At 39.3% G+C, this 72,089-nt stretch overlaps 1 protein-coding gene and 3 long non-coding RNA genes across 10 annotated transcripts; 3 read left to right on the forward strand and 1 right to left on the reverse strand.

Moving 5' to 3' along the window:
* Positions 1 to 678: 678 nt before the first annotated feature.
* rap1gds1 (RAP1, GTP-GDP dissociation stimulator 1) lies at positions 679 to 57,853 on the reverse strand. 6 transcript variants are annotated; one of them, XR_004341874.1, is made up of 17 exons: positions 57,513 to 57,851; positions 54,948 to 55,055; positions 50,911 to 51,033; positions 45,868 to 45,993; positions 32,780 to 32,926; positions 24,123 to 24,251; positions 17,104 to 17,229; positions 14,801 to 14,944; positions 14,305 to 14,436; positions 12,452 to 12,586; positions 11,523 to 11,648; positions 7,473 to 7,612; positions 6,731 to 6,857; positions 6,115 to 6,243; positions 4,943 to 5,182; positions 4,695 to 4,776; positions 3,432 to 4,586 (listed from the first exon to the last, which is right to left on the reverse strand). XR_004341874.1 is itself a non-coding variant. In XM_032583230.1 (15 exons), exons 1-15 carry the CDS (start codon positions 57,514 to 57,516, stop codon positions 5,055 to 5,057), a joined length of 1,824 nt encoding a protein of 607 aa, XP_032439121.1. In that variant the 5' UTR covers positions 57,517 to 57,851; the 3' UTR covers positions 3,432 to 5,054. The 6 variants fall into 6 exon arrangements, 3 of the variants coding, with proteins under 3 accessions (XP_032439123.1, XP_032439121.1, XP_032439122.1); XR_004341873.1 differs by having other exon boundaries at positions 3,432 to 4,776; XR_004341872.1 differs by having other exon boundaries at positions 4,695 to 5,182.
* On the forward strand, positions 10,092 to 28,481 carry LOC116732792 (uncharacterized). Of its 2 annotated transcripts, none has more exons than XR_004341879.1 (3): positions 10,092 to 10,755; positions 10,821 to 10,963; positions 28,471 to 28,481. It is a non-coding gene; the product is annotated as an uncharacterized LOC116732792 (long non-coding RNA). The 2 variants fall into 2 exon arrangements; XR_004341878.1 differs by lacking the exon at positions 28,471 to 28,481 and having other exon boundaries at positions 10,092 to 10,453; positions 10,552 to 10,755; positions 10,821 to 10,914.
* On the forward strand, positions 20,855 to 24,050 carry LOC116732801 (uncharacterized). Its single transcript, XR_004341889.1, has 2 exons — positions 20,855 to 20,902; positions 23,673 to 24,050. It is a non-coding gene; the product is annotated as an uncharacterized LOC116732801 (long non-coding RNA).
* LOC116732800 (uncharacterized) lies at positions 29,909 to 34,902 on the forward strand. Its single transcript, XR_004341888.1, has 3 exons — positions 29,909 to 29,918; positions 29,981 to 29,986; positions 33,213 to 34,902. It is a non-coding gene; the product is annotated as an uncharacterized LOC116732800 (long non-coding RNA).
* Positions 57,854 to 72,089: the final 14,236 nt, after the last annotated feature.

Below are 72,089 nucleotides of genomic sequence, written 5' to 3' on the forward strand. Positions count from 1 at the left end.
ATCAAAAAATAAAATTAAAATGAACAATTATTTGCACTTTTGTTTAATCCAAATTAAGTCAGGGTCTCCATAGTGCCCCCAGGGGCTCCTTAAATGCTAATATTTTAATACAGACCACAGATACATACAACATTTGTTTATTGAGATTACCAATGCTGCTAAATTTTATTTGATGGTTTCAGCATACATAAAAGATATTAAATTGTTTAACATTTGATTGTAAGGTTTTAAGGAGCTGGTAAGTTTATTTTGTAAAATCAAAGTACAATATTGATAGTTTGTTTTGTTACCATAGCTATAATTTGATGCTCTGATGTTTGAGTTTGAGCTCTGTTTTTTCACAAATACAAATTTTTAAAAAACTGTAATTATAACTTATTGCTTGTTAGGTTGGCTAATTAAACTATTCCAACTCCCCTAGATTTCACTAAATCTAACACAGAAGCCGTTAGAGATGCTGACGTTTTTAGCAGCAAGAGGGGCCCCTAAGACAAATTCTGCTCAAGGCCTCATTCAACCTTGGACCGGCCCTGCATGAAGAGTGAAATCTGCGCCCGTTGCGCCACAAACAGGAGATTTAATTTAATGCTGCAAATGTGGCTTTAGTAGCTCTCATATTTTGTGTCTGTTGAGTTTTTAATTAGCATTTGAACCCTCGCTATGTCGCGGTTCACCTTTCACGGTTTCGCTGCTTCACGGATTTGCATTGTGTTCTGCATTCTGATTGGCTAAACAGTCTCTCCGCTTCTTCTCTACCTGTGTCAATAACGTTGCGGTTTAATATGTACACGTACGTAAAACAGCTTGCCAATTTCAAGAATCTTTTTGCCCAGAAGAAAAAAGAGCGACAACAACTACTGATAACTATGTTCTTCTCTCGAAAAAACACACCTGCACCGCGGGCTTTAGAAGAAAGAAAAAAACGCTACAGAGCGGAGTCAGGATGCAGCGGCTCAGTCAGAAGAGCAGTGAAATACACGCGAGTCACTATTTGTCCTACTGTACTTTGTTTTGTTTTTCATAATCATTTTTATTTTCTCCCGTTCTAATCCAATGACTCGGGTCGCGGTAGGGCGGTGCTGATCTCCGTAATTTGAAGCCTTCAGTTCTATTGATTAAAATTATTTTACAGTACAGTAGTTATTTGTAAAAAAAACAAAACAAAAAAAACGTTTATACAGTACTTTTATTTGTTAAACAAATGCTTGGGCCTTTAAAAAGGTTTTGTTCTTTGTTTTCAATGTATTATGGAGTATTTCATTGTATAATTGTAAAAAAAAAAAAAAAAAAGGTTACTACTTCGCGGATTTCGCCTATCGCGGGTTCTTCTTTGGAACGTAACCCCCGCGAAAAACGAGGGTTCACTGTATATATTATATATACAAACTCACAAAAATCAGCCACTGTCCACCATGATATAGACAGTCCCGCCAACCAGGTGCAAGTTTTACAACAGTCACTCCATGGTTGCCAACTTGGTGACTTTTTGCCATATTTTACGCACACACAAAAAATTTCAGCAAGTCAGGTTTTTTTAAAGATTGGTGATCAGCCAGATTACCTTCTGCTGGTAGCTTGGTTTGCATCTTTTTTGATCCTCCTGGAGCTGATCATTGTCTGAGCCTTTGCCATTTTGGTTATTCTGCGACCCATTCGAATAGTTATTTTTCTTTTTCTTCCTCAACTTTCTGGTTTTGGCTGCCATTTTAAAGCATTTGATACCATTTTAGCTGAACAGCCTTTCTGCACTTCTTTATGGGTTTTTCAATCTTTTATAAATTTTTTGATCAAAGAACGCTCTTCTTCTGAACAGTGTCTTGAACGACCCATGCTACTGTTTTTCAAGAACAAATGCACATCCAGCATATGCAGCGTCAGTTACCTTGATCCGTAAATAAAGGTCACCTGTTTAACACCGGTTTGTTTTTGTTTTTTTCCACATACACACACATACACTAATTGAACTCAGCACTGCTATTTTTTGAACACGCCCCTTTCAGTAAATTACTGTTTCACAGAATCAGCAGAATGCATATCATGCCAGTTGGGTCTGTTGGTTTTCTATACCTTTACCAAGGGCGTAAATCCCATCTCATTACTGGGTGCGGGGAGGGGGAGGGTTCACATAGACATTTTTGGTCCTGCAGACCAAAAATGACTAGTATCAAACATGTTTTTCTCAGTAAGCAAACAATTGAGAAATAAAACTAAAATTCAAATGTTGCTTCTATATGAGTTTTGTTCAGTCTCACTGATCTAATTTCTGCTACAGCTTTACAAAAATTTAAAGTTCTAAATAGAAAGGGTTTAATGAGTAACTGCTCTTAAATAAACAATAATTTATTACATTACAATAAACATTCATTTATTGAAATGGCTCCCAATACAAGTTATAGGCTATTTAAATTATAACTTAAGTTGCTTTATTTTTAAGCCTGTTTTAGTTTTGCCATCACTTCCGTCACCAATCTACCTGTTGGTGACGGAGAACCAACAGGTAGATAGAAATTAATATCTAGTGGGTATTGTAACTTAAACGTAACATTTAAAGCACCAGGGTTTATATAGAAAAATATTCATATTTTATTTTGTGGTTTTAAAGGCTCTACATTTTTTTTCCAAGATTGGACCCCCCCTGAAACTCTCAGGATTTACACCTATGACCTTTACTAAACCTTCTAGAAACTTTCTTGGAGTGTAGAAGTTGAAATTCAAACAGAAAAAAGTGATTTATCTTGCTCGGGATGTGGGACTGCTATTATTTTGAACACTACAGTATATAGTTATATTGCAACTTGAATGGCTTTTAAAAAACTGTTTTTTTATTTTTACATACTTTTTCCCTGCTCTGCCTGTTCCCAGCAAACCCTTCCCTGTAAACCCATGGAAGGATGATCTAATATCAGTTCACAGTTGATTCAGATAACAGATCAAGCTGAAAGTACAGATCATATGCTAACTTCAACAGTGGGCACTCTATGCAGCTGTTTCTTGTGGCCCTGTCTGTATCCACATAATTTTTTAAAAACTGCTCTGGAAGTTTGAAAGTTCTGGTGAAGGACCAAATAGGTTTCAATAAAATAACCCGTAAGTTCTAGAAAACTGCCCTGTAAATTTTAATAATGTGCCCTGAAAGTATTAGAAAGATGCCTAGTAGTAGGCTCCAGGAAGGTAACCTATAAATGTTGGGAAAATAACCTGCAGATATTGAGAAGGAAAAATGCCCAGAAAATAACCTGTAAGCTCAATGAGGTGGGTTCTGGAAACATAAGGACAACACAATGTGTTTCTTCCCTGCAAACATCAGAGATGGAGGATCACAGCTTTTTTTAACCAGTCTGAGAAATGTTGAACAATGAAGAAATGACCCAAATGCTGATTTCTCTAGGAAGACTGAAAATAAATTCAATGACACAAAGAAAAATAAAGACTTCAAACATCACCAGCCATTATCCTTTAATTGTCTGTTGAATTCTTCAAATGTACAACTCATAACATTTACAACACACACTTAAGTTGACAAGATTTTTATGCAGTTACAATGGATACATCTTCACCAGCATGTGTCCTAATCACAAATCTGATAAATAACCATTCACATCTTTAAAAACAAGACGTAGCATGGGTCCAGACTGAGGAACACACCAGGTGACACAGCACAGTGTCGCACATGCTCAGATGGGCATGTTAGCAGGAACCCCCCTCAGACATGAACAACCAATCGGCTTTGGGGAAGGGAACTGCTCTTCCTAGCATCTATTATCTACAAAATATCAAAAAATGAGCTTCATCCACAGGGTAATAAATAGTCGCTTTACACAGATTTCACTATGCGTTGACAAATTTGGATTTGCAACTATAAGCTTTAATAAAACTTTATGTAAACATAATTTTAAATTGGTGGAAGGGATTGGCTGATATTTGCTGAGCGCATACTTTCGATATTCTAACAGTAAAATTTGTTGAGAAACTACGAGGAGACGTTGAAGACAGAGCATAATATGAAGTCTGAAGCTGTTGGATCAAAGCAAAGAGTTCCAGCTAAGACTTGTGCATCTCTGCTGATGGTTCAACAACATGATGCTTCAGTTGGGAAAAGCACACTCACAACATTCCTAAACTGCATTTACTCCAAATCTTCATCTTCATCAGGAACAGGTTGGACACAGTCTGGGGCTCAACTTTCACTATCCAGCCATTGGATTAGTGGGATATTGGGACAGAAGTGGAACTGAAACACTAAAATCTCTACTTCCAAGGCTTAGAATAAAAAGTTTAGGGCCCAAGGTGTCAGGAGAGAATGAAGCAGGCAGCAGAAGAGGTCAAAATGAAAATGGTCACACCTTGAACAGGACAAAAACATGCACATGTTCTACTCAGATTAAACTCCAGCTATATGAGACATGACTGAGACATCATGGTAGGCTGCTTCAATCAAATAAACCATAACAAGGAGATTTTCTTTTTTTCCTTTTGAAAATTCTTTGTACCTGGTTTGGTGGGTTACTGGTGTCACAGCTGTGGTCTTAAAGAGCATTGTCTCTTCTTCTGTTGCGTCAGGCTTGAGGCAGAACATACATGCACACCTGGGGGCAATCTTAGTTTAGACTGATATATCACCTCAGGTCAAATACCAGTTCATCACTGGTGGGAAGTCTGTCCACATAAGGATATGGGTGTGGAAGGAGACCTACCTCAGCATTCCAACTGAATCATTTTTATGGCTTTCAAACAGAAACAACTTGAATCCTCTGAAGTCTTGGAAGATTTCTTGACCTAAATATAACACATCTGGGTAAAATCTGTTCGTTTCTACATCAGTTACAAATGACAGTAGCTCTTGAATATAAAATGTTTTACTGTTTGTTTCTAAGACTGAGGCTGAGGGGACAAAGGACAGAGAGGGGCAGATGTCTGGCTGGCAGTTAACGCGATGCGGTACCTTGGCACATGACGATGGGGCACAATGGGGGAGCAGTCACGAGGTGTTGGGTGGTCAGGCAGGCATTCAGGAGTGTTGGGGTGTTGGAGGGGTTGGGAGTGGACACAGTCATTTAGCTCTGTGCAGTTAGCCGTTGCTCTGTGAGCGAGGCCTGGTGTGACACAGTCTTGTTTTCATGAGATCTCAGTTTGGACACCACGTCAATAAACGCCAGGCTCTGTACCTCCTTGTGAAGAGGCTCTGAAAACAGAAGATGTTCAGAAAATAAGTCCAGTTTACAGACAAACTTACCCAGCACCATAGACAGTGGTGGGCCACTAATGCGTTAATGGCGGAGATCATTTTTCATTTAGAACTTTTGCTAACTTTGAAAACATTTAGGACACTCAAAATAATTTTTGGGGGAATTCTAAAGCTCTAAGTTACTTGGCTGTTTTGTAAGCTTTCAGTTAAATAAAGTTTGTCGTCTGTGTTGAAGTTTTGGTTCTTGACTGTTAAAAATTCTTCAAAGAGTTAGATGTTATTATCCATGGGGTGATTTTGAAGTAGGTGAAGACGTTATGTTATGTTGCAAAATGTTGGTTGAATTAACACTTAATTATTAGTTTCCACTAAATGCCATTTTAGTATGGCGCTTTAGCGTTAGCTTCCATTAAATCAGAATCAGAATTCCTTTTAATGTCACTGTGCACGAATAAACCACAACAAAATTTTAGAAAATAGCAACTCTTGAAGAAACAGAACTGGGATGTTAAGAACAAATAAATATAGATCAGTTTTGTAGAGGCTGTGCTCAGGGCAACAACAGTTCTTGAGAAGAAACTGTTAGTCTGTTCTTGACTTTATTGCCCAGAGGTCAAGAGTTTGAGGATGTGGTGCCCAGGGTCTGAGGGGTCCTTGGTGATGCTGCAGGCTCTCCGGAGCCACCACTAAATACAGTATTGATGTAGAGCTTTAGAGTTAGCTTCTGCTAAATACCGTACTGGAATAGAGATTTAGAATTAACTTCAGCTAAATACTGTATTGGTGTAGCATCTTAGTGTTACCAAAACTAATGCTTATCATGAGTGCTTTAGGGTTGGCGCAAATAACTTTTTAGTTAGCAGAGCATACCACTGACCAAAGGGAAGAGTACATTTTAGCTGGTGATATTCTTCAGATGTGGCTCTCACCTGAGCCCATGACTGCACAGATGAGGATCATGGAGTTATATTTTATCTCCGGTGCGCTCCTTTCATCAGACAGCAGCTTGTGAAGCACCGACACAAGGTTGGCTCCAACAAAGTCCTTCTCAGCTGCAACTGAAAACCCAAACTGTTCCGTTATCACATTAATATCCAAACTTCTATCACAAGGGTATTCTTTGTTTTCCCATCTGGCAGAAAAGCTCAGAGGAACACAGTTATGGATGTTCTGAAGCCATGTGTGGTGTAACACTGTATAGATTGCTGCACATTATTAGAAAACATCATCTTTACCCACCAATGTCAGATATTCAGAGCTGGGTAATTATTTGATTTCCAAGATAATTGTTTGGATTGTATATAGGGAAGTCAGAGTAAAGGGGACCAAATACAAAAGAACCAGTTTTAGATTTCTATTCATAAAATAATTTAAAACCATTTTCTTTTCACTTCCTAATATTCCTAGCATTATTTCGTGCAGCTCTGAAATTTGTGGTTAAGAAGTTACAAAAGTGGAAACATTTAAGAATTATCATTATTACAACCTGAGAAGAATCAGATTTTTTATTTACACAGTATATCTGCATTAAACAAAAGGTCTTACCCAAATCCAGCGCCGCTATGAGCCCCAGAGCCACCAGTGCTTCGTTCTGCATAATCATATGTTCACTGGTTGCCATAGTTACTAAATGCTTGACTCCTCCTTTCTGGATCACAGTTCTGACAACTTCCTACAACCCAAAAACAGAGGTAAGAAGCATTGCAGTGAAATATCCCAGGCCTATATCATCTGTATTCCTAGCATGAGTCTAATAATCCAGATCAACAGGATTAAACGCATGCTGCAAGGCGCAAGGCAGGGAAGCAAGAAAGTCCTCGGATCAAATCTCATCAAGTGCCTTTCTATCAGTTTGGTCATTGACATCTTGAAGCTAAAGATTAGGGTGATGGCAAAGAGGCATTCCAACCTCAAAAGCTTGGAGCCTGTCACTAAAAAAAAATATAAAAATCTAAATACCAGGGCAAACATTTAGAAAGCTGCAGATATCCCATCACAAATAAAAGTTTTGTTGAATGAAATCTGACCAGAGTGGTCCATGGGTTAGGGTTAGGTAAAACAGCTGAAACACTGACTTCTTTTAAATCTCAACTGAAAACCCACCTGTTTAGAATTGTATTTGAAATGTAATCAATTACAAATTTATTGATGGAACTTGACTTAATGATTGATTCTATGTTGCATTGTGTTGCTGTGTTTGTAATGATGTAAAGCACTTTGAAATGCCTTGCTGCTGAAATGTGCTATACAAATAAAATTTGATTGATTGATTTGATTGATGGGTTACCTTAGACTTGCTGTGTCGGATCAGAGCCGACAGCAGGCGGTTGGACTCGCCCATCACCCCCGCGTGATCTTTGGCTTCACACCACTCCACTAGCCTTTCAACCAGCTTTCCATTGGTTCCCAGCTGTTCCGCGGCTTCAGCTGAACCAAGGCACACAGTGGAAAAGCAACATTAGCAACAAGTATGGAGGAGTTCTCTTTGTAGTTGTGTGTATATGTAGGTAGAACTCTAAATTTGGGCTCGAGCAGAATACCAAGAAACTCTATTGGTCATCAAAACAACATGAAGAAGATTTGAGAGGCAACTTTACTACACAATGTGGACCACAATCATTGGACCTTTCAATTCTTCACCACAAACTTCAGTGTTTTATTGATTTTATGCGACAGAACAAAAAGTACAATGAAGTGGAATGAAAATAAAACATGGTTTTCAACCTTCTTTACAACAGAAATACTGAAAAGTGTGGTGTGAATTTGTATTCAGTCTCCAAAAGACACCTAATTAGTGAACAGGGTTGACCTATGTGTCAGCCTGCTGCAAACCTACCAAGGCAACGGCCTGCCTCCTAGACAGGCTTACGCACAAATCTGAGGCTGCTGGAAGAGTGAAATGAGTCTCAAAGATTCTTGTGCACTCGTAACCGGATCTGTGCGTAAACAGTTTTGTCTGTATGTATCAGGCGACTCATGCGTACTTATTTAACGTTTGTAGGCGTAGGAGAAGATTTGAATTCAGAATTATCAGATTTGTGAGGTTGAAGTTAAAAATGTGTGTAGAAATTTAACGTTTGTAGAAACTGTAATTGTTTCTACAAACGTGTGTACTTTTATTTTGTATTAGTAATTTCTTCATATTTGTGTATGCATTTGACCACATATTTACAAGTACCCAGAGTTACGCATAAATTTTCTTTTTACGGTTTACAAATCATGTTTCACAGATACAAATATCCAAAGTTACACACATAGATGCTTTCACGGATTACAAATCCAGTATTACACGCACACTGGTATTTTGAGACTATTTTCATACCATAGGAAATGATTCTCAAAAATCCTCCTGCACTCGTAACCGGATTTGCGCATAAATACAGTTTTGTCTGTGTGTATCAAGCGACTCGTGTTACTTATTTAACATTTGTAGGCGTAGGAGAAAATTTTAATTCATAATTATCAGATTTGAGAAGTTGCAGTTAAAAAAATGTGTGTGTACAAATTTAACTTTTGTAGAAATTGTAATTGTGTGTGTGTTCTTTTATTTTGTATTTGTAATTTCTTCATATTTGTGTATGCATTTGACCACATATTTACAAAGATGCTTACACGGATTACAAATCCAGTATTACACACGCACAAGTATTTTGAGACTATTTTTACTCAGTAATGGTCACTCATAGAACATTGGCTCAGGTGCAAGGTGCTGATCTGTTGACAGGACATCTTTAAGTCACAATGAGATTACAATGTTAGAAGACAGCAAACAAGTGGGAAAAGGTTCTCTACTCTAACCAAAGATACACTTTCTGGCTCCAAATTATTCACACCACTGGGTATGAATTAAGGTTTCAATTTAAATGATTTTTTAAAAACTTTTATCACCATGTTTTTTTCACCATGTTTGAAGTGGCCCAGCCAGAGTTGAAATCAATAGATAATCTATGGAAGGAGCTAAATATTAGGAGGAAGGCAAGAAAGACTTCCAACTGACTATTAGTAGGACAAAAAAGACTTCGACTGCTACAAAGCCATAAAAGGATGTTTCCATTGATTATTTAGAAAGGTAAAAATAATTTCAACCTTCTGTTTTCTAAATCTGTAAACAAAAATAAATATCGATTTTTAATCAAATACCACTCCACAACCTTCTGGATTGAATGGAAATAAAATTAAATCTTAATTTTAGGCTTAAATACAAAACACCTTGTGTTGGAAAACTAACACCACACATCAACGTGAACATACAACTCCTAGGGTGGAACATGGTGGTGGCAGTATGATGCCATGGGACATCAAGGACATGGAAAATGCACAAAACTAAACCCTGGAAAGTCCAGGAAGAAAACCTGCTGGAGGCTGGGTGGAGGTTCAACAACCACCCTGAACATTCAGCCAAAGATACACAGCATTGGACTAGTCAAATTCCAGACCTACAGTATGTCTAATTAGCATAGATGCCCATTGTAAGACTTGCAGCTGTAATTATAATGAAAGGTTCAACAGAGCACACCACACATTTAAGATTTTATTTTTCTTGATGTTTGAAAAGTGGAGAAGTTCAAGACGTAGAATACATTTGTTATATATTCTGTTCTTGAATAATGAAGGGAGCTGGGTTAAATAGTGAAGCATTGGGTCAAAAGGAATAAATGTCATGTTTTCATATTTTATGTCCAAGGGGTGTGCCGATCGATCGGCCACCCATCATAATTAGCCAATTTCAATGAAAAAGTGTATGATGGGTGATCACTGATCACAATCTTTTGTTGCCGATCACCAAAATCGATCACATTTATCTCACTTCGCAGCCTGCGTGTGCAGCTTATCTCCTCTTTCCTTCACACTGCGCAAGCGCCTGGCAACAAATCCTGTCGTCCTATGACGCTCTGAGAGTGAATGGGGACGTTTGCGTGTTGCGGCAAAAAATTACTTCGGGGGTGAAGCACTCAAAATGAATCAATACAACGAATCTAATATAGCATTTAAAAAACAAGCACTTGCCGAGTTTGGCTACATCGAGGCTCAATGCAGGAAAAAAAGGACATTCAGAGAGGCCAGATAGCAGGAAAAGTAGAGCACAACTACCAAATGTCAGGAACCTGTGTGCATGTGTGTGTGTGTGTGAGTAACACATCTTCTCTAGCGAGGATCTTGGTGAGGAGCCAGGGCAGTCAACACAGGTGGAGATCATCAGCCTCATCAGGGGTTGGGAATAAAGGAGCTGCAGATTCTTCAATCAGTGCTGGAGGATTAACGCTACCGGTAGTCTCTCTGGCTCTCGCTGTCTGCTAGTTTTAGCTTATGTTTAGTCTCTCGAGCTTTGCTATCTGAGTTTCATATCCTTGTGCTGCTGTCTTCAGGTTTCATCAAGGAGATTACCAAGGAGTTGTCCATCTGTTTTCACCTTCCAAGTCTCTCACCTGCGAAGAATCTGCCTGCCTGCTCTGTCCATTCCCAGCCATCATTTAACGCCTTCTGGACCTTTGGCTCACATTACCCTCACCAAACTCCACACGGGTTTCAGGACAACCTTCCCCCCACAGTTCACCAGAACTGTCATACGAGTAAGAAGTCCTATTGCATCTAGATCAACTCACCTCTGACCACCAATAACATAGCTCTGTTCCAGGTGCCGCCGTTTGTGGATCACTTCCATTATCCAGAGACGCTACGTGGACCTGTCATTGTGTTTGATCTTTTGTTAATAAATCCCTTTTCCTAGACTTGGACTTGTTGAGTCTGCATGTGGGTCAAAAGATTAGAGTCGATCATGTCACCAAAACTCACAAGGATTAGCATCACGGTGAGAAAGCTAAATAAATAACCTGAAAAATAAGTTTTCGAGCTGGTGGTGCAAGACGCTGGTTCTGCTCTGGCTCTTGGACCACTGCCACCTGCTACTGGTAGTAATATTTCACAGATGTAACACCCCTCAGCCTCCACCAGACAGTGAACTCTCACACCGAATGTCTGCTTAAAGCTGCAGCTTGTAACTTAAAAAAAAAAAAAGATTTTAGATAAGTATTAAAATATGTCTATTATGTCTAAATTAGGTGAATTTATAATTCATATAAAATGAAGTAATTTTTCCACTTTGCCAGATCATATAGCAGCATTTATACCTAAAGCGAAAAATTAACAGCCATTCCAGGCGATCAGCAGAGATCGGCCTCATGGATGATCGGTATCGGAATCGGCAGCAAAAAACCTGATCAGAGCATACCTATTATGTCCTGATTCACAAAATCTTCAATCTACATTATTTCATTTCTTTCACCACTCAAGAGTGCTGGCTGGGAGCTGAGCTGAAAGGAGTGACAAACTACTCTACCTTGAGTATCGATGAGCATTCGTAACGTTCCCAGTAGTTTGAACTGGACCGGAGGCATCTCTGACTGCAGGAACTTCAGCACCACGTCTGCCACGCCAGCACACAGCATTTTGGATTTGTTCACCACTACAGAGATAGAGAAACGCAGATGTTTCACACCACTCCAAAGGTTCAGCACTTTCTCCTCATGCTTTAACACATCAGACATTCGTTGCTTTCGTAGAAAATACAGTTGAAACCAGGAATTTACATACACTGAATAAAAATACACATCTACCTTTTCATCTCACTGTCTGAGGTTAAATCACACCAAAGGTCTGTTGTTCTATGTCAAATAGAATTACTAAAATTATTTCTATTTGCTAAATGCCAGAAACATAGCAGAGAATGTGCCAGAGATTTATATATGAATGTCTTTAAAATCAGAAGTTTGATCTGTTTGATTTAAGTTTGGTCAATGAAAAAAAAAATCTATCAAATTTTATTTTTATAGCACTTTACAACAGTGAGTACTGCACCAAAATACTTCCCATTAGTACAGGAATAAAAATTAAGAAACTAATACAAAATTAAATAAATTGAGTATAAACATAAAAATGACAAAATACTACAATGTACTAAAAGCAGTTCTAAATAAATATGTCTTTATCTTGGCTTTGAACAGAGAAATTGTATACTTCTTGTTTCTACTGTAAGTTCAAAATGGAGACTTAGCATTGTGATAGAATGTCACTACAAGTGGGAAAAGGTTCTCTACTCTAACCAAAGATCAGTCTGAAAATGCCAGAAGGATTGACCTTAAAGAGAGTAGGAGTCTAACTGCTACAGAGAATAAGGATGAAACTTTCAGTGTGAAAACAGTCAAAACCGGTTCATCTGAGGTCAACCATCCTGTGAAAGTGAAACTTGGGAGAAATGCAGCATCTCACCAGGTATGGCCAGGTTCCGCAAGGCGCTGAGTGCTGCGTGCTGCACCGTCACATTGCCTTCTTCAACATGGCGTTCCAACAGCTCCAGAAGTTTCTGAACAATCCCAGTGTCCACCATGTGGATGCAGTTCCCGTCTACTCACAGTGCAATGCAAACAGGTCAAACAACAAGACATGAGGTTATCAGGAGACACTCAATGTTATTACAATGAAGTAATAATAATAATACTTGCTGCTACTGCAATAAAGTTCAAGAGAAAAGAAAAAAAAGTCCTATACACACACAAATATACATACAGTATATACTGTACATACAGTATATATACAGTACAGACCAAAAGTTTGGACACACCTTCTCATTGAATTCAATGAGAAGGTGTGTCCAAACTTTTGGTCTGTACTGTATATATATATATACTGCATATATATATATATATATACACTGCCTGGCCAAAAAAAAAGTCGCCACCAAAAAATGGTCACACTCTCTAATATTTTGTTGGACCACCTTTAGCTTTGATTACAGCCCGCATTCGCTGTGGCATTGTTTCAATAAGCTTCTGCAGTGTCACAAGATTTATTTCCATCCAGTGTTGCATTAATCTTTCACCAAGATCTTGTATTGATGATGGGAGAGTCTGACCACTGCGCAAAGCCTTCTCCAGCACATCCCAAAGATTCTCAATGGGGTTAAGGTCTAGACTCTGTGGTGGCCAATCCATGTGTGAAAAAGATGTCTCATGCTCCCTGAACCACTCTTTCACAATGTGAGCCCGATGAATCCTGGCATTGTCATCTTGGAATATGCCCGTTCCATTTGGGAAGGCAAAATCCATTGATGGAATAACCTGGTCATTCAGTATATTCAGGTAGTCAGCTGACCTCATTCTTTGGGCACACAATGTTGCTGAACCTAGACCTGACCAACTGCAGCAACCCCAGATCATAGCACTGCCCCCACAGGCTTGTACTGTAGGCACTAGGCATGATGGGTGCATCACTTCACCTGCCTCTCTTCTTACCCTGATGCGCCCATCACTCTGGAACAGGGTAAATCTGGACTCATCAGACCACATGACCCTCTTCCATTCCCCCAGAGTCCAATCTTTATGCTCCCTAGCAAACTGAAGCCTTTTTTTCTGGTTAGCCTTACTGATTAGAGGTTTTCTTACGGCTACACAGCTGTTCAATCCCAACCCCTTGAGTTCCCTTCGCATTGTGCGTGTGGAAATGCTTTTGCGTTCACAATTAAACATACTCCTGAGTTCTGCTGTTGTTTTTCTTCGATTTGATTTGACCAAACGTTTAAGTAATCGCCGATCACGATCATTCAGGAATTTTTTCCGACCACATTTCTTCCTGGAAGACGATGGTTCCCCACCATCCTTCCAGTTTTTAATGATGCGTTGGACAGTTCTTAACCCAATTCTAGTAGTTTCTGCAATCTCCTTAGATGTTTTCTCTGCTTGATGCATGCCAATGATTTGACCCTTCTTAAACAGACTAACGTCTTTTCCACGACCACAGGATGTGTCTTTTGCCATGGTTGTTTAAGAAATGAGGAGTTACTCATTGCATCAGCTGGGGTTAAATAACTTGTTGCCAGCTGAAAGGTAATCGCTTATGCAGTACTTATCCAATAGGAGGCTTGTACCTATTTGCTTAGTTAAATCCAGGTGGCGACTTTTTTTTTGGCCAGGCAGTGTATATATGTGTGTGTGTGTATATACACGCACTGCTCATCTTTTGCCCGTTCACTCCTACACCCCTCCTTTGCATGAATTCAGTTCGTCACTTGTTGTCTAATTCTGCCAACATTTGTCTGTTTCACTTGGCGCAGTGTCAGAGCTGACCGTTGCGGGCGAAGTTTGCGATGGCCAAAGCCCCGGCAAGCTGCAGCTGGTGGTTGTGGGATGGGATCCAGGACAGGACCCTCTGGAAGACGCTGCCTTTTCCTCCCTCAAACAGCTTCTGCATGGACTCATCTGCACAGAGACGGAGGACAGCTTATAGCTGCTGCCTGCTTGCTGAGTCACTGCAGGGTTGCTAACAAGACGGGTACAGCTCAGCTTTAGCAGAAATTAATGAAGTGTCTAAAGCTAAAGAAAAGTGCAGAGGGAGCAGAAAGAGGATACAGAATGTATATTTACATCTCACTGTGCATGGGTCTGTTGTACAGTTATGACACATTTATATAAAAGGATATGAATTATATAGAAGTGCTGGACAGTCATCCCAGCATGATTCTGATGAACATGGACTTTATCATGTTCATCCCCATCCATACATACAAAATGAGACAGAGTTCCAAGGCACTGTACGTATTGATGTACCCTGAGCAGAGCTTACCCCCGAGTAGCAGAAGGACCATGAGGTCTGAGGCGGTCTTGAGCTGGGCGATGTCTTCCTCCCGCTCACCGTCTACAGTCTGAGCCACCACCTCCAGTAGACACTCCACTAGGCCTGCCTCCACCAGCTGCAGCTTTATAACATCTAGGCAGAGGAGGAGGACAACGAAATAGAACAACTGCACCAGAGAGCACATAATAACTGCATCAATGCAGATTTTTAAACAATACAAATAATACAAGTCTACAATCCCCAGATTAAAAATAAATCATAAACCTTTTTAATAGGCCAATTCTATTTAAAGCTCAAAATATTTTACAATAATCATAATTTTATTTTTACTACAGGAAAAACTCAATAAAAACATTTAGAGCATCAATAAAATACAGCAGTATCAGATCAGAGACCACTCTGGGGGTTATACTAATTACACTGTTTAATATGGTGGTCATGGTAACTAATCCCTGGATGCCCCTACAGTTTACATAAGAACACCACACAGATAATGAGGTAAACAGACACGTGGAATTTTTTTTACCCCTGTAACAATAATAGAAAAGCAATCATGAATAAATCTGCATTTCTTGGTTAAGGTTAGTAACTAAAGGAACTGATCAACCCTGAAACAGAAGCTAATTCATGCTATCTTAAGGTGGTGATAATGCTGAAGAAAGGTACTGATAGGTGATTGTATTTCAAATTGGACGGACTAAAAACAATCTTTTTGCCAATCATCGTACCTCCCCATAGATAAATGCCAACCGCTTACTGATTGAGTTCAGAAATGTGGTGCATCAGTGAGATGGTTAAAAATGAATGTAGAGGGAGCAGAAATGGTGAAGTTTCTGGAGAAGAAGCTGAGGCGTGTCAGCTGATGACTGCAGCAGCCACATCAGGGAGTTAGATTTCAGCAGATAACAGGAAGCTCTGGGTTGTTTTACTATCAGAAAAACATTTATTTTATTTTACAATTAACTTATTTGTCAAGCCTGGGGAATTTACCCAGATAGTAGAAAAACACTGTTATCAGTGGTGGGACCTAAAAAGTTAGTTGCGCTAACCCTAAAGCACTAATTATAAACATTAGTAACACTGAATTACTACACCAACATTATATTTATCAGATGCTCATGCTAAATTGATAAACCAACACACTATTTAGCAGAAGCTAATGCTAAACGCAAACTCCAATTCAAATCCTATCTAGTAGGAATGCGCGATATATACGGTGTAGGGTAGAAAAGACAGAAATTTGGCCTACGATAGAGATCTGTAGTCTACCAGCTAACCGCAGTAATGTTTGTTGCTGACGTAACCGGTTGGCATCAAAACAGAGAAAGTGGGAAGCAGCGTGGCTAAGGTCGCAAAGAACGAGCTCGTTAAAAAGGCAGGTTCAAAACCCTTGTGGGGGTGTGCAACGGTTCTAACAACGGTTAGAAATTATACTAAATAAACGTCTTCTGTTAATATTCAGTGGTGGATTCACAATTTTACTTCAACACTGAATTAAAAATTACAGTGCTGCACTTTTAGCTGTTGTATCGAGATAGAATCACACTTTTTCACATCCATTTGCTAGATCAGGGATCTGCAACCTCTATTTCTGGAGACACAAGTGGCTCTTTGGCTCACTTAAACAAATGAAAAACTATTGCTGTTTTTGTTTAATTCTGTTTTAAGTGTCCCGCTGAAAAAAAACACAGACTACTCTGGCCCCGTGGTAAATTTGGCTTGGTACCAGCCTACAAACCTAACTCCTTATTTGTATAAGTAAATAAAGTAACTCATCTCTACAAACAATTTTTCTATGGATCACTTAAAAAAAAACAAAAAAAAAAAACAGGGCCATAAAACAAAGTTTATCACTGCAGCGGCCCATAGGACAACATGGGCTGTGGTGGGCGTCCATTATTTTAATGTATGGAAATCCACCCGCCCACCACTTGTTTGCTCCTGCAGAAACTTAAGGAACAGCACACAGTGTGACAAACAGAAGGAGGGGCAGACAAGTGCCTCTTAAGTACAGATAGGTAGAACGTTGTCGTGGAGATGGTCGGCGTGGGAACACTTGCTAAGATGCACTCTCTGCTGTTCAAACACGCTCTCAGACACGTTGGGAAAAGAGCAGCTGAGCAAAAGCAGGAGGTGTCTGTGAGCTGTACAGAGTCTGGGAAGCCTGACTCACGCTGAGATGTGATTACTAGCTGTGCCGTAAGTGGTTCCTTTCTAAGACCAGGACAACACACTCTGGTTTTTATATTAGAATGTGATTTTTTAGGATTTTCAACACTCTGGAACTTTACCATTTTCAGCGAGCGGAGCCAGAACTTCAAAGACCATCTCCTTCTTCTCGTGCTCTGTCTGTTTCTGGAAAAGATGCACTAGCTCATCAGCAATGTTGGTGGAAGCAAACTGCTCTTTGCTGGACTCTGAAAGTAGAAGAAGTGACAAGCAGCATCAGAAATGATGCTCCTCTCTGATCTGAACTCCTCTAACTAATGCTTTATACATATACAGAAAAAACTAAAATGATCTGTCCAGGTGACAACATTCTGACATAATTCATCCAGAAATTCCTAGTCTAGATGTGCTAATGAAATCAGAGTTTTACTAGGTCTTAAACTGGAATTTAAACTGCCAGTCATCTGTCAAGTTGAATATCAGTGCTTTTCCACATTAACATGCTATTACATTCATAAAAATGAAACAAACTTCAACACAGCCACTCCAATGCCATTCTCATTGCTTTCACGCCGTTCCTGCAACTGTCCACTAGGCAGTTCATTTGTCAAATCTTCCAAATAGCTTCCAGTCCAGTTCAAGGTGAGTCCAGCAGCATATCTTAAAATTTTGGCCAAAATCTTACCTCTCAGAAAGGAGTTATTGTCACTTCCTGTTTTGTGGCATGATTGTTGAGGACTTCTTGTAGGGTTTGATAGATGTCATATGTGGTTATCAACAGCTAGTGGATAGTTTCAATCTTATGTCACAGACAGGGTGAAGCAGGGAGTGACCCAAGAATCTTCAGTGTTTTCTCTGAGTGGGTGGGGCTTTAGTGATGTCATTAACATACTCCAACAATGTTTGAAGGTGTGCTCCATGATGATGCACAAAGAATTTGGAGCAGATCAGGTATTGTATCAGGGAAATATAACTGCTGGAATAATCTAAGGGGCACTCTGGAATCAAATTTCAATATAATATTATTGGTCTCTTTAGAGGCTAACAAAGGTCATACATATACAGTTTGGTGCAGATCGGTGATTTAGAGCACTGCAAACAGTGAGGGATTGAAATTTGCCATTCACCTACACTCACATTGTTCAGTTATCAACCAGTGTTGAGATAATTCATCATCAAGTTATTCTATATTACTTGACAAAGGTTTAAACCTATATGAATCAGAGTAAAAGTAAGACATCCAGGAGAAAACCCCCCCCCAAAAAACAGGTGACTTCCTGTTCAAATCGGGAGGGGCTAAAGTGATGTCACCACTTGACCATGTGAATGTGACAAGGGCTGGTCTGTAATGAGAAATAGAAAGTCTGATGCAGGTGTGACCTTGTATCAATCAATCAATCAAATTTTATTTGTATAGCACATTTCAGCAGCAAGGCATTTCAAAGTGCTTTACATCATATCAAACACAGAAACACAATGCAACATAGAATCAACAATCAAAACACGACATTAAGTAAAGTTCCATCAATAAATTTGTAATTGATTACGTTTCAAATACAATCCTAAACAGGTGGGGTTTTAGTGGAGATTTAAAGGAAGTCAGTGTTTCAGCTGTTTTACAGTTTTCTGGAAGTTTGTTCCAAATTTGTGGTACATAGATGCTGAAAGCTGCTTCACCTCGTTTGGTTCTGGTTCTGGGGATGCAGAGCAGACCAGAACCGGAAGACCTGAGAGGTCTGGAAGGTTGATACAACAACAGCAGATCTTTAATGTATTGTGGTGCTAAGCCGTTCAGTGATTTGTAAACTAACAACAGTATTTTAAAGTCTATTCTTTGAGCTACAGGGAGCCAGTGTAGGGACTTTAAAACTGGTGTTATGTGCTCTATCTTCCTGGTTTTAGTGAGAACACGAGCAGCAGCGTTCTGGATCAGCTGCAGCTGTTTAATTGATTTGTTGGACAGACCTGTGAAGGCGCTGTTGCAGTAATCAATGCGACTGAAGATAAACGCATGGATGAGTTTCTCTAGATCTGGCTGAGACATTAGTCCTTTAATCCTGGAAATGTTCTTCAGGTGATAGAAGGCCGACTTTGTAACTGTCTTTATGTGGCTCTGGAGGTTCAGGTCAGAGTCCATCACTACTCCCAGGTTTCGGGCCTGATCTCTGGTTTTTAGTTGTAATAACTGAAGCTGTGCATTGACTCTAGATCGTTCCTTTTTAAGTCCAAAAATAATAACTTCAGTTTTGTTTCTGTTCAGCTGGAGAAAGTTTTGGCACATCCACACATTTATCTGTTCTAAGCATCTGTTCAGTGATTGGATGGGCTCTGAGTCACCTGGTGACATCGTAATGTAGAGCTGTGCGTCATCTGCATAGTTATGGTAGCTAATATTATTTCCTGTTATAACCTGAGCTAGTGGGAGCATATAAATATTGAATAAGAGGGGTCCTAAGATTGAACCTTGGGGTACCCCAAATGTGACCTTTGACCTCTTTGATGAGAAGTTTCCAATTGAAACAAAGAAATCCCTGTTTTTTATGTAGGATTCAAACCAGTTAAGCACTGGACCGGAGAGTTCGACCCAACTCTCCAGTCGATTCAGTAATATGTCATGGTCAACAGTGTCAAAAGCTGCACTGAGGTCCAACAGAACCAGAACTGTGGTTCTCCCACAGTCCGTATTTATATGGATGTCACTGAACACTTTTACGAGGGCGGTCTCTGTGCTGTGGTGAGCACGAAAACCAGACTGGAAGGAGTCAAAGCGGTTGGTTATTGTTATAATTAAGTAGTTGAAATTGGGTCATTTTCCCTGTATTTGTTTTGTTTGGGCACAGCATTGGTACTGGCTTCATAGTGGATGTGCAGATTAATCCTGTGATTTTTTAAATTTTCTCTGAAAAGAAGCTGGAAAAGTGGTTGCAGGCAGCAATACATTGGAATTCAGGCGGTAACGTCATAGGAGGGTTTGTGAGCCTGTCAACTGTTGCAAATAAAGCTCGAGCATTGTTAATGCGTTTGTTTATGACATCTGCAAAAAAAGCCTCTCTTGCATGTTTTAGTGTTAAATGATAGTTATGTAGTCTTTCTTTATAGATGTCATAATGAACGTGAAGTTGAGATTTACGCCATTTTCGTTCTGCCCTGCGGCAGAGTTGTCTTGCAGATCTAACTGCTTGTGCATTTCTCCATGGAGATTTCTTCCTACCAGACACAACCTTCATTTTAATTGGGGCAACGGAATCAATGATATCTGAAACTTTAGACTGAAAATTATTTACCAACTTATCTACGTCATTACAGCTTAAGGATGAGGAAGAAGAGTAGATTTGATTAAATGTTTCTCCTGTGTTTTCTGTGAGAACATTTTGTGATGGTTGCTGTTTGTCCAAGTGGGTTAAAAGATAAAGAACTTTCAAAGATAACAGCGAAGTGATCCGACAGGGGGACATCAGTTACAGAGACATTGGAAATATTCACACCCTTACTGATAACCAGGTCCAGTGTGTGTCCTTGAATGTGTGTTGCTTGTTTGACATGTTGTGTTAGACCAAAATTCTCTAAAATATTAGAGAGCTTTTTTGCCCCTCTGTCTTGGGGGTTGACAATATGAAATGTTGAAATCACCGACAATTATTAAACAATCATAATCAATACATATGAGAGATAGAAGCTCATTCAAGTCAGTAAAGAAATTTTCCACATATGTTGGAATTTTGTATAAAGTTAGTGTCAAAGTTCGTTTGTGGCCTTTAACCTCAATTCCAAGATACTCAAAAGAGGTGAAGTGACCCAAGGAAATTTTACTACTATTTATGGTATTCTTAAATATTGAAGCCACGCCTCCTCCTTTTTTGTGTTTTCTATTCTCACTTAAGAAATTGTAGTTAGGAGGCGCTGATTCAATTAGTACGACTGGTTCATTATTGTCATTCAACCATGTTTCTGTCAGAAACATAACATCGATATTATGCTCAGTGATAAAATCATTAATTAATAGAGCTTTAGCACAGAGAGATCTGGTATTTAAAAGAGCTAGTGTAAGTGACTTGGAGGCCAAAAGTTCTTCAGTCTGAGGTTCCTTTAGGCAGGGAAACAGTCTGAGGTTTGATCCGCTGTATTTTATGTTTCTGTTTTTTGTAAATTTTCTTGTAGTTATCCGGACAGGTAATGTCCTGTTTTGCAGTGCCGGGGGGCCAGACACATTCTGGAGTAAGACGGGTGTAAAGATAAAATCTGGACCCCGGCCTCAGACCTCAGAAACGCAGAGTGATGGATCCTCTGGGAAGTTAGAGTCAGGTGGCTTAAGTGAAGTGAGGTCTGCTATGTGAGCACTAAGGAGAGACGTGCCGAAGCGAACCTGTTGATTCATTCCATCTGTAAATTTAAGAAACTCCGGTCCAGAAGACATTTTGTCATAACTATTTTGTGAATCCTGTGAATGAGTGGGTGAGCAGAGAGGGAGGGGGAAGGAGAAAGGGAACCGGTCGCTCTGTCAGCAGTCGACGTATCAGCTTGTTTTGGAACGTTTGCTCCTGATATGCAGAGGGTTCCATCCTAGTCAGACATCCTTGAGCCTGTTCCTCTGAAGCGATGATCACGTTGCTGTCCTTGTTGATAAAATGAAAAAGGTTTGCAGTGAGTAGCTTTGTCCCATGTTTATTAAGATTGCGTCCGCCTCTTCCAAAAAGGTGAAAACGCTGCCAATAGATCCAGAGGTTGCCGATGAATGTCACTGAGCTGGCAGAGCAGGTTTTAATCAGCCATTTGTTTATCATGTCCAGCCTGGAGTGTTTTTCGTCTCCCCATTGAGGTGATGGAGTTGGACCACTGAGAAATAACTTCATTTTTAATTTTCCCATAGTGTTAAGAATATTAATGTCCTTTTCCAGAATCTCAGATTTCTGCTTTGCCAGATCGTTGGCTCCAACATGCACAACTAAAGAAAAGAAATCACTCTCGTTTTCTTGGGATTGCAAACGTGACTGAGTCCATTTACTGCCTCATCTCCAACAATAAGCACTTTTGGGATACCTTTCGTTTTCCTGGTAGCCGCTTTGTCCTTTGGAGCTTTGGGGGGTGGATGTGTTGGTCTTGCTTCATTGTTGATGTTTGAAGGCGAGGTTTCACTCAGAGGCTCAGGCTGGAGTACAGAAAATCTGTTTTTCAGTGGGATTCCCACAGAGTCAGAATGTTTTGAGGCCCGGGCTGGTCGCTTTGTCCTTGGGAGCAGGGTTGGGTGGAACCATTTTGGTTGCAGCTGCTTGTTTATTTTTTCTTTGGTGGAGCAGGTGTTGAAGTTGAAGGTGGGTTTCGGCTCAGAGCCGGCCACGCTGATTCGTCCAGGTGAGGGGTTTGCCCTGTCAGTCGCTTCATCGGATCTGCGGTGTGAGACTTTTGCTTCGGCTTGGCATCCAGAGCGTTCCAGGGTGGGCTGCTTGATGCGGGGCGTACGACCTCTCCGTTGAATTGAGGAAGAGTTGTCTCATTTCCACAGGTAGCGTTGATCTCAAAGTTCACCTCCAGCAGTTTAATCTTCATTTCTATAGACTGAAGTAGTTGTATAATACTGCTAATGTTCCTGGGGTGGGCCGGAGCCATTTTGCTCTGGTTCAACTTGGAGATGAAGAAAAGTAAGGTAAAAATAAAAGTAAGAAAATCCCCCAGTCCTTAGGTTTGAAGTAATCCAGTTATGATGTCGATAATATAAAATCGACATCATAACTGTATGTGGAAGTTATTGCACCTTGATGTTCATGGCGAATGGTAAGATTTTGAGGGTTGGCCACACCCACATGTTTTGATGTACAAAAAAGATTTTGATAACTTTTGATCTTCAATGCCTTGACATTGTGCTTAGTGATTCTGAAGTCTGTATGTCAAAAGCTATAGGAGGAGTTTGCTCAGATACAATATGTATTTAAAAAGATACAATGGCAGCTTTGATGCAGAATGGTTGAATTCCTGTTAGGTTTGGACCATGGCGCCAAGAGACCTTTTCGTAGGTTCTGATAAGATGCAGTTAGTTTCTTTCTCAGTTGGGGATGATATTTTAAATACTTTTGTGGGCGCTGTAGAGGAATTAGACCGCACCCACCATTGAGTGTCGTGGACTGCTGTTGGGGGACAGATAACAATAGAAGCCAAAATGGGGTCAAAATTGGAACTTCAATCCAAGATGGCCAACTTCCTGTTTGGTATAGACCGTAGGACCAATAGAAATTTATGTACAACTTGCAGAGTTGTAAATGTGTGCCAAGTTTCATGATTCTACACTAAAGTAAGGTCAATGGGAGGGAGGGTATTTTGAAAGCTACCAAAGAGCACTGTTGAACTGTTTGTTGTAATTTTAGTGACTCCCTTAAAATACGCAATTTTCATGCAGGTGTGATATGTCTGCCAAATTTGGTAAGTTCTCACACATACTTCTAAAAGCTAATTCATTTTACAGAAGCAAATGAATTGGCTTTTTGCTGCTTGAACGTTTCGCCACTCAGACCAAATAATAGTAAAAATTTATTTTATTTATAATGCTCTTTATATCACATTGCGATATCAAAGGCCACATTCATCCACTGATGATGGCAAGCGGATTGTAGCCACAGCTGCCCTGGGACAAGCTGTCAGAGCAAGGCTGCCATTTTGCTCCATCAACCCTTCTGATTAAAACCAGCAGGCTCACCAACAGAGTGTAAGAGAGGGCTGATTGGCAGATCCGACTTTGTCACTATACTTAGCGACTATATGGTGAAATACAAGATTTTGCAGATACATTCCAATTTTGTAAGGTATCTGCCAAAATCGGAATGGGCAGGTCAGGCTTTTTAAAGATTGGTGATCTGCCATGAATCGGTGCACTAGTAACTGTTACAGCAGAATCATCAGCTGGGTTTTTTTTTTTTTTTTTTTCTGGAAACCCCAGTTTTATTCTGCAATGGGAGCATGTTTCTCCCATTTTCATCTCTTCTCCAGAGCAAATGCCTTTTCAGCCTCAGCACACGTCACCACCAACAGCAGTTTGTTGTGTACCCCACATTATACTGCATTAAAAGTGCTGAGAAAACAATCCTCCCTTGTGTTTCTGTTTAACACGTTTGACATGGAATATTTCGAGCCTGGACTAATGTAGCATACTTACCCAGCTCTGCCAAGTTCCCAAAAGCAATCAGACACATTTCTGTCAGGGCGGTGTTGTGGGAATGGATGCCCAGCAGCTTCACCAGGGTTGGAATAACACCCAGGTTAATCAGCTGGGCTTGTAAGGTGTCTGCAAAAAAACAGATATGAAAAATGCAGCTAAGTGATGTTTCTTAATATATAAAAGGTGTGTAGAAAATGACATAAAAACCTATGTTGTCATGTCGTCTGAGAAGAAACATTATGAATTATATTGAGATGAAACATTATGAATTATATTGAAGTGGCATGTCCGGCTCCCGTGGAGAAATTTGCTGACCACATGGCAGAAAACATTCAATAACAGGATTTTAGATTAGATTTCTTCTATCAATATCAGGATACAAACACTTAATGGCTGAAGACAAAAACATGGATAATAGGACATAAGAGGTTGATCCTCTAAGGTGTTTAAAATGTGGTTGATAATTTAAATGCTGAGAGGGAAAATGAGGTAAAACAACTTCAGTACTGAAAACCAAGAATTATGAGGATAAGTCAGCAGAATAGAAGACATACAGAGGAGAGAGAACAAAGCCATGATCACCTCACATACTTTCAGAAAGACTATTAGCAACTGGACATAAATATTTATGTTTTTATGAGTTCTTATAGGTACCTTCCTTAAAATATATTCTGCTAATTTTGGGGAACGATTCTATAATTTGACACAATCAATGAAAAAAACTAAATAAAAATCAAATACAACTCATTTGAAAGATTTGTTTGCTTCCACAATAAGACCCATAGAATACATAAAATAGTTTTTCAGCAGTAGCAGCTGAGAAGTTTTTTACTGCAGACAATAAGGAATAATCTTTACAGATCTGCTTACTTTCTTGGCTCATAACAATTTTATAAGTTGTGTAGCTAAGAAGCTGAGACACCAATAACAAAAAGTAACAGTAATACTTTTAACTCTAAAATCTACATGGGGTGTTACATTGAAAGCTGCAGAAAGTCGTAACCTTTCAAAACCTCCCATTCCCCAGTCAAGTAGATCACCCAGCATAACACTCTGCCAACACACACACAGTCATGCCTTACTATACTTGTGTGAACTCACATCGACTTCTATTAATTTCTGTAGCCTAACCCTGATATTTTCCCTAAGCCTAGTCAAGTCTAAGAATTTAGCCTAACCCTAATCCATAAATAGTGTTTACCGTTGTGTAAATCAGCAAAATGTCGACACAATCCTAGTTTCAGGTCAACTTTAGTCCTTACCATTACCTATAGACATGCATATATGCAATGTTGTACTTTTATCCAAATGAGAGCTTTGTATTAGTTATTACATTTATGCCTAACCTGGACATTTTCCGGACCCTAACCAGAAATAGTATATTCCCAACGTCAACCAAAACTTAATTCACACCTTATCGCTAAACCGAACTACTAGAGCTTAGTACAACTGAAAAAAATGAGGATCAGGACAATGTACTCACTTTCCACATATAACCTCCCTTCGTTAGTGAAAATGGTGAAAGTAGTCCTCTATGAGTACTATGAGTACTCTATGCGTACAGAATAAACTAAACGAACTGAAATGCGATTTCTGCCTGTAGCAGTAACATTTGGAGTTTATTGTAATCCATAGGGGAGCCCAGAGTACATGTACTCTATGTACTTAGAGTACATAGTACTCACAAACACACCATCCAGTCCATGACATGGAACCATAGATAAATCCTTTCAAAAGTATCCCTCCTCCTTCTCCAACGTTTTCCCATTTTGTCTCATTAAAACCTCAAATGTCTGTCAATTTTAAGTAATCAACACAAAGTAGAGTGGAATTGTACGTGGCAGAAAAAAACATGCACTGAACTACTGAATCAGAATCACAAACACATGAAGTCTCATTCTTAAATCACAGGGTTTGATGTGAGGTTAGCGCATCCTTTGCTGCTAAAACTACTGCAATTCTTAATTTTCACAAGGCTCAAAAGCGTTGATGGGAAATTTTGACCATCCTTCTGAAAGCAAATTTGTGTGGTCAAACACTGAACTCTTTGCAGGCCGGTCAAGTTTTCCCACACAAAACTACTGTAGATCATCCATATGTTTATGGGCTTTGCTAAGTGGACTGGTGCTCAGCCACACTGGGACATGAGGAAACTGTCTCCAAACTATTCACTCAAAGTTCTTCAAATGTCTTGGTATGCTGAAGCATTAAGAGTTCTATCACTGCAACTGAAGGAACAAATCTAACTGCTAAAACAGCCCAACACCACATTCCTGGTCCCTCTCTCCACCAAACTTTACACCTGACAATGGAGTCAAGCAAGTACTATTCTTTCAAACCCTCGGCAGTATGATTCATCACTCCGAAGAACATGTCCGCTGCTATATAGTCCAGGGAAACATGCTCTACACCTCCCCATCCAGGCTTCACATTGCCCCTGGTGATGCAAGACTGAGGTGCAGCTGCTTGAACATAAAACCTCATTCATTCAGTTCTCTATGCAGTTCTTGAGCTAATCTGAAAACCACATAAATTTGGAGGTCTGTGTAACCCAGGGTAAAAACTGCCCTTAATCCCGCCTTTGCTGCTCTATTGGTTAGAGCAGTGGTTCCCAAAGTGTGGGGCGTGCCCCCTAGGGGGGGCGCAGTGCCATTGCAGGGGGGGCACGGGAAGCAGCATGGATGAATGAAAAAAAAAAAAAACAGTCAAGTGTTTCACTGTAAAGATGGTTTGTAGTGTGTTTTGTTGCAACCTGAAGTGTGAAATAAACTTCAGTGGAGTTTGAAAACAAAATATGTGTATAGGTTTATGTCTGGTTGAACGATGTGTGTGCCCAGTTGATTTTTTTTTTTTTTTTTTGGGAGGGGGGGGGGGTTGTAATCCATAGGGGAGCGACCCAGAAGAAAATCTTTGGGAACTACTGGGTTAGAATGACAGTTACATAGTTACATAGTCACATGGTGCATTCAGCGAATCACTGCATCTGAAGTGGTTATTCAGGCGTGCTCCGGCTTTCCCAGTCAGGTGTGAGGGGGAGAGCTGGAGACAAAGGAGCTACAGATCAGAATACCCAGTGAGCGTGGAGCCATGAAGTTATCTTGCACTGAACTGTATATGGAATTGGCCAGGTGACCCTTTTTAGGATTAAAGGATGGCGAGCTTCTGACAACTGGCTGGGGCCAGGAAAACCTGAAATTCACTCCATACTGGTCTGGTAGGAGGCTAATGGTCTGTAGTATTTCCCCCTCCATCTCACCATACAGAAATACAATCCATTATTAATCTCTTCTCCATTGGAAACAAATTGCGCTTGGACATTTTGACCTCAAAAACCATGGACTTTTCAAATGTGTGTCAGTCATTCACTGTGCTGACCGGTGGAGAAATTTAGGACTTTTGTGCACATTTATATGGAAAATTTACTGAAGTACTGTGTATATATATTTTGTATTTATTTTTTGGGTTCTATGTATGTTTTGTGTCTTGTGGTATTAACTTTAATTTTCCCTTCTTTAAAATACCTGGTATTGACAGCAGTTATTCTTTTGTATTGTTTTTATTGATTACTGACAACAGCTCCAGTAGATGAATTTCTTCTGCTATCATATGCCATCTAGTCCCTTAGTACATTAAGTAGTGCTACATCTGCAGCTGTTGACTTTGCAGAAAGTTGATGACTTCTACACAACACACTCCTCAACATCTGCTGGCCTTGCTGTAATTTTGAGTGGCCTCCCATTTCATTGCTGAATCCTGTTGTTCCCACTTAACTAATTGTAAAATATTTAGTAGTAAGGAAATTTCATCAACTTGGTGCCACACTGGAGTTGGATGGAAGTGATTGGAACAGCTCTGCTTCAATTCTAGAAAATTCTGAAGGAGAATCTCCAGCCATCAGATTATAACCATAAGTTCCAGGGCAATTTAAGTTATGCAGCAGGACAATGATCCAAGGTATACCAGTAATTCCTCTTTCGAACAGTAAAAAATAAACAAAAAGGGATTTGAGAGGAGCCTAGTCAAAGTCTGGTCTAGTTAAAGCCATCAAAGAACCTATTGCATAGACTAGTTTAAATGTTATATTCATTCTGAAAAGCTCTCCAATATGCCTGAATTAAAACAAAATAGAGTGGGCCAGGATTCCTCTACAGCCATGTTTCAGACTTTACAAACACTTAAGGACATTTGTTGAAGACATGACCAGTTCAGGGGGCAATTACTTTTAACATAAAGCCAGGTTCAACTGGATGGCTTCTGTATTTATTCAGGCTAATTTTCTTTGATGTTACACTTTGCTTGAAGAACTGAAACATGCAAATGTCACAGAAGAAATCTGTTTGAATAGGTAAAAAAGTGCCTTCAGGTCAGGGGATGCACAGACTTACAGTGCAGCCAGGGCTGAGCTGAAGAAGGGAATCAAGAAGGCCAAACTACAAAAGGAAGGTGGAGGATCATTTTTCTAACCCCAACCCCCGACGTATGTGGCAAGGCCTTCAGATTCTCACAGACTACAAGAACCCCAATACCACCCCTGCTTCTACTGATGTCTCCTTCCTCAACGAACTTAACTTCTATGCTCGTTTTGAGAGAGGGAATACCACAACTGCAACCGAAGCAGCTACCTCCCCAGGCCAACAGCCACTGACTTTCCTCCCCACTGACGTAGGAGCGGCTCTGAGCAGGATTAAATCCCACAAGGCTGCAGGTCCTGATGGCATACCTGGACGTGTCTTCAGAACGTGCTCTGGGGAGCTGGCAGGAGTGCTGACGGACATCTTCAACCTGTCCCTGGCCCGCGCTGTGGTACCGACCTGCTTCAAGTCTACCTCCATCGTCCCAATCCCCAAGAATCCCAACCCAACCAGACTCAATGACTACCGCCCGGTAGCCCTTACCCCCATCATTACCAAGTGCTTGGGGCGGCTGGTCCTAGCACACCTCAGATCCTGTCTCCCCCCCACACTAGACCCCCACCAATTTGCATGCAGGCAGAACAGGAGCACAGAGGATGCAGTCTCTATAGCGCTGCACTCTGTCCTTTCTCACCTGGACAGTAAGAACACTTACGCCAGACTGCTGCTCTTAGATTTTAGTTCAGCATTCAACACTGTCATCCCATCACAACTCATCACCAAACTCACAGACCTCGGCATCAGTCCACTCATGTGTAACTGGTTGCTCGACTTCCTGACCAGTCGACCTCAACATGTCCGGCTGGACAACCACTTCTCATCCACCATCATCATAAACACCGGAGTGCCACAAGGCTGTGTGATGAGTCCCTTCCTCTACTCCCTCTTCACCTACGACTGCAGACCTGTCCATGGCTCTAACGCCATCATCAAGTTCGCAGACGACACCACGGTGATCGGCCTCATCAGAGATAATGACGAGGCCGCTTACAGGGAGGAGGTAGACCGTCTGGCTGAGTGGTACGACAAAAACGACCTGCAGCTGAACACCGAGAAGACCAAGGAGCTTATCGTGGACTTCAGGAGGAACGCTGACCCACATCCACCCATCCACATTAAGGGGACAGTGGTGGAGCGTGTGGACACCTTTAAGTTCCTGGGAGTCCACATCTCCGAGGACCTGACTTGGACGACCAGCTGCTCCAAACTCATTAAGAAGGCGCATCAGCACCTCTTCTTCATGAGGACCCTGAGGAAGAACCACCTGTCCTCAGAGATCCTCACGAACTTCTACCGCTGCACCATTGAGAGCATCCTCACCAACTGTATTACAGCTTGGTACGGGAACTGCTCTGTCTCCGACCGGCAGGCGCTGCAGAGGGTGGTGAAAACTGCCCAGTATATCGCCGGGGCACCGCTCCCTGCCATCAAGGACATCTACAGGAAGCGGTGTTTGAAAAGGGCCGGGAAAATCACAAAGGACTCCACTCACCCAGCACACACACTCTTTTCCCTCCTGCCCTCTGGGAGGCGTTACAGAAGCCTACGGACCAGAACCACCAGGCACCGGAACAGCTTCTTCCCCACAGCTGTCACGCTTTTGAACGCCTCCTGACATAAAACATAAACTATAAGGACTGTACTCCCCTATCCTCTCATACAACAATAACACATGGACTATCCTCACACACACACACACATCACGGACTGTTTTCTTCACACACACATACAACCTGTAAATTTTATCTGCCATTATTTATCTATAATCCATTCCCTAACATTCTTGTATATTCTGTGCATATAGCTCCCATATTTATATTTATGCACAATATCTATATCTCTTGCTATAACCCCTTATAGTCCATACATACATAGTCTTGTACATCTGTAAATAAATATTTATATCTCGTAGAGCACTTCTGGATAGATGCAAACTACATCTCGTTGCTTGTACTTGTGACAGTGCAATGACAATAAAGTTGAATTCTATTCTATTCTATTATAAAAACTTTTCCCAGCACCGTAAGGAATATCCTTTGGACCCAGTAAGGTTCATTTTGTTTTGATAACACATGTTACCACTTCTATTCTATATATTGTTTCTGTCCAATTGAACCCTATGACTTACATCATCTTTATTGGAGGCCAGGTAGGAAAACCTGGTGCTTACCTGTCTCTGATTGGAGTTTTCCTTAAATTAATACATAGGTTAGTTTGGAAGTCAAGTGCCGCATTGATGGAGGAAAACACTTATGAGGAAACTTATGAGGCAAACCTGTTACCTTTGCACTTAAAGGTAACAGGTTAAGGTTTATCTGGTTGCCATGACTTTACCAGTCCTAGATTTCACTTTATGGTGTTACAAAGCTGGGAGTAAGTTTTGGAAGTTAGCTCACATTTTGCAAGCCAAAAGATCCTGTGCTGCCTAAAGTTGGAAAACCAGCATGCTTTATTTGTTTAGTTATTTTTACATTTACATCTGACAAAAATAGATCAGTTAGAAACCATAACAGAGAAATGTGGAATGAACTACTCAAGATAAATTACAAATGACTTTAAACCATATTGTGTGTAAACTAAAACCAATTCAAGTACTTTGGGGCCAGTTTTAATCCCAGAGGTAAAAGACTAAAATAGGTGGTGAAACATCATTATTTTTGAATGCTAATCTGCTGGTTATGTAAAAACCACAGTGATTAATGAGTAGGACACAATGTAAAACTCCATTTATTTCTTAAACTTTTGATTCTGATATTTTTCCGTAATGGAATATGCAATAAAGTAAGGGAACTTATTTCCCACTTACAATATCCAGAGTTGGAAAATGATCTAATGAAATTCCACAATTTTCGAGACTGCTTAGGATGATAAAGGATTTAGGAAGTATGAAAGAGCTGGCAGACTATAAGGAAGCAGCAGCGGATGCTTTTCAGAAGTTCTAGAGCTCAACAATTAGCGTTTAATTTAAGAATAACTCTTAAAAAAATAAAATGTTGCAGTTTTGTAAAACAGCAACAAACAAGTCACAAGCGTTTTTCCACCGAACTGATTCTAGTGCTAACCCACAGCTGGAGCCAGAGCCGGCTCCAACTGGTTCCTCAGATGGGTTCTATCTTAAAGCCTCGTCATCACATGACTAAAAACCTCTCTTTCACCCACTGTTAAGGCTAAATTTGGATGTCTCATTGCTTCAACCTGCATTTCTGATCACAAGTCAGAAGGAAATAGGGGTGAATTAATTGCAGCTTTCTGGCCTTTAACCGATTTACAAACAAAGCTAGCAACGGCGGGATGGCTGCGATTAACAGCATCAGAGCAGATCCAGTGGGCTGGTCTGTCAGTCAGCCCTCTATCACAGCAAAACAAAAGGGAACAGTGGCTGATCTTCAGAGCTTTCTGAAGATAGACAAGATCAATTTCTCAAAGTGAAAACAGCTACATTCACTGGATGATGAAATAATCATTTCAGGGCCAGATTTAGGCAGAGAAAAAACAGGACTTTTAACAAAATACCTAAAATTATTTTAAGGGGATATAAAAATTTGGGCTGATATTTAAATCCGATATAACTATTGCTGTTATGGCCAATAACCCATAACCCACTGCATCACTGTCACTTGTTACTTATCGGCTCACACCAAAGTTAGCATCAAGAAGCATTTTAGCTACATGTTTGCATATAGTTCCTGACAAAAGCTGTTGCTGGATGGCAGACAGGAACAGTCTTACTGCTAAGCGTCAGTTCTTCCAAAGCAGTGGAGCTCGTTTGGTGGAAAATCTGGAGTCATGTCATTCATTAAAGCCCAATCTGCTGCTGGTTCTGGGAAATAAAATGATTCAAGTGGCAGGGCCCCTAAACATGTTAGCCATCTCGCTATACACAAGGGTGATAGACTAACAGACTGATGCTCCCTTGAGCTGTGTTACTAAAATAGCTAAAAAGCTATATAACTGATGAGGACGCTCTAGCAGCTGAGTCACAGCACACTCTCTAAAATCCCATCTGGCTAAGAGATGGGAGGAAGGTACTGCTACGATGAACGATGATGTTAATGATTTTAGATTACCTCAGTGAAGATGATAGAAAAGCAAGAAGATGTGACAGAAAGAAGGGAACAGATGAGCCTGAATTAGAGAAGCACAGATTAAGTTCAACATCTACCGTCTGAGAAGAAGAAAGAAAACGCCCACTGATTAGTTGAGATGAGTATAAAGTCTTTGGGGGAGGAAGATGGTCATTACCATTATCATTGCTATAGTTCATCAGCATGCCACAAAAGACAGCCAAGAGTCTCTCTTTTTCCGGATCAGTATTTTGGGAGAGGGACTTAATGTGTTCAGCTACTATCTGAGCCCCTCCTGCCAGGTGTACTGCATTCCTGCCCTCATCTGAAAAACAAGAGAGGCCGGGACAGAAATCAGCCGTAAAGCAGAGAACAAACAACCACAGCTGATAGCTTACACAGAAGTCACAACAAAATCCAAAACAGGCAGTAGTCACAGTACTGATGAATATAAGCTAAGAGTTAAACTTAACTTTCTGCTTGGTTTTGCTGAGTAAATTCGATTTGGGTTTATTCAGAAATTCAGCAAAACAAATCCCAACAGGCTGTATGGTGACACAGAAAAAAGGACAGAGCCCTGATTTAAAGGGGCAGTATTATGTGTTTTCCAGCCACACAGTGCCATATTATCCACCTTATTCATAGCCCCCATGAGGCTTTGCGTGATTTATGGGCGTGACTTCCGCCGCAAACTGGAACCGCCATTTGTTTACATGTTAGCAACTCGCTAACCGGCTTTCCACAGAGTTTTTAGGCTATGAAATATGTTCGAGCTCCAGCTATCACAGCTTAAATGTGGCAATATTGTTTTACCACTACCTGAAGCTGTTGAGGGGTGGGATGGCGACTTGAAGAAATGGCCGCAAATAACCCGCACTAGCATATTTAGCTACTTCACTGACTCAGTTGCTGCAGATGCAGGTTTTCTTATGTTGCGTTTTGTCCACACAATGAAATGATCACACGTAAAACATTTTGGGTTCTCTCTTCAAGTTTAGAATTTTTAGCCAAATTCTTTTTGTTTCCTTATCTGTCGGTAGGTGATGTAAACTACCACTTATCACAGATACACTGCCGTTTTGTTTTGGGAGCACGTTCGAGACACATTGCTGCTGAAGCCACAAACTAAACTTGGTCAAATTATTAGAGTACAGCTACGAACAGCACAACAGTTACCCGAGCTCCACAAGGGCATCATACCCTTTCCAGTGGCAAATTGCTCTCTATAACAGGTTAATGTGTGATTCAGTTTGGTTCGGTTCTAGTCCAGTGGGGAGATTCTCTGTATTACGGTCTGGAGCGCAGGAGCTGAGGTAATTTCTCCACTGATTTGCAGCGTCACTCAGCAACAGAAAACCTTGATTAAATAAACTCAGATGTGAGACTCTCATCATGAACTTTATTATCTTTTAAATTCAAACAAAATTCACATCACACAAGCTGATATTATGTAGTTCCAGTGTTTTACACTGTCACCGCAAAACAGCAGCTCAGATCTCTGACCAGCTTCTCTGCTCTTATCTTTATTACTGAGTTCTTCAGAGGAGCAGCGTTGCTAAGTCACGATCATTCCATTACAAAACTTAACAATCGTGCTCCTGTCGCTCTCCACGATTAAAGTCATAATTACGATTCTCTGTACTGAGCAACTCTCTGATAGCAGATGGATTGTCCGTAGACAAGTTTCACTAAGTATTGTATTACAACCGAAAAGAGAGTTGTAACCTCTATCATGAAAATAGATTAGCAAAAAACCCTACAAATTACAATGAAATACTGCTACTTCCGGTGGGCGCCGGAAGTAAGACCCATAATCGTTTCCCCAGTAAGCCTCCCAGGAATAAGGTGGATAGCACAATCAAGCAACTATGTTGCCGTTAAAAAAATGCTGAATACTTCAAATATGACTTCAACTGAAATTTGACTTTGTAATTTATTGCCTTGAAATTGGGGCTGGGTGATGTATCGAGTGTACTCGATGTATCACGATATTTTCAAATTACGATAGTTAAAATGGCTATGTCGCAATCATCAAGTATAAATTGTCCTTCACAAAATAAACGTTCACCGTCAAATTCACTGCAAGTAACGTTTGTCCGACACCCCATGAATGCGTTACTAGTCCCTCTTCCCTCCCAACCTGAAAATTTTCTACCAATCACACTGCGCGGAAAAAAATAAACATGGTGACAGCGAGAGTTTGAGGCAAACCATGAATGAGACGGTAACTGAAGGGAAGACAAGAACGACTGGCGAAGAAGGTGTGGCAACCAGGAGCGTCGGTTGAGTTTCCCCGGAGAGTGGGAGTTAACTCAGACCTTTTTTGGTCAAAAGAAGAACAACAAAACTTAATACGCCTTTAATTAGGGAAAAGCAAAGTGTCACTATTTGAAAAGGAAGGACAGTAAAGTAAGTCAGATGGTTCTGGTTGCTGAGCAGGGCCAGCAGAACTGGGGACGGTTGACCGTTAGTGAACATAAGAAGGTTTCTTCAGTTGACGCCACCAACCCTAGCTAAGTTGGACGTGAAGTTAAGCGGCTAAAAAGACAACTTATCAGCACTCATCAGAGCTGAAAACTAGGTTAGTGCAGTAAGAGGAGACTGTCTTAAGCGCAGTGGCTGATGTGGAAATTGATACTAAAGTTACAAAATATCAACATAACTGACGGGGGGAGAAATACGGAAGGACTCAGCCGTTAAAGACACTTCACAACAAAGCGAGGGGGGAGCCGAGATGGCGTCTTGGTAAGGCTTCCATTCTAAAGCTCCGCTAAAACCTGTACTTAAAGCCATAATCTAAACATATCTGTCTAGTTTGGCATCTCGGTCCTTATCACGATCATGCACAGATAGGAAAACAAGAGAAAAGATCATAAGTCGTCCAACATGAACAGTGTAAACCTTGATTTGCATAACATCTCTACTGGTGATTCTACTGTCGAAGTTATGAATGTCGGGGACTTTTCACTCTCGCCTGATATCCCAGTAAAATCCACTCTTATAAAAAAGGGAAAGCCCTCTGCCGCTACAGATGACCCAGATGACATTGTTACCAGACACTCCGCCATCGTCAATGCCCGGGCCGACGCACTCGAGAGCATGGTAACATTAAAAATTGAGGGGCTTAAGAAAACTATTGACTTTGTCTCTAAAGAATTGATTGATATTAAAAAGAAAGTAATGGAGGTGGATGCTAAAGCTAAAAAAGGAGGAGCGGCTGAGAACCGTGGAGAACCGCATGATGGAGCTTGAACGCTACTCTCGCAGATGGAATCTGCGGCTGGTTGGGGTCCCTGAGAACGACCAGGAGAACATCAGAAACAAAGTGATTCTGATCTGCCAGAAAACCATCGCTAATGATAACATAAACATGGCAGACGGAATCAACATCGTTCACAGGCTTGGGAAAAGTGATCACAGCAAGAAGACGGCGCGCAACATTATTATCAAATTTCTGTCTCTACGGTGAGAGACGTCCTCTGAAGAGCCGCCAAGAAGTCCAAGTCCCTGTTGGACAACAACATGCGCTTCGCAGAGGACCTGACAGTGGAGGACCGGGAAAAACAACGCCTTCTCTGGCCATCAGTACAGGAGGAGCAGGGCAAGATGGCCTATTTCACCGCTGGGCGAGCCTTCATCAACGGCAGTGAGATCTTCCCTCCCTCCGCCACATGATGCTCCACCTGCTAGTTTAAAGTTCATCCCGATCCTGTTGGATTTACAGTTTGTTGTTCTGTTATAATATGTTCTCTGTCATTAACAGGAATAGGTTGCTAGAATATAGCCAACAGTCATATGGCTCATTCATTGTAAGTATCTTCTATTTGCGGAGCTTGAGCTCTAACTCGTTTTTTCATAGCGTAATTTGCTATCCCATTAATATTGTGCTCTATTGAGGATTTGTTCAGTTGTTCATGTTACATCACATGTAAAAGAATAGTCTGATTGGGGGTGGGGAATAAATTTGTGGGTACAACCTTTTGTGGCAATAGTTTTATAACAAGTTTCTGAAATTACCTCATTCAAATTATTGACCCAACGCTGTTTCTCTTCGGAACTAGACTAGTTCATCTGATTCCTCTTCAGTTACTGTCTCTTTTTTTTATTGCATCAAAAAGTCAATACAATGTATAGAATGCGGAAAAACGAAGAAAAAAAAAAAACAAAAAGAAAAATGCCAGGGGTTACAAGGAATAAAAACAATAGAAAGTCTAATACAAGGAGAACAAACAGAGACAAGAGTGTTTCAGGGAATACAGTTAAAGAATTTCAGGGCTTCAAGAGTCTTTACAGCTTTGGGATTGGTAGAGGTCTGTATAGTTACTACATAGTGTTGTAATTCAGATAAAAACAGATAAAATAGAGGCTTTTTGCCAGAAATTTTGCATTTATGAATATGAAATTTAACTAGAATTAACAATAGATTAATTACATAAAATTTATTCTTATTAGCAGGACAGACATTTTAGGAACAAAAAAGTACATCTGTGTATAAAAGTGAAAAACTATTGAAGATATGAGATTGAATATAATAAAGTTTTTCCAGAAAGAGACAGCGAAGTGGCACCTCCAGAATAAGTGGACCGTTGTCTCATTGTCCAAATGGCAGAAAGAGCAGCTGCGGTTTATATCCTGGTGCAGGTTTTGTTTTGCAGGGTAGCACCGGTGGAGAAGTTTGAAGCACACATCACGAGGTTTGTTCATAATGAAGAATTTGGACGATAAAGTCCAAACCATTTTCCATTTGTTATCAGAAACAAACTGTCTCCAGTAGTGGGTCACATAAGGTGTAGTAGCAATGTCCTTCTGAAATAAGGATCTTATATTCCTGTTTCTAGTAGAGGGTTTAAAGGAGAAACAAATTTTACCCACATCAGATTCAAAAACAGAAGAATGTATGTCTACAACTCTGTCCTCTCCAGAATGAAGATGGCCCTTAAAGAGCATGAGAACTTCTTTAGGAACAGCGTCCATAACAATAGCAAATTCCCTGGGGGGAACTGGGATACAGTAGGTGGATAAAAATTCAGAGTAAGATTTTAGGTACCCGTCAGAGTTAAGTAATTGTTTTAACCCTGTTAGGGAAAATCAGAGATTGATTTTTGTAAAGAATATTTTGGTTATTCCAGATGAGAAATGTGTGAGGGGAGAAAGAATGTTTATAAATTAGAGACCAAGCAAGGAGCATCCGTTTGTGATAATTGGCTAGTTTTAGGGGAGGTTTTTCAATGTTATAGTTAGACTTAAGTACAAATGAAAGGCCACCAAGTTTGAAAAAAATATAATTAGGGATAAAATTCCACAAAGAGTCAGGGTTGAATAAGAAATTCTGATCCAATTTATTTTAAATGTGTGATTTAAAGATGAGAAATCTAAAAAGTTTAAACCACCTGAGTCTACAGGATTTAGGAGCATAGAGTCTTTGATGTAATGCGTTTTATTTTTCCAGATAAAATTGTAGAGAATTTTACCAATAGTTTTACAGGTAGCAGTATTGACATTTAATGCATTTAGTGCATCATAAGTTAACCTGGATATTCCTGCAGCTTTAGATAACAATATTCTTCCTCATAAAGACAGATCTCTTTGAGGCCAGCGGTTTAATTTCTTTTTGGTTTTATCAATTGTAGGGTCAAAGTTAAGCTTGCATCTTTCTTTGGCATCTTTTGTGATAATTACACCAAGATATGAAACTTGTGTTTTAACAGGAATGTTGTAAAGACGGTATTCTCTACAAGATGATATGGGAAGCAATTCACATTTGTTTAAATTAAGTTTGAGGCCTGAAGCATCAGAGAAAGTTTGGATGAGCTTAATAACAGGAATTTGATCAGCATCTCTCAGAAACAGTGTCGTGTCATCAGCAACTTGACTTATACAAATTTTTCTATCAGCAACTGAGATACCACGGATATTGTTTTCCAGAATAAATGTTGCAAGAAGTTGGGCTGCGATCAGGAATAAATAAGGGGAAACGGGGAAGCCCTGTCTTACTCGTCTGGATACTGGAAATCTGGGACAGGTGCCATGCTTCAGTTTAATACAGCAGTTACCTTTCTTGTAAAGAGTCTGAATAGATTTTATAAAATATTGCCTGAAACCAAATTTTTCTAAGGCCCGATGCATAAAGCCATGCTCTAGAGCAGGGGTCACCAACACGGTGCCCGCGGGGACCTTGTCAGTCGCCCGAGGAGCAAGTTCTAAAAATAGCCATTGTCATTAGGCAGGGCTGCCAAAGAAATTATTTAATTTAATGTTTTTACATTGAAGTAACATTTGTTTATATTTAGAATTTTTTTTTAAAAAGTAAATTATAAAAAAATTTTAAAATAAATTGCTTTATGCATAAATCTCTTTTTTGATGGTTAAAGTTCAGAACTATGTGCAGACGCCTGCAGGATATTATTGGAGGGCAGCAGCGCCTGCAGCTGTATGGCTACACCTGCTCTGCCTACCTTAAGATTTTTCTTGAAGTAAAAAAAGAAAAGAATAATTTCAAAAATTTTTATTATCAAACCCTCTTCACAATTAACAAAATTGTGGAGAAAAAAAAGATCTTGTGTGTCGAAACATCTTGTACGTAGCGCACGTCTGAATCTGTGGGGGTCAAAGGGCACGCCAAAGCTAAAATCTTATTGGTCAGTTTGCTTTTGTTTATTTGGGGGCTTGACGCTTTTTCTGTAAGCTATAAATGAATGACAGGAGTTTGAACCTCCCATAGTTCTAAGAGCGGTTTGGATGCCGGTTGAGCTTTACAGTGTGCGGTTCTGGTGGGCCGCCGGTTTATGAGCTTCTTTGACGTTTCCCAAACTGGAGAGCTGATGGGTCACCCCTTAGCTGACATCTGCCGCTCTTCGTGAGCGTCGCTCTAAGACTGTGGGTTAAACAATTTAATCTAGTCAAAACGTTCCCCAAAAGAGTAAAAATTAAACAAACATTGTTGCTTCACCTTCTCCTCCTTTGGACGTCTGACACCACCTGAACCTGGGAATCAACACCCTCCTCTTTCTGTGGATCTCATGGGTAGGCTTCGCTTCCATGTCTTTATTATTTAGCATAGTTTGTGTAAAAAAAAAGGGTGCACTGCTTTAGTGGTTTAGGTTTGTGCGGCTTTTGTGCAACGCGCACATGATGTGCGTTGGAGAGGTGTTCTATTGCAGGTCAGGTGCAGTGATAGTTTTTCCGATCTGTCGGACATTTTTTTTCGACATCTGCTGGTGTCAGCCAACGGGTAACCCGTCAGCTTTTAAGTTTGCAAAACCACAAAAAAAGCTAATAAACCGGTGACTCGCCAGAACTGCGCACACTATAAGAAGCTCAGGCGGAATCTTAGAACTATGGGAGATTCAAACCCCACTCATCATTTTTAGCTCACAGAAAAAGTAAACTGACCAATAAGATAGGCTTCGGCGTGCCCACCCCCACAGACTCAGACTGATGTGCGCTACGTACAAGATGTTTTGGCACAAAATAACTTTTTTGTCTCTCCACAATTTTGCTAATAGTAAAGAGGTTTGGATAACTTTTCTTTTCTTTTTTTTATTTAAAGAAAATCTCAGTGTGTACAGCTGTAGCTGCAACAATCCATACTCAGTCACTTGTGGGCAATTTAGAATCACACAAAAAAGCTCCAAAAGGGAATCAAGCTTAAAACTGTGAACTAAGAACTTCTGATCACATAATAGCAATAGCATAGCTGTCATGGTAAATTATTACTGATAACTATTGTCAGTAGTCCCTAACATTAATATGATCAGGCAGCATGTAATCATACATATACGGTATATACTGTATATACTCTTGTTATAAAGCCTGAGCCAAGAACATTTATGTGTGTATCAAGCAAGTAGCCCTTCGTGTTACTCTGTACCCGTGAAGTAGCTCCCAGTCTCAAAAAGGTTGGTGACCCCTGCTGTAGAGAGTCAAAAGCTTTATAAAACTCTAAAAACAAAATAAAGCTGTCATCATTTATTAGTTCTGAATAGTCTAATAGATCCAGTGCAAGCCTTAGGTTGTTTGTGATGTCTCTGTGGGACATGAAGCCTGATTGAGATTCATCAATAATAGAACTGAGGGTTTGTTTATTGGCCAAAATAACAGCAAAAACTTTATAGTCATTGTTCAGTAAGCAAATACTGTAGGTATGCAGTTGTCAATGAGTAATTTGTCTTTGCCAGCCTTTGGGATCAAAGTAATAAGGCCTTGTGTTAAAGTAGGAGGCAATTCTCCAAACACACCTGCACCGCGGGCTTTAGAAGAAAAAAACGCTACAGAGCGGAGTCAGGATGCAGCGGAACAGTCAGAAGAGCAGTGAAATACACGTGTCCTACTGTACTTTGTTTTTTTTTTCATAATAATTTTTCATTTTCTCCCGTTCTAATCCAATTACTCAGGTCGCGGTGGGGCGGTGCTGAACTCCGCAATTTGAAGCCTTCAGTTCGTACTGATGATTAACATTATTATTTTACAGTACAGTAGTTATTTGTAAAAAAACAACAACAAAAAAAACGTTTATACAGTACTTTTATTTGTTAAACAAATGCTTGGGCCTTTAAAAAGGTTTTGTTCTTTGGTTTCAATGTATTATGGAGTATGTCATTGTATAATTGTAAAAAAAAATAAAGGTTACTACTTCACGGATTTCGCCTATCGCGGGTTCTTTTTGGAACGTAACCCCTGCGAAAAACAAGGGTTCACTGTACTTGGAACGCTGATTGGTCAGTTGCTGACAAGTGCCCTGGAATGATTGGGGGAGGATTGCTCTACGTCAGCATGGGTGTGGAGCCGGCGTCATGTCAATTCCCCCGCTGTCGAGGGGAATTACTTTAGTAGCAATTTTCACATCCAGCACTGCGCTTAAGACAGAGCTTAGACTCCTCTTACTGTACTAACCTAGTTTTCAGCTCTGATGAGTGCCGATAAGTTGTCTTTTTAGCCGCTTAACCTCACGCCCAGCTTAGCTAGGTTGGTGGGGTCAAATGAAGAAACCTTCTTGTGTTCACCAATGGTCAACCGTCCCCGGTTCTGCTGGTACTGCTTAGCAACCAAAACCATCTGACTTACTTTACTGTCCTTCCTTTTCAAATAGTGATACTTCGCTTTTCCCTAATTAAAGGCGTATTAAGTTTTGTTGTTCTTCTTTTGACCAAAAAACGTCTGAGTTAACTCCCACTCTCCGGGGAAACTCAACCAACGCTCCTGGTCGCCACAGCCGTTTCCCTGACTCTCCGGTTAAAATCGGTTATATAACGCCCAAAACATTCTGACATGACTGTAGTTCAGCCTTCTTCTACCATCATTGTAGTTTTTAACTGCCAACTCAGCCCTCCTCTGTAGTAAGTGAGAGTTCCACCATCACTGTAGTTCTAACCTTCAGCCATCATTGTAGTTCTAGAGAGTAGCTAAGCCCTCTGCCCACTGTCATGTGTGTTTGAGAGACAGAAAGGTGGCGAAAGAATTCTATCTTTGTGAGACACCCAGTCAGTTTTTATGAAAAAAGCAGTCCGAACAACTCCTTCCCGTTCAGGAGCCGTGAGATGTATTCGAAAACCGTTTGAAGCATATAAGAGTGCCATTTCTCTTCTCCAATAGTACCGCGAATCATACCTGTACCTCACTTACAATAATAGCAGCAATGAGAGAGAGTTGGTGTGCGCTGAGCTCTGGAATTTTTGAGAAAAGGATGAAAATTAATGGCTGGGAGCCTGAGGTTACCCTGTCACATTATTTCGCTCTAAAGTACCTTGACAGAAAACCGTCAACCTTAGAAAAATTTTGAAAACATTATGTCAGACTGGTTTTCTAGTACAAACAACTGTTCATGACTGGACCTTGAATCTTTATCATGCTGTCCAAGAAGGATAAGCCCTCTCCCTTTTATCAATAACTTAGATCAATTGGATTCGTTGAAGTAAAAACATGGTAGTTTATAGTACTTTGTTAGCGTGGCAAGACATAAGGAACTACTTCAATATTTCTCCCTTTATTTCTGTTCGATCCTCTCTGACTTTAAACCCGTATCTACCAACTTCTATTAGAAGTATTGGCCTATTGAACTGGTCCTTTTCTGGTCTGACTGATTTGGTCTGATCTTTTGATTTCTGGTTCTATTAAATCATTTAATCAAATCAGGAACAATAGCAACATCCCTCAAAAAGATTTTTATAAATACCTTCAAATTCGGCACTTTATGGAGTCATTGTTCAGGTCCAATGTATTCCATATGGAACTGATGGATTTAGAAAATACTCTGGTTTCAACCAAATCTGCCAAAGGTTTGATTTCCAAGTTTTATGCATCTTTACTCGGTTCTGAACCATCAAGCTTTGACTCCGTCAAGCGGTTGTGGGAGCATAATCTGGAGGTGAAATTCAGTCCTTTAGATTGCAAGATTTGCAATGGAACCTTTCCTCAATGCTCTTGTATTTCTATACACTCTGTTTCAAACTTTTCTATAGATCTTAGTATACCCCTGTGCGTCTCCAGAGAATGTTCCCCAATCGTTCCAATCTTTGCTGTAAATGTTTTAGGCGTAGAGGTGTTTTTCCATCTACTCTGGTCATGTGATTTATTACAGATCTTTTGGAAAGACATTCATTCTGTAACTGAAAAGATTTGGGGTGTTCGCTTCTCCTTGTCCCATATGTTTTATCTTCTAAATGTTACCTCCTAATCATTGGTATCCACATTCTAAATCTTTGTTTACAATTCTTCGATTTCTTGCTAAGAAGTGTATTTTGCTACGATGGACTTCGCCATATGTTCTTATAGTAAATATATGGCTTACACAGATGTCCGTCACCTTACCTTTGGAAAAACTGACTCATGAACTTAACCACAAATCGGACACATTTTTGAAACTTTGGGGTCCTCTTGAGTCTTTTCTACTTAATCTTTAAGATTTTAGTATTTTATTTTACTGCTCTATTTATTCTTGCCTGTTTTTTTTCCTCTTCTCTTTTCCTCTTTTCTCTTAATGGCCGTGAGGTGAAGTGGACTGGAGGAAGAAACTAACACCTTATTTCTTATTCATGTGGGGTACTATGATAACATAGTATAGTTGTTTTGTTTTATTGTGTTTCTTTTGTGTGTGTATGTGTGTGGCAGCACGGGTTTCTCTTTTGTTCTCTGTATTGTAATTGATCTAAAATTAATAAAAATAATAATAAAAAAAATATGGTCAATGGTTAATTTTTTGACCGATATTTGTAGGTAAGGGTGCACCAATGAATTGTCCTAATTTTCTTTCTTTTTGGGAAATTGGCTGATAGTATAATTTTCCAGTTTCTCATTCAGCCACAGCAAAAAGATTTAGAGCTCACTTTACCTTGGCCCAGCTTAATCAACATTAGGCTTTATGTAAACATCACTCCTGCATATTCTAGGTTCAGTATTTGCAGATCTTTTTGAAACATACCTGCAAATTATTCAGAGAAAACTTACTTATTTGTCAATTTTTTAAAATTATTTTTTATTTTTATATTTTTTAGTTTTATCGGCTATAGTGTCATCTATTTGACAGTTGTCAGATATGACAGTATGTCATGAGAGAGAAAGGGAAAACATGCTGTAAAAGTCATGGCGCCGAACTGGAACCTGTGACAACCTCCTTATACAGGTCTCAGGTTTTTATCCTTGTCCCACCGCTGTGTCCCATTGTGTATTTTTATCATAGAGCATATCTAAAAAATCTGTCAAAAAACGCAAAATCAGAAATTGAAATACTTCTTGACACACTACTGGTTAGCATTTGCAAAGCAGCCAAACCAAGAGCAAAATGTGTTTTCTCTGCCGCTGATTGGATGTAAGTGGAGTGGAGATAAGGAAGCTTCTGGGGAAGTGCTAACACGGTTTCCACTGTTCTTATGGCTGAATATTAATGTGTATTTGGTGTGTGAACTGTTAAAATATACAGTTGTGTTTTTAGAGGAAGACTCAAAAATTTATTTCAGCTATTTGCAGGAAGCGGTTGTCCCTAACCAGAGGTCCACTGTAATTTTTACTGAAGTAATCAAACTAGAGGATTCTGTCAATGCACCGTAGAAGCTAGGTTAGCTTCTACCGTAGATGCAGTTCAAAACATCATGGTTGGGAACAAGACATGTCGTCACAATCCAGCAGGAGAAAACCTTTACAGCATTGGTTCTCAACATTTTCTGGGCCAGCATCCCCCTATCCATTATCCAGGTCCCTTACTGCCCCCCTCATCAAAGAGGATGTAGGCTACTTGCACTGAATATTCAATGAGAATGCATTATTGCACTCTCACTTATTAAATTCCTGTTTCTCTTTATTATTATTCTGACTTCCGTATGTTTTTCTGCGTTTAACTACTAATGCTAACTTCAACCAATTTTCTGCCGAGTTATACTACATCTTTTGCTAAATTTTAATATTGTACTTTTTGAAATATTTGCGCTTTTGTGCCAATTTCAGACCCATTAGAATTGAAATTCTTCAAAATTTCACAAAATTCTAAAATCTTCTACTTTTGATAGCTTACTACTTCTGCCTACTTCAATGTAGATATGCCATTCAACTTTTAAACAAGTCACAAGGCTTTAAACTATCTATTTCACAGAGGTTTCCCCAAAAACTCTTAATTTTATCTGCTCTGAGGAAATCTTGACGTGTCCAGAAGAGAATCGATGATATGATTGATGGTTGCAAACAACCTGGAGACAGGATTTATCAGCGGGGCTTCCTCCATCTTAGACTTAAACTCATCAGCTTTGTTTTATATCCTAATAATCTTGCACCTACCTCCGCCTGAACAAATGCCAGGTCCTAGCAGATTGCAGAAGACCAGCTCTTCAATAAACTCTGCATCACATCTGACAGTTGTAATGAGAACACTGCTGGTAGAACGTGGATTAAATGACAAAGTTTCTCAGAATGAACATCACAGAAGGGCTGCAAGCAGCCATTTTACATGCAATCATATTATTATCAGATCACCTGGAATCTCTTTTAGGTTTGCATATCACAGAACAGTGGAGCTTAAGCTTCAATATGTGACTCTGCGCACATTCTAGACACATTAATCCCTCCTGATGTAGATGTCATCTTTGAATTTGTTTGTATAAATATTTCTTTTACTGTGTTAAAAAAAATTATGTAATACAAAAACAGTCCAATGTAGTCAAAAATATCAGCCAGATCCAGTACGCTCTTTGTTGCCCAATTTCTGTAGTTTTTTGGCAGATGATTAAAAGAAACATAATCCTCTGAACCAGCATTTCCAAAGCAAATCTAACTCCTACTTACGGCTGTCATAGCAGATGTTGCCAAGCGCTCGACCGGTTTGCAGTAAAACCTCCTGGTCAGTGGAGTTTAACAGCTGAACTAGAGGAGGGATGAGGCCAGCTTCCACACAGGGACTCCTCATGAACTCTGGAGAAAAGGGATCAGAATCCAATTACTAAACAGAATCAGAATTCTGAGTCTGAGTTTATGTGACAGAACGGCACATATGGAAGGAGAAAGCCAGAGACGACACACAATGAATCCATTAACCTCAGAATAGCCATGGAAAGATGTAGTGGACCAGGTTTTATTCCCCTGTACAGATATGTGTAACAATGACATTTCAAAATGAAAACACAAGTTGATCAGGTCAGTTCATTTCAATTTAGTTTATTTTATATAGTTCCGTAAAAAAATAAATACAAATAGTAATCTAATGTTTTTACATCAGATTAAAGAAAAAAAAATATCACAAGCAAGATGCAAAAAAATTAATTGCATAAACAACCCACCAATTTTTATAAATTAAAAAGTGTGGTGTGCATTTGTATATCCTACCTCAGATTACCTGCAGCTCTTCTGAGCTATGACTCTACCATGCTCTTTGTATCTATTAATGTGCAAAGTAGCTCAAACTCAGGCTGGATGGAGAGTGTCTCTGAAAAATCAATTTCCAAGACTGCAGATTTGGATTTAGGTCTGGACTTTGACTGGGCCATTTTAATCATATAAATATGCCTTGATCTAAATCACAGCTTCTCATTCCTTGTTATCAGAGCCCCCTCTAATCATGAGTAAGCATTTACTGCAGTTAAGAGTCCATTCAGCTGTTCAAATGTATTAGGGTTGCAATTAACTATTATTTTATTAATCAATTATTCTAATGACTGATCAGATAAAGAAATCTGCAGATTTTTCAAAATACAGTACAGTAAATGCAGTAAAAATGTAAATAAAGAAATAATTCAATTCCTTTTTGAAGTGAGAAAACAATCATTTCATCATATAAAATGTATAGCATTTTATAGCGTGAGTGAACGATACATTATTTGTGGCAAAGGAAGCACCTGCAGCTAAAACAATCCTAACATCAACAAGTGAAAAGCTCAGCTCTGTCTGCTGGGCTAAACATCTACAGTGTCGGGCTGATCAGGGATTTTTCAATTTACTATCAAATTAATTACTGTAAATAAAAGGTGTTTAGTAGGAGATTTTTTAAATAGAATTTGAATCAGGTGAAGCTAAAACTGACACTTGAGTTCTGGGTAGAACTTGCACACAAAGTATGTGCATTTAAGGTTTTGCCAACTTTAAATGCAAAATGTTTATACTTTCTGTACATGTTTGACTTAATTACTTTACATTTCTTCTTTCAGCAAAAGGCCTTTTTTAGTCTGTAGTCTCCAGCTAACAATTAACCAATTACAAAATTAGTTGACAATTATTTTAATTGATTCACCATGATTAATCCAATTCATTGTTTCAGCCCTGAACAGAAAGGAAAGCTTTCACAACAAAAATCACACATGTGATACAAGATGCAGCTGGTGGAGTTTCTACCTTCAATCTACCTAAATAACCAACTGAAGGAAAACACAGAGCTGTCTTTAACAAAGCAGCCACTGATTGCACACATTTTCAGAAGCAATGACAGATAAATGCCAGCAGATTGTTGCCTGGCTCAGCTAACTACTGGCAAGTGATCATTAGCTGCTATCCTGCACAATGAGAATTCTTTGATTATCATAACCTTTCCTTGCTCAAGATTTATTCAGGTCTCCTATTCCTCTAAAAACTTTCATCACACAGAAAAATGATGGAAAATCAATATCCAACTCCAGGATTTCCCCCAGTGCATTATAAGATTGGCGGCCAGCCATGCTGTGCTAGTCCCCTTGCCAGGCTAAGTGTTGCTTGTTTATGTTTTTAGGAAAATAATAATAATAATAAAACGCTTAATTTAAAAAAAAAAAATTAAAGCCGGATTGCAAGCGTCTCTGTTGCTCTGAGCGTTTCACTGCCTGAGCAGATTTATTCCTAAAAGACAGGTTTATAGAACATAGGTTTATAGTTGACGCATTTAAAGCCGGAAGAGCAAACCAATAACACAGCTGGCGCCTCTGCGCTCTACCTTTCACACTGCTGCTGCTTGATTTCTGAAGTTTACCTCAGCGCGGATCGCGCACGCCTCCTTTCACTCAAACTGGACATAGCCTGACCTATATGAATATTTACATGTTTCTTTGGAGAACTCTATATCAAGGTAGGAGTTTAAAACCCACTGCATTAGCTCTGGTTGCGCAGTTCTATATGAACCGCAGGAATAACTTGTAGTCTCGCTTTCAGGGGTACGGGTTGAGGGAGTGGTGAGAAGGATTTATCTTTGTGAACAAAGAATTATGTGGGGCATTTACATTTCAACACTCTGCCCAGAGTGGCTCCGTCTTCCCTGTAAAGTTTATGTCTGTGTTCCCGGTTGGCCTGAGAGTTAGTGGGTAAGAACCAGTGCTTAACAACTCATCATGCAACTCATCAGCCTGGTGAGGAGCTTTTGCGCTCGCCTTGTAGTCACACATCTCATTGGTTTTATATAATTTTTAGCATTATTTTTCCGGTTACACGATGCATCAAACCATATCGAATGCTTTGTCCACTTAGTCAGCCAGAGTCAATGCGCGCGGCAGAGGGGAGATCTGAAAGTCTTGTCCCATAAAGTCAGAGAAACCAAAACTACTGGTAGAAATATTTCACAGACGTAGAGCTGCTCAACCTGTACCAGACAGTAAACTTTCACACCGAACGTCTGCTTAACCGCTGAAGCACGTAACTTAAATAAAAAGATTTTAGCTATGTATTAAAATACTGTATGTCTAAATAGGTCTAAATTAGGTGAAGTTATTGTCAGATAATTTTTCCATTTTGCCAGACAACAGTATCACTTATTCCTATACCAAAAAATTAACAACCATTCGAGGCGATCGGCAGAGATCGGCCTCATGAATGATCTTTACCGACTGCAAAAAACCTGATCAGAGCGTTCATATACTGTATATACAGTACTGTACAGTCATATGAAAAAGTTTGGGTACCCCTGTTAATCTTAATTATTTTTATTTCTAAATATTTGGGTGTTTGCAACAGCTATTTCAGTTTGATATATCTAATAGCTGATGGTATTGAATTGAGGTTTATTGTACTAACAGAAAATGTGCAATATGCATTAAAACAGAATTTGACAGGTGCAGAAATTTGGGTACCCTTATCATTTGATTGATTTGTAAACTCCTAACTACTTTTCACTGACTTACTGAAACACAAAATTGGTTTGGTAACCTCATTAAGCTTTGAACTTCATAGACAAGTGTATCCAATCATAAGAAAAGGTATTTAAGGTGACCAGTTGCAAGTTGTTCTCCTATTTGAATCTCCTCTGAAGAGTGGCATCATGGGCACCTCAAAACAACTCTCAAATTATCTGAAAACAAAGATTGTTCAACATAGTTGTTTTGGGGAAGAATGCAAAAAGTTGTCTCAGAGATTTAAACTGTCAGTTTCCACTGTGAGGAACATAGTAAGGAAATAGAAGACCACAGGGACAGTTCTTGTTAAGCCCAGAAGTGGCAGGACAAGAAAAATAGAGGCAGAGAAGAAGAATGGTGAAAACAATCAAGGACAACACACAGACCACCTCCAGAGACCTGCAGCATCATCTTGCTGCAGATGCTGTCACTGTGCACCGTTCAACAATTCAGCACACTTTGCATAAGGAGAAGCTGTATGGGAAAGTGATGCGACAGAAGCCTTTTCTGCAAGCACGCCACAAACAGAGTCATTTGAGGTATGCAAAAGCACATTTGGACAAGCCAGCTTAATTTTTGGAATAAGGTCCTGTGGACTGAAGAAAGAAAGATTGAGCTGTTTGGTCATAAAAAAAGCCCTTATGCATGCCAGCAAAAAAACACAGCGTTCCAAGAAAAACACTTGCTACCCACTGTAAAATTTGGTGGAGGTTCCATCATGCTTTGAGGCTGCGTGGCCAATGCCGGCACTGGGAATCTTGTTAAAGTTTAGGGTTGCATGAATTCCACTCAATATCAACAGATTCTTGAGAATAATGTTCAAGAATCAGTTATCAGTTACAAAGTTGAAGTTATGCCGGGGATGGATATTTCAGCAAGACAATGATCCAAAACACCGCTCCAAATCTACTCAGGCATTCATGCAGAGGAACAATTACAATGTTCTGGAATGGCCATCCCAGTCCCCAGACCTGAATATCATTGAACATCTGTGGGATGATTTGAAGCAGGCTGTCCATGCTCGGCGACCATCAAACTTAACTGAACTGGAATTGTTTTGCAAAGAAGAATGGTCAAAAATACCTTCATCCAGGATCTCATTAAAATCTACAGGAAGTGACTAGAGGCTGTTATTTTTGCAAAAGGAGGATCTACTAAATATTAATGTCACTTTTCTATTGAGGTGCCCATATTTTTGCACCTGTCAAATTTTGTGTTAATGAGTACTGCACATTTTCTTTTAGTCCAATAAACCTCATTTCAATACTGAAATATTACTGTGTCCATAAATTATTGGTTGTATCAAACTGAAATAGTTGTTGCAAACATCCAAATATTTAGAGATAAAAATAATTAAGATTAATAGGGGTGCCCAAACTTTTTCATATGACTGTATTATATATATATATATATATATTTTTTTTTTTAAGATTCTATAGTTGTGGGTTTAAGTAGTGTTTCACTAGAGATGTTTTCCCGTAACATATAATTACCCAGTAATATTTTTACTTTTTTTTTTTTTTACGTTTTCTGTCAACTTAACATCTCTTAATACAAAACACGGAGGACCGCCGCGGTGCCCCGTCCACCGGGCTTAGAAAGTTTTCTGGGAGAAACCCTGCAACTCTGTATTTATGAGAGGTTTGAGTGAAGAAGGGCCAGTCAGGAAAGGCTCTGACCAAGCTAACACCTGGCTTCCCTTTATCCAAGCAGAGACCATCCTTAGCAGATGAACCTGGTCACTGACTTGGCAAGAGGAACTTACCGTTTTTGGCCATCTCTGCTATGATGTTGGCGACCTTCGGGGTGCAGGAAGACTGGGGGTTGAGCAGGGTGGGGAGCAGGGATAGGATGCCCATTTCCTGCATCTTTCTGCTGGCCTCCATGTCTACAGGAGGAAATCACAGAGAATTCAGTTCTGAAGACATGAAACTAACTTCAGAGAGAGACGCATTGTGATCATACTGTGAACAAACTTAAGTGTTTTATAGCTCCCAAATTTGTTTAACTTTTAATATTCCAATTTTTGAGTAACATTTGAATCAAGTTTTAATCTTGTTTTATCCCAAACAAAAACTAAATGCAAATATTGCACATACAGTACAGACCAAAAGTTTGGACACACCTTCTAATTCAATGGGTTTTCTTTATTTTCATGACTATTCAGTTGTTTTACACTTTTTTGTTTAGTGCATATTTCCACATGTGTTATTCATAGTTTTGATGCCTTCAGTGTGAATCTACAATGTCAATAGTCATGAAAATAAAGGAAACTCATTGAATTAAAAGGTGTGTCCAAACTTTTGGTCTGTACTGCATGTATTTTAAAGAGTTATGTCAGTCAGCCATATAGACTCCCAGGTATATTTGGAATCTAAAAATGTCAGAATTTACAGATTCAAATTTCCAGAACCCTAAGTTTTTTTTTATAGACAATTCCAAACATACAGTATAATCTGTACATTTAACTGCAAATTTATTGCACATATTTCTACAATGTTCTAGCTTTAAATGTTTAATCTGATCTAACAAAGACTGGTAGGAAGAGATGGAAAAATGATGATGTATGAATAACCAGATGGAAAGACAAGAAGGATGGACAAGGGGAATGGAAAAAAGAGAAATGGAAGGCAATTTTACACACAGATAAATTCCAAAAAATTCTCTACACTATTTTCACACATGGAGATGACCTAAATCATATCTATCCTGACAGACCCGCCCACCAGGGCCTCACGTATAATAGAGTGAGCAGCTTTCACACAAAAATTTGGCATCGAGACACATTTAGAAAAGTGCACCGCACAAAAAAATTCAGATGTAGAAAACCATGCGCACGCATGTGGCTCCAGGTGTGTGGCTCCACATGCACCCATAAATACATCAGTAATTAGTCTAAATACCCGGATGGCTGCCACCATGTATCAAAATAACCATGACAATGGTTATGGTTCTTGGGATAATTAAATGTCCCAAGAACCATAATTAAATGATAATTAAATTAATCATAACTCATAAGTTATGATGACTAACTTATGAGTTCATGTAAGTAGCTCTAATAATAATAATGATAATAATAATAATTGTATATTTTATTTAAAAGGCATCTCACAACAAATAAAAACAGTAAATTTTAAAGAAAAAAATTCCAAACAGAAAAAAAAGGAATGAAAGGGTTCATTTGAACAGCAGAGAGTTCTGCCGGGATTTAAAAACAGAGTGCCATTCACTGTAAAGAGAGTCCTTTGCACTGCAAAGAGAGTCCTATGCAGTGAGTGGGGAATGTGGAAGTCATATATACATATTACAGTTTTTTATTATTTTACAGTATTTTACAGAGAATGAAAGTCTCCCACAGACAACATGCATTTTATGAGCTTCGGTGCACAGACCGATGTGCAGTTACATTTTTTGTGACAAACACTGAGAAAATTTACTAGTTACTAGGCCTGTCACGATAGCAAATTTTGCTCAACGATTAATTGTCTCAAAAATTATTGTGATAAACGATAATATTGTTTGAAGACCTTTTTACACTGATTTAATGGAAATGATGTAATAACGCATGCAATTTCCTGCCAAAGTTAGATACACTTTATTTTCAAAAGAACACTTAACACTTGAGCTGATAAACAAAATAAACAAAACAACCACAAACAAAAATAAAATGGATTCTCAGTCTCCATTAACAAAAAACTCACTTGAAAAAAAAACTAAACAACATAAAGCCAAAGTGGAAATAAATACTGCATTCAACCAAAAGAGTGCGGATTATGAAGTCTGTATATTATGTTGCCCTTCAGTAATAATTAGATTTAAATAGAGAAGATGGGCACATCGACTACCTGATGCAATAGTTCACACTACATGATTTTTGCTCCCATTTTTCCCCTTACAACAATCTTAGAACGTTGGTCTTTCTAAGATTGTGTGGTGTATTACGGTAGATCATAGTGGCCGCTCCGATCCAAATCAGGGGTTTTCCCCAACTGGGAGCTTTAACGTAGCCTGTTGAAAGTGACAGGTAGCCAATCAGAAAGCGTGGATTCTCCTCCGTGCTTTCTGAGGGGAAATTACAGAGGGGAATCCCAAACAGCTGACACATGCAACCCGAAGTCCAGCGGACATTGGAGATGATATGTGGAAACAACATTAATGTTTATTCAACATGCAAAGAATATAGAAATGACAAGGGGAGGAGTTGGAGCAAAATTGCTAAACCCGGTAACTTTTCAGCTGTTCTTCGTTACGTGACGTAAATAGGTTATAATGATTTTCATTCAGTCAGGACTTTACGCTGACACTAGCCACATGCATTGCAGGTAGATTGTAGTAAAGCATTGATTAATGCCTGGTTTTAAAATTAGTTCACTGGACTTGTAGCCATTATTTTGTGCCCATTGTTGGACACCACACGGCAGGATCGAACCCGATCGAACCGTTATACCTAGGATTTCTGTCGGGTAATGTGTGATCTGTCAGGTTTTGAAAATGGGCCGACAGCTCGTGTGCGCTGGGCTTTACACTAAGTAAAATGAGGAAGGGGGGGTCAGTGGAGAGCACCGGAGTTGAGCCTTTTTTCATTCGGTGTCATCAACAGAAAGAGAAAAAGGCCGGAAGAGACGATAATGCCGATAATTAAAATGACGTCGATAGTTTTAATTTATCGTACAATTAATTGATTTACCGTTTATCGCGACAGGCCTACTAGTTACATTCTAGTACTAGTTAGATTCTTGTTTACTAGTTACATTCGTGTGAGGGAAACCTGGAGGGTTCCCTTCACAAGATGCAGTCCTGGGCGGTTGGCCATGTCAGAAACGCCACTGCACCTCAGTGATTGTGTCACTAGGACAGTCCCCAAGCAAGAAAACCTGCATTAGTACATTTGAATACAGATATCTTGGTTATATTGTTTAGTTGCTACTGTTTTATCACATAACGGCTCCACAGGTTCAGTGGTTCACCATGGTCATTCAGTTTGAATCTAAAGCGCTACAAGACAGCAGCTGTCACGTTCGGCTTTTAAACCTGCGTTTTCCCATTTCACTCCTCCTCATCAGGCTTTATACTACCCTCTGTGGTTGGAAACTAGGGGCCTGGCAGGTAACTGAGCTAATGGTCACACGGTGACCGGAGACAACGCTGCTCCCTCTTTATTCCTTTCTATGGAGTTTGTGCGGTGTGAAAATTTGAGCTTGTACACAGAGATGTGCACAGACGGGTTAGCGACGCAACACAAAAAGTTAAACATTTTTCAACTTTTGTAGCCGTCATTGTCGCTATTGAGCCCCATGTATAGGGTTCAGACCAAGTGGCTTTTAACTCCCTGGTTGTTAAGCCGTTACCAAGAAACCAAGAGGGAGGAGTAATCTGAAAATCTTAAACCATCAGCAATCAAACAGAAGCAGCAAAAACTGTAGAGTACAACAGTTGTCTCATTGTCAATTCTTCTAGCCATTACTGTCCATACTCAGATAGCCTGCCTTCAATACACCTTGAAGGTTGTCTAATTGTGAAACAGTACTAATACAGTAAACAAAAAAAATGTGCCCATTGCACACAGTATGTTTACCCTTAAACATTGCTCAGCCTTCTGGCATTACATCAGCACACTCGTCCTCAGCACATTTCACACCTGGACTAACTGAGCTACCATCTGATCATCACTGTGTTGTTCCTTTGAAACATATCAAGGATATAAAGATATTTGTGAGTTCTGATGGAGAGAGCAGTCTCCATAAACTGAAGTGGATCAGTGTACTTACAACACACCAAGTAGTATCTATAGCTTGTACTCACTGTTTTGGGTGAGTGCGCTTAGCAGGCAGTCCAGGCTGTTCTCCGTGCTGTCAGTGGTATTGTCTGTAGACGCCAGCTTCAGCTTCTCCAGCGCTTCCCTAAGGCTCTCTGAACACAAACACATCACTATTAGGACCACAGCGAGCAACCATCAGCAGCATCACCTGAAGAATCAAAGTTTCTTGAGATGATGATTTGTGATGCTGAAACAAACTATTTGGATCAGATATGGGAGCTGGAGAATGTCGAGTGTCATGCGATGGAATTCACACTATGTGAGCCTTTCCATGTTTCATAATCTTAGACGTCACAAACCAGAGTTCCCCCAATGCTTTATCAGCCTGGGGGCCACCAGGCTTTACTTGCCTCCCCACCAGGCTAAGCGTTGTTTATTTTATAAAGGGTGTTTTATACAAGAGTTAACAGTAACAGTAAAGACAGATTAAGCTAGGTATATAAATGATGCAATGAACTGGGCGTGAGCAACAACTGCGCCACCCTACACCTGCCCATTGGCTTCATACGCTAATGCTATCATTTCAAAATTATGATGCCTGCTTGTTCACACAATTATTCCCCTCTTCCAGATTTCACACAAGAAATAAATATTTCCCTTATGCATTATCTGAGTCTGGAGGATCTTTTATTTTGAAAATCTTTTAACCAGACTCTCTCAGTTATGCCAACAATGAGCCCACAAGAAGCAAAATGAGTAAGAAACAGATCTGATGTCTTTGGAAAGTTTCTTTGCGAAGGCAAAAGGCCCAGAGAAGAGACAGGAGAATGGATTTATCCCAGTAAGTTATTTCCACATTCTAAGCCCGATCTACATGATATGTGGCGACCGGCTCGCTAATGAGGCAACGAAGCTTCAAACTGCTATGCCATAAGCAATACTTCGGATGTCATTGTTTCTCATCACTCCCAGAAGTCAACAAACTATGCACTAAGGAGATAAAGAATCATGAAAGTGTTTTTTCTTCTGCAGTGTCCTCCAACAAACCTCTTGTTTTCAGTGTATATACTGGCCATGATTTCTGGTTTCATTACACAAAGCAGCCAATCAGTGACAAATTACTGTTTTGGTTATCAAATGGAGGGTTTCATGATAAAAAAAACACCAACTGGTCAAATCTTTGATTATGTGCCTGACAAACTATGGTCAAAATGGATGCATAACTACTGGTGTGAATTTTGATTGCAACACAGAAAAAAAATTTACAAAATGAGATACACTCATCTGTTGTTCAATGGCCAATATTGTCAATCTTCTAAATCAGTGCTGGCCAATTTAGACTTTCTTTCAGCAAGTCCATTTGATGAGTTCTAATTTTTAAATCAATATTTACATCTTACAAACACTGACCAAAAGGGGAAAAAAATCTGCAGCTTTTTTGATTGAAGTTATTGCTTAGAATCCAATGGAAAACATAGACATTCCGTATTATCTCCACCTATGCAACAAATAATATCTTCCCATGTCTACTCAATGAAATCAAACAAAGGAGCATCAAAAGCCACGTTTGTTGATGCATTTCAAAAAAGAAAAAAGTGAGACTTTTCAGTTTTGAACCACTTAATGAACTGACTATAGTAACTGACCTGCTAATCACAAGTGCCAACATCAATCACTGCCTGGTTGATCATAAAAACTTTACTGTCTGATTTTAATTAGGAGTATCACCTAAGCTAATCAACAACATTCAGTACAACAGCAAAAAGGATAACAACATAGGAAACTAAATTAAGTGATATCAAAGCTCTGTTTTAATTGATCTCCTCAGAACTGTTCAGTAAGTTAGAATACTGCACTGCCTGAAAATTTGGTTTTCATATATATATATATATATATATATATACTGTATATATATATATATATATATATATATATATATATATATATATATATACATATATACAGACATACAGCTCAAACTTGTAATATGACTGTAGATGTTGTCTCCTGCCATTTTATGACAGGTTACATCTTCAAAAGCTCTCAACAGTGTGATATAATCGGTCCAGATGCCACACTGAAATGCCTGCAGCATGCCAGGGATTCAGAAACAACCCCATATTCATTATCACCAGAAACCAGTGAAGACCGTGGGAGCAGCAGAAACAGCATCAAAAGGTGGGCTGCTTCATCCTATTGCATAATTGCTGTGGGATGGAACAGTGCCATCTTCTCCATCAACACCACGCCATTTCACTATAGAGAGCCCATTCTTTTAACAGCGGGCCCTCCAGGGACCAATGGGGCAACCCACAACACATCTGTGTTGCTAACAGCACAAGCAAGAAAATAAGATGATGGAGATGCAGAACATACCCCACCCCGAGACAGGGCGCGCGCAGTTTCGCGCGTGCACATACGTTGGTCCTAGTCAGCTCTTCTTCCTATGACTGAACAATCACTACGGTGGCAAAACCTAGGGTCCCACCCAGGCTGTTGTGTGACAGAACCTTTTCTCGTGTGATAAATATGTTCTGTTTCCACTGAATGAAGACTATTGTTTGCTAACTCGGCTCACAGTGAGGCTGTTCGGTTAGCCGTCTACTCACCCATCTCAGCAGGATGTCGCTCCAGAAATCCGAGAGAGAGAGTTTTAAAACCGAGCCGTAGCAGCCAGAGGCCCCGCTTTCCGCCTGGATCCGGGTTCAGGCAGCGGCTTGATGTGAGCTAGCTTATGGAGCCGGAGGAGTAGCTCCAGCAGCGGCCGGGTTTTCCCGTTCGGAAAGACGCTGCCGTACCGCCCTGTGCTCCGGGAACGATCAGGTTAACGTTGCTTACTTCCTCTCATGCCAACAGGCCACATTCACTGATCGGCGATTCCCTGAAATACTGCCTCACTCTGACAAGGCTTCGTCAAGACGTGAGCTAGCTGGGAGAAGCCAACTTCCGCTCTCATACTTCAAAATAAAACAACTTGATTTACAAAGTTCTCACCCCTAGATGGCGGTAGAACTTCAAAAGTGCGGATAAATGACTGGGCTATAGTTTTCAGTACAGTTAAACTAAGGTCGTACTTAACGACGGAGTAGTAGGGCCATGCTAAGAAAAAAAAACTAAACATGTTTAGTTTTATCATTGTGTAAAGACTACAATCAGGGCCGGATTTAGGAGAGTGTGGGCCCCTCGGCTTGAGCCAAGGTGCGGGTGTTATAGATTAACTGGTGGCTAAATTAACTGGTTGAAACCTATGCACACCGTTTTGTGTGACAAAACCGTCTTCAAAACTCTACTATAAATCCCATTTGAAGCAAATATGTTTAATGTTGGACGTGAAAATCAGTGTTGTATAAAGTACTGAAATCTCAGAGTCAAGTAAAAGTATAAGTACCTCTCCAAAATACGACTTTGGTAAAAGTCCAAGTCACTGACTGAAATGTTACTTGAGTTAAAGTCTTAAAGTATCTGAAACTTCTTGTACTTAAGTATGGAAATTACTGTAAAAATGGATGTACTCAAGTAATGTAATGAAAAGTACAAGTAAAAAGTAAAACAAGGCAAATGCAGTTTGAATGACTTTTTTTATATTTTGGTAAACTTGTCAAATACACTTAAAATAATGTACACAACCAAGTGCAGGCAAAATTAAACCTGCTAATAAATTGTTCCAGTTTTAAAGAGTAGCACATGTTAAAGGTTTGTGGTTTTGAACTTGCATGCCTTTCCTATATTCGTTAAATTTAGTCTAAATTGCTATCGCTATGGCTTCTGTCCCCCCTTGAACAGAGGAGTCTAGGTAGCCTGCTACAGTCAACATTAGGCCTAAGCTAAATACACCACATGTGGAACTGAAAGAATGCCAAACAAAGTTCATTTATACAGGTAACGTTATGCTCAAGATTTCTCAATAGTGCCTAGCGACCAAGCTATAGTTACTGAAACAGGAGGATTATAACCATTTCATAAGAAGTTACCTCGATGTGTTTCTTCAAGTTGGACGGGGAGTTTTTGTAAGATAGAATTTCCACATCTTCGGGCAGGAATAACATACACTTCATGCGGTACGACGAATCTTTAACACCCACGAAAGAGTATATTGTGTTTAAATAAGGCCATGGGCTCTCATCACCAGCTGGTGGTTCCCCTGGAACCGTGTCCGACGTAGTTGCAGTCGTTGTGGTCTCCGTCTCCTCCTCCATGTGGCTGCTGCTGATTGCGAGACTTGCTTTGTGTTTAATGGGAGAAGCGAAACAGGTGTATCCTATTGGTGGTGATGAACAAGCCCAGGCAAGCAGGCTACCGACTTTGTTGCAGTCAATCAGTAGTTGGGGTCAAAACACTTGCGTTTCTCTCTCTCGCTTTTTTGTAACGAGTAACTAAACCACACATTGAAAATGTATCGGAGTAAAAGTATGCGATTAAGTTCGGAAATATAGTGAAGTAAAAGTGAAAGTCATCAAAAATTTTCATACTCGAGGAAAGTATGAAGTACTCCAAAATATACTTAAGTAAAGTAGTGAAGTATTTTTACTTCGTTACTATACAACACTGGTGAAAATTATGTTTCAAAACAAGTATCTACAGAGCAGCATTCAGTGCGCTTCGAAAACACCGCATTGGAGCATAACCAAATCAATGAGTACAATCCCATTCACATTCAGGTTCACCAGAATAAATTAATTCCAACTCATGAATAGACACAATGTGGGAGTGGAAGGTTTCTGCTTTTTGTAACCAGCACTGATCAGAAAAACATTGGAATTGACGCTCAAGTAACTTTAATGTGAGTTGCTTAACACTTCTAGCCTAGTGTGTGTTTTTGGCTCAGATCCTGCAATGCAACAGCACTGTTTCTGAACTTTCTTTTTTTTTTAGCAACACTAACTACAGTAAGTGTCACTAAACAATGAGGTTGGTGTCATCATATTTAATAAAATTTAAATCACATATCTGATGGTGTTGCTTGTGGTGTTTACGTGTCCAAATAGAGAGGAAAATCAAGTAATGTCGATAAGTTATACGGCAATAAAATCTCATCTAAATGATATAAAGTTAACAGCCAATGTTGGAGTTGGTGGTGATATCCAAATTGACAAGCCAAAATTATAATAATAAACGTTCCGACATTATACTGTCAGATACCAACAGATTATGAGCCATATCTACAGTATTTATCTGTGTGTTGTCTACTGGGAAACAGTTTGCAGACTGGTGACGAGGGGAAATGAACTTAAAAATAAAACGAGCCTCATTAAGACTTTGATTAACTAACGGGATCATCAATGCAGATGTTTGTAAAAAATTAGGTGGCTGTGTCGTTTCCTGATTAAAACGTGACAAACAGATTAGAAAATGTCTCTACTTTCTCTATGATCTCTTCAAAACAATAATAATTCTTTGTATGTGAAGGAATATTCAAGAATATATTGAAATATCACCAAAATATACCACACTTCAGCAGGAGACTGTGCTAAACTGTAAGAATTTCTACCATCACCCAGCATTGTTAGAGTACTGACGATTATTTTACGTCTTCTCTGTCTTATATTGACTGACATGCTCTGCAAACATGTCAACAAATGTAAACAGTTATGATATCATGCAAACTAATTCCTTTCTCATTTAAAGGAAGCCACATTATTTCGTTTGCACCTTAACTGGGCTGCAGACGCAAAGCTGTGAAATTTAGTAATTTCAAAATATACTTACAGTTAAAAGTTTGCCTGGCAAACCTGTTAAATGATATTACCTCCAAAACGTTGGCAGCAAGTGAATATTATTTTTTTAGACAATAAAATAAACTGGTCTAAAATGTGAATTAGACGACAGTGATAACTAAACTCGTACCAGCGACCGCTGAGCTCTGAGAGCTCTGTTTAATACACTAAACTATATCAGCCGACAGAAGTTCAATAATGATACCTGTTATTGATTCTGATCTAACGGACACCTTGCGCTTTAAGAAGCAAACCAAACCTGGATTAACTGGTGACACTTTCAGAATCTCAGTTTGAGTTAAGATTTTAACCCATTTCTGACGTAAAAGTATGTAAGACAATTGTTTTTTCAGCGTTGTCTCTTATAGTTGAGTATTAGAGTCACTTGATGAAAAGAATAAAGATGTTTAGTTAAATTACGAGAAAAAATATCAACAATAAAGAAGAAATGACACTCCCACTTAGATCTGCAGTAGCCATGTCTTCTGTAAATGAACTAGGAAATAAACTATAACATGTTACAAAAACAGTGTTTAAAAGGAGTTTGCTATTGTTTCTGTGGATATCTAATTGAAATATCATACAATATGAGGAAGATGTGAAAAACAACATAACCAGTCGATCTGTTTAAACATTTTATTTTTAATCCCATGGCTCTTCAACATTTATGTCGGCTTTCAGGGATTAATCTTTGCTTTGAGATCTGTTTATGGCATCTTGAGATCTATTTCGATCTTCCTTTGACGAGTTTCAACCTCTGAAGCAACACATAAGTCAGGACAAGTTCTGCGTAATTTATCTGTTTTGGTGATTTTGTAGATTAATGTATAAAAAAAGGGCAATATACCATGTTAGACCAATAAAAGTCTTTCTAATTAGTTATTCTCGAGATCTTAATGGGTGTCTTATGGAATTGGATCGTATTTTTACAAAAATTTGTAGTTTTTTAAGCTTATCGCATTATTTACTTCCTGGTTCGGTAAAGGGGTCCTAAAAAGCCACGCCCACAGAAACATCTGTCTCTCCCAGATGCCGCCACAGGTTAATTTAGCCACCAGTTAATCTTTAACACGGGCCATATATATGTCATATATATATATGATTTCCTTCCCGTGGTTTGAGCTTGGCTGTGACTTACTTGTGGAATTGATCCTGTCCACCAACCTTATCTACCAAAGTCACAAAAATCAGCCACTGTTCACCATGAGATAGACAGTCCCACCAACCAGGTCATCTCTCCATGCAAGTTTTACAACAGTCACTCCATGGTTGCCAACTTAGTGGCTTTTTTCGATATATTTTGCACACACACACAAAAAAATTTCATTTCAGCAAGTCAGGTTTTTTTAAAGATTGGTGATCGGCCAGAAAATTGCAGTCAGTGCACCGCTGTTTTCTTTTTGATCTGTCTGCAGAACGGTTGTTTACTGTAATCAAGACCATTATGACAAACAAAAATACATTTAATAGTTATTAAAGAAGTACTTGAACATCTTGGCATATTTGACAGAACATTCCTAAGGAAGAAAAACTTGACAATGTTCTCTATTCATTCTCTATATGCTGTATTTATTTATCCTTCTTCATTTCTATCTTTATCTGTCTTCCTCCCTCTTTCAATTTTTATCAACTGTATCTTTCTCTCTAATTATCAGGCTTATTTCCTTACCAAGCTCAGATAGTCAGGCTGAGTACTTCCCCTCTGACAGCCAAACCTGGTCAAAACTTTTATTCTGTGATGACTGAATTTAGCTGAGTGACAGGGCAGGACATGACTGTGGCCATCTTTTGAGGCCACAGACCAAAACAAACTTTTTTTCCGGCGTTTTCATTGTGTTACCGACTGCATCGAAGTTGTTTTAAAGTTGGATATTGGATTTTCGCGCTCCGCGGAGTATGGAGCGTTTAGCTCAAGGTTGATCCGATTTATGAACGCTAATTCCGGCCAGCTGTTCTCTACAGCTCCCTCCTCAAGCGCTCGGAGGTTCGGGGACCGTCAGTTTCCGAACCAAACACTCCTGTAAATAAATGCCTTGCCTTGTGACCAACTGATACAAAAACGTGATAATTAATTCTATTACACGAGGCACACTATCCTCTATTAAAATTTTAAGTCATATTCAATATTTTAAATCATTTTAATATTAAATGTTTTCTTCAATAGCTTCCTAATCGTGTGCCTCATTAACTCAAAATCAGTGTGAAATTGTTCTTTTAGACTGTATAGATGAAGCACACTCATCTTTATTACATTTTGACCCCTATTTAATTTTTTTATTTTATATTTTAAAAAATTTTTAATTTTTTTTTTCTCATTAAAAGTATTACATCAGATGATCATCACATTTGTTACCTGTAATGTTCAATTACATAAAATTCTAGGACAGGATCTATGTCATTATATGTTCACTTGTTACCTGAAATATGTTAAATACAACAAATATTTACTTAAAGTGTGATCTTTTCATAACATTTACTTGTCACCTTTATTGTTTACTCTGAACTGTTTAATTACACATTAAACATTTAAAGATGGGTTCTTTCATCTGGTTTGATTGTTTACATTAAATGTTTACTGCAAAATGTCTGATTATATAATTGTTTACTTTAATCACATAAAATGTTTATTTAAAAATATAATCTTTCATTACATGTATGTTTATTACCTGAAATCTTTTAAATATCAAATTTTTACTTAAAATGTGATTCATTTCATCACCTGTTTACATGCAACTTGAAGTGCTTGAATCAAACGTTTCATGAATTTTTACCACATTAAATTATTAAATGACAGAAAACAGCCACTTCCAACTGAACACATATTTCAACACAAATAGTTCATGTTCCTCTTCAGAGTGTGCAGCCTTACTGAGCTCCTCTCCTGGGGTTTCCTCCTCAGCCTCTCCAACTTGCTCCTCTTCTACAGCCTCCGCTGCTGTGTTTTCATTATTTACCTCTTCTGGGGTAAATAATGAAAACACAGTCTCTGTAACTTGTTGATTCCCCATGATCTTGCTGTATCGCCTCTTTAATTGACATGCATGTGGGTCTGATGTTGTGGCGTTTACCTCGCAGTGACCCAGATTCAGTTTGGATTTATCTAATCCATTTCATACATCGGTTTGCCTTGAAGATGACATATCAGAACACACGTCAGTATTAATACTGTAAATTTGATAACACTAGAAAAATAGTTTACTTCACAATAATGGAATAACCTCGATGTCCACTGACAAAACTCGTACTATGCTACATAAAAATATAAGCCCGACCTAAACAAGGTTGACCCACTTAAATGAACTCAACTGTAACTGAACATGAGTACACCCAGACAAAATCATAGCAAAACATTATGACACAACACCAACAAAGCGAATTTAGACACTCACCAGAATGGACATTTCTGGAGCAAACTCGTAGATAACTTGGGATGTTGGAGAACGTAATATCAGGACGTCTCACCACTGATACCCGGGATATTCGTCTCCTTTTTGTTAGCTCCGATAGCTTAGCCTCCTCACGTTGTTTACAGGCAGAAAAACAGTGAAACTAAAGTCCGTTTTCCATCTTTTTACCGTTTCGGTCGTGTCATCAGACATTACATCCAATAATGCAGCACGTTCGAACCATTGCTAAATAATTTTAAGTAACTTAGATTCAAAAATTCAAAATATCTGTGGGACAGTCGTTTTGTCGGTTATGTATATAACCTCACAAGAGGTTATGGCCTCACAAGATGGCGCTCATATCCCTACACCTAGAGCAGTGACGTCACGTTCCAAAGCTCTATTGGGTGTTGTAGGGTATCCAATGATTATCAATCACTGAAAGCTTGGTGCCTCTGTGAGTGAATGTGTAGATAACAGTTTCGTGTTTCATGGCGAGTAGGCGAACTTTGAGGCCTGGCCACGACCCTTCCGCATGCATAAAAAGTACATTTTTTTGATAACTTTTTATCGGCCATGCCTTATAAACAAACTGACCAAGTCTGAATCCGATCAATGGAGATCCCTAGCACGAGTTCCTGAATATTGTCATGAAACCTACAGATAATGCTGATGCTATTTTTTTCAATAAGCTGATTTTATTAAAATAAATTCTACTTCAGCTGTCTAATGTTTTACAAAAAGTGAAATCATTTTCCCAATATTCATTTTTTTAAGCATTTTTTACATTGATACATGCTTAAATGATAGTGATGATGGAACAGATCTCTCATTGTTTTGTTGTACAACCTCAAAAGGACTTCACATTTTACAAGAAGCTATAAAAGGGAGTTTTTTTGTCAGGTCCTGTGTTTTGAATTGTTTTGGAGCTTGTTAGTAGATATTTATTAAATCTTTAAAATGGTCTTTTTTCAAAAGGTCATGAAACATTTGTGGCTTTAAAGAGTTTTATTTAGCTGGACTGAGAACAGAAATCTGCAACACATTCTCACTCCCGATTTCTGACCATGCGTCACATATTGACGCGAAGGGTACTCCCTTCGCGTCAATAGTTGACGACTTGGGCAGGGTCCTTCAGCTTCACATGTTGACGATTTGGGTAGGTCACATGTTTTACGTGGATTATTGACGCGAAGGGTTCTAGAAACCGCTGCCGAACCTTCAAACCCCGACGATTTGGTTAGGTTTAGGGCAAAAATTACGGTAAGGCATAGGGTAAAACCCCTCGCGAAAGGGGTACCCTGCGCGTCAATATGTGACGAGGACGGACCGTCCGATGTATCAATATATGACGAGTTGGGAGTGAGAATGGGTTGAAATCTGCCAGTGTGCTGCAACAAACCAAAACCTCAGCCATGTTAAGTTAAATCTAACCGCTTCTGGACCGGTCCATATTTATGTGACCAGAAGTGAGCAACCTGATAAAGGTGGGAAAGGCAGAAGCACCTTGAGTGGGGGAGGGGCAAGTCTCCTCCCTCACAGCACCATCAGCAGACCGCCGCCTCCTCTGCTGTAGCAACACTGCTCCTCCACCATCCTCCTCCTTTTCCTCTTCTTCTGCCGTCTGTGCTGTTGATCGCCAGTCTGCAGGAGTCGTCTGCGTCTCCACAGGAGTCATTCCTTCTTCTTCACATTATTTCCTTCCTTGATTTTGGACGAAATCTGGGAGAATTGTGGAGATGATGGGCAACAAGGAGCGACGTGCAGTGAACGTGAAAGGCTTACTGAGGAGGAACTGGCTGCTTATTGCGACGGTTCTGTCGGTGCTGATCGGTAGGTGAACGGTTCTGTATGTCAGTGTGTCACACTCTGACGCATTATTTCCGCTAACCGTCCTCAGTGTGTGAGATGTGTCTAACCCAGCTCCAGAGCTGTTGTAGCTCCATGCTGGGCAGACAGCCACAGGTTTGGTGCTGGAGGAGACAGCCTCTCCTGTGTCTTGATGAGCCTCAGTCAAACGTGACCAGACTGAGGTGAGAGCGGTTGGTGGGCTGTGGAGGGTCTCTTAACAGAACATCTACTGTGGATGTTTTTGGCTGAATATTTTAGCTTTGTCTGTTTTTCATAGGACGCATTGCTCATGATGCAGAGCTTCAGTCAAGGATGCTCTCCATAAATATCACCAGCTGAAGGCAATTTTTTGTCCTTTTTTTGTAATTACAAATCTCAGCAATACTTAGTTAGATTTATCAGACTGGCAGAAAAAAGCATCCCTCATCCATACAATGCTATATAGTATTCATACCTCTGGAACTTCTCATGTGTATTTTATTTAGATTTTATGTGACAGTCCAACACAAAGCATCTTGTGATTGGGATTTGAACAGCTGAGGGACAGCTTCATATTAGTGGCCGTGTACCTCATGTTTCCTCATCTGAAATACTTAGTGCCTGCGTAAGTCAGAAAAAATTGAATTCATTATTGTAGATTCATTCATGTTTTCACCAAATCTATGAACCATGAATGGTGTGTGTGTGTACACACGGTCTTGACCCAAGACCTTTGTGTACATGCGGAAATGCAGTTCAGACAAAAAGGTTTAAATAGATTTAGATTTAAAGTGATGTTTCTTCTAATGGAAATAAATACCTCTGTGTTCATCTGGGCAACAGACTGTACTGGAGACACAACAGTGAAGCTTCAGTTCAGTCTGGAATGAATTTCCAGACTGAACTGGAGTGAAGGAATAGAGCAGACAGTACCTCTTGAGGAAGCTAAGATCCTTCAAGGTTTGCAGCAAGATACTGCAGATCTTCTATCAGTCTGTTGTTGAGAGCTTCATCTCTTCTGCCATCATCTGTTAGGGCAGCAGCATCAGAACCAGGGACCTCAAAAGGCTCAACAGCCTTATAAAGAAGGCTGGTTCTGTTCTGGTTCTGTTCTAGGGACGATTGGGGAACCTCTGCAGATGATGATGCAAAGAAGGATTCTTCATAAAAGCAAGAAAATTATGGACAACCCTGACCATGCTCTTCACAAAACTGTCTTGGGAAAACAGAGTGTCTTCAGTCAAATGCTTCTTCAGATTTACTGTAATACAGACTGCTGCAAGAGATCTTTCCTACCAACACCCTTTACGGTCTACACTCTTTGAAGAATTAATGAATTACAAATACAATTAATTTCCTTTTGGGATTAATAAAATATTTTTGAATTTTAATTTTGTCACCACAAAATAAACCACTATAAAACCTGTGGAAACAAGTAATTACAAGAAGACTTTGCTTGCTGTGATGCCAATAAAAGTTTTTTCCACTGAATATAAAGAAGGGTATGAATATTTTGGTTAAAGCACACCAACTATATAGCAGAAGCTAATTTTAACTGAAATTCAAATTATATCTACCCTTGAAAAACTACAGAACCCAAATTTAATTTCAACATTGTAATTTACATGTGCTATAATGCGTTACATTTGTCTTGTTCAATACTGTACATGCTCCTCTATGTTTCCTGTTTGAGATCAATTTTATGGGGAAAAAGGGAGAGAAGGTGAGGAGAGGAAATGGAACTGCTGCAAGAGTCTCCACCCACTTGAAAAATAAGAGCATCAATATAAACACTTGAAAAATTCTTAGTCATTTAAATCAAAACTTCCAGACAGATGTAAAACTTTATTCAGGAGAAAGTTTACACAACAGACAAATAAATGAATGCTTTAGAACTTACCTGGAAAAATTGGCTTACGGGACTCTTAAGTGCTCTTAACGTTTTCAAAGACAACAAAAGTGTTAAAGCACTTTAAGAAAAAATTAGCTCCACTGCCAGTGCATTAGAGCAACTGCTAAATAAATACTCTCTTTTAAACTACTACAACTAAATATTTAGTTTTCTATTCATTTTAACAGTCATACAGCATTAAAACAGTCTGATTAAATACCAGGCTAATTTAAATCATTGAACTCTTGGCTTTCTGGGCTTATTTTGTCTGATTTAAAAAAAAGCTGAAAAAAAGCTGAAATGTATTGAAGCTCTCTTGTACTCTGAACTAGCCTGGATGTAGATGGTGAAAGGCCAGATTTAGATATTGTTAAATTCTGATATTTAAACTTTTGCTTTAACTTATTTAGATTGACATGAAACGGTTAAAAAATGAAGCTATGTTTGGTTAATCAGTGTCTTCTTTTAAACTGACTGCTGAATTAGCAGAATAGGTGGACTTGAAATGGTATGAGCAGCAGTTACTTTATAACTGACTTTTTCAGTAACTTTTGACAGTTGGAATAACTTTTTGCCTTTTTGATGTTTCAGCTCAGGTATTTTATAATAACATGTCTAACTCATAGCATGTGACTATAGGTAGGGCTTGAACTTTCATAGAAAGAAAACGATATGAAATGTTATGGCAATTTAAGTGCTTCCATGGAATGTATGTGAAGGTTAATAAATGATCAGTGTTCTAAAGTCAAACACGAGTTCTCTCTTTTCTTTCTGTTGTCAAAATGTGAACCTGAACTCCCTCTTAAAAGTAAGGGTGCACTGATCAGAGTTTTTTGGGTGATTACAGATCTTTAAAAAGCCTGACCTACTGATTCCAATTTTGGCCAATACCAATTTTTTGTTTGAAAAGTTGATAAATATAGTGACAAAGTTAACAACAATGGGACAATGATTAACTGCCTACATGCAGACGTGAGCTGGTGCGCGGGTCTGTCAGTCAGCTTCTCTCCTAGCAGAGCAGAAAGCGACAGTCGCTGATTTTCAGACCTTTGTGAAGGAAGATCAGATTTAATTCAATTTAGTTTATGCAGCACCATTTCATAACAGATGTCATGTCAAGATCAGTGGATAAAATCGATTTCATTTGTAAATGATCGCTGATCTCCCAAAATGAAGGAAATCAGGGTCGATTTTTTGGTGTACCCCCACTTAAAGGTTTGGTCAGATTTTTGTAACTGGGATTCTGTTGGGAATTTATGAGTAATTATTATTCTAAGCTACAATAATAAATGCTGTTAACAGCTTTTAAAAACTCAGATAAAGTTTACCCAATTTGTGTGGGGCTAAGACAAAATTGTTTTCTATCTTGTTAAAGCATCCTTAGTCAAAAATATCACATTGTGATATGAGAACAAGATTTCCTAAACTGTTAAACCACCAACATATTAGGCTGTTATTCACAGTTAAGATCACAATTATCCCCACTGCTAGATTTCTATTTTAGGTTTTTTTATCCTGTTTCTGATAAGAAATGAGACAGGCATCTCTAAAAAAGATAATAAAACAATGTATCAGTATCAGTCCTCTTGACTTGATAAGGCGCTATACAAGGACATAGTCTGTACTACGGTCAGTGGAGTTGAGGAGGCAGAGGGAGGGTGTAAATCCTGGGAATATGAAGAGGAGCAGAGAATGCATGAGGGGTATTGATCTTTTAAGCAAGAGGGTACTTTACCATGTGGACAATGAAAAGAGAGCAGGGAAATTTTATAAATGATCATAGTAGAGATGGGAAGCTGGTGGAGTGTACAAAGAACAGTGGAGATGTTTTCACGTTTACACTCTCTCTTAAGGTTCCTGTGAGCACTGTTCTGAACATTCTGTCATTTTTGTGTGTCCTCCCCCAAAATTCCCAAAGGCATGTTTTGCATGTTTTCTCTGCTATTCTGATTATTTATCTCTGGTGATGAGCTCAGTCATTTAGGCAAGAGCACCTCTTTACCATCACCCTAATCTTTAGCTCTCTCCACAGATTCTCAATCAGCTTCAAGTCAAGACTTTGGCTACATCCACTCTAAGCTATTAACATTACCTTCAGTCAGAATAAAGCAAGTTGGCGAAACTAAAAGAAGACTTTAAATCTGAATCTACTTGGGGAATGAATAGTTTTGGGCTTAGCTGTGGACAGATTATTTTTGTTTAACACCAAGTCTGATGGAAGTTAGCTTCATGATCATTCTAAGAGCAGTATGCTGTATATGAGTTGTTGTGAAATGGGAAGATTCCTGGTGAGATCATTATAATCTTCTGTAGATCTTATACAGCAGAGATACACTTTGTGATCCACTGCTACTATTTAACCTTGATTTTTCATACCCAAGACATTTCTCCCAGGCTGTTTCATTTACTAAACCATTGAAAGCACACCGTGCACAGATTGGTTCAGCAGCATTTTGATCCTCGGCTTCATTTTAAATGCGTCTGAAGCCGAAATCAGAAATGTCTTTCCCAGAAACTGTGAACGTAAACACAAATATGTTTTTCAGGTCAAAGTTGTTTCAAAATCCACCCCACTCATAGTTAATGTTTGAAGTCATCCTAACTGGGCCGGGGTGGGGTAAACTGTTATGTTGTAAAGGTGTTAGAGTAAATCATTATAGTGGACATAATTACAAACTAATCAGGGTTGTTAAAATCACAAGGATCCAACATGAATAATGCAAAGTAGTCAAAATCAGAACAGGCCTGCAGTCAGGTGCTGCAATGAAAAACACCAACTTGGAAGAAATGTCATATTTGTAATATTCTGAAAAATTTGCCATCTAAAGTTAGTCTTTCTGGTCCTGTTATTTCTTTATAAAGTTGTTCTTAACCTCTTTAAAGCACTTTGCGTTACACCGTGTTGTTGGAAACATGCTCTATAAATAAAGTTTGATCAGTAATACAGTTACTTCACAGGAAAATATGACCAAAATATGCTGTTTAGCATTTCTAAGAACTGTCTATTGTGAAACATGATTGACTCCATTCATTGAAAATCCAGTTAAGTGTTGGACAGACACAAATGGATACAGTAGCTTAGCATGAAAGAATACTGCTGACAGACTTGAAAGGATCCTGGATACGGAGAGAAATTAATCAAACATGTAGCTAAGCAACAGAACTGGTACATAATCACAATGAGAAGCTGAATGGCCACAATGAGATAGACAAATAAATATACAATAATTAAATAAAATATCTTTACCATTTCCAATTTTCTGTTTAAAAATCATTTATCCAATTTCATACAATTTCTTAATGTCTTTTGTGGTTGTTGATCGCAGCTTATTTATACCCTTTTCATTATTCGAGTTCAGTAAAAATCGCTCATGGTTGCTGTGGCCACAATGAGCAGTTGTCTGCTAGTCTCACTGACTGAGATACTGAAGCCCAAGTTGTCAATCCATTCTAGTCTAGTCTAAAATGCTGGACTGGAATTCTAGTCTGGCATTCTAGAATTCTAGAATGCTAGAATGGACTAGCATTTTACTCTATTGTTGTAAGTACAGTCCCTGAAGGCCATTAAGAGTATAGGCATATGTTTTGATGCACAAATGTGAATAATTCACATTATGCTACTAATTGTGTCAAGAAAAAAGATTGTATTTTGTATTTTTTTTATTCCCAGATACCTAAAAGGTCACATTTGGATAGTGTTAATTGCTGTATATCACGAGAATGAACTGGGTTTCTTCAGGTACATTCACGCACCAACCCCATTTGGTCTGCTTTAATCAAACTCCAGTTTGTTTGCCTAGAAAGTCTGGTTCTTTTGGGGAAGTGTGATTGCAAAGCTGAACTCTGATTTGGATTAAAAAAGCAAACTCCGCCTACGAACCTAGGTCTTGTTCATTTGAAGTGAACTCTGGTGTGAATATGTGAATGCCAAACAGACCAGAGACCACTCCAGAAATAGAAACCAGATAACAGCACAGGGGGCATTCTAATCTATTGCTAGCAGGAGAAATAGCTTGTGGTTTTCAGCTAAAGAGAAATCCTACAACCACTGAAATATGACGCCACTCCATTTTTGTTTGCATTTTCCTAACAAAAGTAGGAAGTTTTGTTTAGTGTCTTCAGAGATTTTCATGTCAATTCAGTGACTCTTAGAGCAGCGCCAATACAGACGAGGAGGTGAAACAGGTTTTTCAAAACTTTTGGCTCATTTGACAGTGCAGTGTGAAAGTGAACCGCAGCAGCTGAAATGTAACACCTGTTGCAATTTTGGGCCCCAAATGAACTGAGTCTACCGGACAGACAACCTTAAAATGTGGTCATATAGTTATATATATCTGTTGAAGCAGAGATGCATTTAAAAGCTGA

Source organism: Xiphophorus hellerii, chromosome 14 (assembly GCF_003331165.1).
Source record: "Xiphophorus hellerii strain 12219 chromosome 14, Xiphophorus_hellerii-4.1, whole genome shotgun sequence".
Taxonomy (NCBI): domain Eukaryota; kingdom Metazoa; phylum Chordata; class Actinopteri; order Cyprinodontiformes; family Poeciliidae; genus Xiphophorus; species Xiphophorus hellerii.

Excerpts from the sequence above, each read along its gene's own strand:
- rap1gds1 (XM_032583230.1), bottom strand. Across the intron at positions 51,034-54,947 it reads AAGCGCACTCACCCAAAACA|ACATGGAGGCCAGCAGAAAG; the intron begins GTGAGTACAAGC and ends TTCCTCCTGTAG. Across the intron at positions 7,613-11,522 it reads AATGCTCATCGATACTCAAG|CTGAAGCCGCGGAACAGCTG; the intron begins GTAGAGTAGTTT and ends GCCTTGGTTCAG.